Raw genomic sequence first — 62,200 nt, forward strand, 5'->3', positions numbered from 1 at the left:
ACAGCAATATTAACGGCGTCAAAGGACCAGTCTAAGGAATAGGCATAAATAATAGAGGGGTCCTGATTCCACTCCTGACCTATTTAAACATAAGTACCACCATGAATCATGAATCATGAATCATTCAACAAAAAATTTAAATAAAAACATAGGATCTCTTCTTACAAATGACCTTCTCATTCCCAAGGTAACTTTATTTCCTCTTTCACGCAAGTTAACCAGACTACACTTTGATGCAAAATCTTCTAGTTGGATTAAGAATAAGATCCTCTACATTCTAAATTTAATCACCTTTAGATTTAGAATTGTGCTCCCATGCAGTTCAATCATCAAGGGTCCATTTGATAGAATAAAAATAAATAAATTAATAAATTTTTTAAATTAAAATAAAATATAAAGATGTGAATCATATGTTCATTTTTTCTTCTCATTTTCATCTTCTTTCTCTTCAAACCAACCGGACCTAACTGTAAGAAAACCAATTCCCTTCTAGTTAGCTTCAACTAAAAATTATCATCTTTATTTCATTTTCTCTCCATTTCTTTTGTAAATGTCCTATTTGATTGCGTAGGAAAAAAAAACAGAAGTAGATAGATTAAAAAAAAAGAGAGTGAAAAGGTTGGAAAAAAATAGAGTAAAAAAATTTCACTTTAACTTCCATCCTTCCTCTCTTCTCTTTCAAGAGTACCAAACATATTTTAAGCTTTAGAAAAATAAATGTTACTCTCCATTAAATATGTTTCGTCACCAAATCATTTATTTTTCCAAAAAGCTTACGAAATAGATGGAATAAAAAAAAAGGAATTCAAAAGGATTCAATTCCTACTTCAACCCCAATTTCCTATCTCCTCTTTGTGGCCCTTCTTCTCCCTTATCCCTCACTATGACCAATAACAATTTTTTCATTGATAATATATATAAAACAAACCAGATGAAAGCACCAATTGATATATAACAAATAATAGTATACTAGAAAATACCTAAAAGACTACCATTAAAGCTATAAAGATAATAAAATAAATATTTTGTTTTTTCATTGATAATGAAATGGCAGGAGAAATACACTCATATAACCTACTGGATGCCAACAATTAAATAATGAACCTACAAATGTCACTCTCCAGCTTTAGGGAAATTAAAATGAAATCGAATTGACATTATAAATACTAAAACAATATTCAAATACTAATGTTATTTTAAATTTTATCAAAATAAAAAGATGATTGAATGATTCATATATATTTTAGTATATTTTTAAAAATATATAATATGTTGATTTCAATCTATATGAATTCAACATTAAATAATTCTAAAAAAGATATAAATTTTTGTATACAAATCTATATTTAAGAAACTTTTAATCTAGATGTCGATTTTAAAAAATATTATTTAATTAAAAAATATTAGATGGTGTAATAATTAATCAAAATTATATCAAGATAATCTGATTCCTTTCTATACACACATAATATTATTTCATCCTTAGTCCCTAATATTTTCAATTCTCATTTTGTTACCAGACTTGTACCGAACAAAAACAAAATATCTAATCATAGTTTTCATTCAACAAAAATGATTTTTAACTCAATTTGAAACACTTTTCATTCATTTTTAAAACTAAGAAAAAATTTGTGATTTATTTTTATAATTTTGAAAAACATTCTACCATCATTATTATTGTTTCTACTACCATCATTATTAATGTTACTACTATCACCTTCCTAGTTATAACCGTAAGCATTATATATTTTTATTATTATTGTTATTATGTTATTTTGTTAATATATTTATTTTTGTTCTAAAAAATTATTATTTTTTCATATCTTTCACTATTTTTGTTATTATTTTAGCAAGTTTGATTATTTTTTATTTTAAATATTTTTATGTGTCACTTTTTATATCACATTATTTAACAGTGTGAATCGATAAAAAATATAATAATTATCTTTAATTTGTAAGAATTTTTTCAAAATTAAAACTGATTTTAGTTCTTGAAAAATGTAAAACTAAAAATGAAAACCACCTAACGGGGCCTTAGTAATTAGGACATGGTCTCCCTGGTTACCCACGGGATTTTTTCACATCAAAGAAGACCTGGTATTTTCATTTTCATGAGATTTTTGCATATCGAACAAGGCATTAAGACAGGGGTTGTCATTGTCGTGATAGTATAATTTACATGGTCGAAGTGATAGAAACTTTAACCATCATTTACCTTGTACCTTACTATAACACAAAATACTACGATTTCCAAACACTAGATCGCGCGCTTATGTTTTCAGACACATTATTCTTCTTCATTCATAAATAAATTTGCAGCTAGTATATGATAATTGTACCAATTTATGTAAGTTTTTTACAAAGGACATTCTTATCTCAATAAAAAACTAAATGTTTAAAATATTCTCTAGCACATTTTTTAAATACATTTTGTCTAATTAATTAAAATTAAAAGAGGATATAAAAAATATGCTGCTAACATCTTGAACATTTCCGCAATCAATAATTTCTCAATCTATCTGAATATTTTTGCAACTGTATACAAAAATCTCAGAACAGAAAATTATTGATTAAACTGGAAGAATTTAATAACATTTGATTCACGTTTGTTTAGTGATTAAAAAATCATAACATTACACTATCTAACAAATGCAGCATCCATAACTACCAAACATTAAACAAGAGAAACAGACAAAGTCCAATAATCACAGAGACACGCAGTGACAAAGAAAAGAAAGAGGGAACGGTAAAGAGAAAGGTGTCTCTGTCATCTCAAATAGATTGCCATAACTCCCTCCTTCTCTCTCACAAGCTCTTGCAGAGTGAAAGCGACCACTTTCCGATCTCAATTAAAAGTATGGCATAATTTGCAATGGCGGAACTGAACGAATAATAATAAGAGATACCATAGTTAAGAGAGAGAAACACAAACATGGAAAAAGCTGGGCCTCACTCCCTGGGTACACATAGATAGAGACTATGGTGCAGTGTTGCAGGTTGTAGCAGAAGCTCTGCCAAATAGTGTTAACTTTATTCGAGAAAATTATTATTATTATTATTATTATTATTATTCTCTCTCTCTAGTCTATTATCAGTGGTAATTCAGTAATGTTGTTGCATTATAGAGAGAGCGTGGTCTATGTGCCAGGGTGATGTGATGTCATTTCACTACCTTCAAAGCCAGAAAAATGCAACAGAAAAAGCTTTCATCCCATCACATCATTTGAACCATGAATCATGAACTAGTTTTCTAAACTAAAACTATAACAACACCTTCGGTTGTTGTTGTTGTTGGCTATGGCGTTTCGGTTTGGACTACTCCTTCTGGTTTCTCTTCTTTGTTTGGATTCAATTAGTTCCGTGAATTCACACGTCGGTGAGTCATTCACTCTAACCAAACACGGTGTTATTTTTTTTTGTTCCTCTGTTTCACAAGCTCAAGGTATGAGTATGAGTATGAATATCTGAAATTCTGAATTGAAGGAGAAACGTTGTTGGAGATAAAGAAGTGGTTCAGGGATGTGGATAACGTCCTGTATGACTGGACAGACTCAACTTCTTCTGATTATTGTGTTTGGAGAGGTGTTACGTGTGATAATGTCACTTTCAACGTGGTTGCACTGTGAGTAACACTATTCTTAACTAGTTTTTTTTTTTTGGTGTATTCTTTAGCGTTTAGAAGGATCTCGTTTTCATTGTTTTTTTTTTTTTGGCAGCAATCTTTCGGGGTTGAATCTTGAGGGCGAAATTTCACCTGCAATAGGGAGACTTAACAGCTTGATCTCTATGTATGTACTTACTATCACTATTTCGTATTTTATCACTTTAGAGTCTTAATTGCATTGGCATTTCTCATACTTGTGGTGGCTATGTAAACCAAGGTTGTTTGTATGTCTTGTGTTTAAACAGTGATTTCAAGGAAAACCGTTTATCTGGCCAGATACCTGACGAACTTGGTGATTGTTCCTCTTTGAAAAGCATGTATGTTTCATAATTCATACTCTGATGAATTGAATTCAATTGATAATAGATTAGGTTTTGACTGCCAAGTGAAAATGTCATAATGGGGGACTTTTGCATTTTACTGTGTGGTTCAGAGACTTGTCATTTAATGAGATTCGGGGAGATATACCGTTTTCGGTTTCAAAGATGAAACAGCTGGAAAATCTGTGAGTTTTTTGTGTTTTTCTCTTTCAGTGAGGTTTGGTTTTGTCTCCTAGGCTGTGACAAGGTTATGACAAGGTTTTTTGTTTTGTTAAATGTGTTCTCAGAATTTTGAAAAATAATCAGCTAATTGGACCAATCCCTTCAACACTCTCTCAGGTTCCTAACTTGAAGATTCTGTAAGTTACTTTTTGGTTTTCTCTTCAGAAGGATGACTTTAGTATCTATAACTATCATAGCTATCATTCACTAAATTTTGAAAACTGGTTCTGTTCCAGAGACCTGGCACAGAATAATCTTAGCGGGGAGATACCAAGACTTATATATTGGAATGAAGTTTTGCAATATCTGTGAGCATTACTAATTCGCAATGAAATCTATCACTTAATTGACTTGGTTATCTGTGCTTCTTTTAGGCTCTATGATGTGTTCTTGCTGTCAATCTTTGTTTGTGTCTTTCCTTTTCCTATGCTAGTGGCTTGCGAGGTAACAATTTGGTGGGTTCACTTTCTCCAGACATGTGCCAGTTAACTGGATTGTGGTATTTGTAAGTTAGAACATTGACTCTTTTTATTTCAAGCCTTGAAAGTTTACATTTCCTTAAACAAAATGTAATTAGTTTCTTCATACCATTTTGCAGTGACGTGAGAAACAATAGCTTGACGGGCAGTATTCCTGAAAACATAGGCAATTGTACTACTTTAGGGGTCTTGTATGTATATCCAACTGTATCTGTGTGACCGACTTTGCCTCACCATGTTTTCTCTTCTCTTTTTTAATATATTCTATTGATGTCAGGGATTTATCCTACAACAAGCTAACCGGAGAGATACCATTCAATATTGGGTATCTGCAAGTAGCAACTCTGTATGTACTGCATTATCCTTTTTCAGTTATTTTTAAAAACAATGGCATGTGGTCTTCCATTTTCCTTATTTATGAAGCTCCTTTTAAACTTGTTTGAGCTTGGTAGGTCATTGCAAGGCAATAAACTCTCAGGGCATATTCCATCAGTGATTGGTCTGATGCAAGCGCTTACTGTCTTGTAAGCATTGTACTAAAGCAAACTTATGAAGTTTCTTTGTTGACTTGTATTCTTTCTCTTATTTACTAATCGGTCTTTCGACATTTCCTATAGAGATTTGAGTTGTAACATGTTAAGTGGACCAATCCCTCCTATCTTGGGAAATTTGACCTACACAGAAAAATTGTAAGTATATGCTAGTAGTTTTGAATCTGTATCTTTTAAGTTTGATTTTGCCTTAAAGTGTGTGCATTAAGTCATAAATTTAAGACTCATTGGATAAAATATGCAATGTTTGAAGGTATTTACATGGAAACAAGCTGACTGGCCTCATCCCCCCAGAACTTGGAAATATGACAAACCTTCACTATTTGTAAGATGCTTTAGTCATTAGTTGGCCATATGCATCCTGTATTTCTTTTCTGGACTCTTGAAATCAGCAGTAGCGGCTTGCTGACAATAGTTAATCATTTCACTTTTGAATTTTACAACTTCTAAAAGAACATCTTGTCAGTTTCCTTTTTACAATATTTTTAAGCCAACATTTGTTTTGAACAATGACCACTTACCAAGAGGTGCAACTTGGTTTAAATTTGTCATCTAATGCTTCACACTTCAATTACAGGGAATTGAATGACAACCATTTAAGTGGACATATCCCACCTGAGCTTGGAAAGCTTACTGATTTGTTTGACTTGTAAGTGTCGTTAATATGAAGCATCAACTTTGTTGGTTTTTGAGTAACTTCATGAGTCAAACCTTGATGTTGCAGAAATGTCGCCAACAACAACCTTGAGGGTCCAGTTCCTGATAATCTTAGCTTGTGTAAAAACCTCAACAGCCTGTAAGCAATAAGCCTCGTATATCAATTTGTAATAAGGAATTTTATATTATGTTAAGCTGATGGATTTTCCAACTGTCATGTATCAGCAATGTGCATGGGAATAAGCTGAGTGGAACAGTCCCCTCAGCTTTTCATAGCTTGGAGAGTATGACCTATCTGTAAGTTTCACCTTGACATTGTAGTACATTTGTTCAATATATATTTGTAATTCCACTGTGATTAGTTCTGTTCCTTCTCTAAACATGTCAATACACACAAACTTTTATGCTAGCTTATCTGGATTCCTACCACAGTTGGCCAATACTTAACAGTTTAAACATCAACCTAATACTCATTTACTTAATTGATTCTTATTCTTTCATGACTTTGTGGGGCCCATGCTTAGGAATCTTTCTTCAAACAAGCTTCAAGGCTCCATTCCAGTTGAACTTTCACGGATTGGTAATTTGGATACACTGTAAGTATGAATGATTTAACATGCCTCCTTATATCAATCCTCTGATTTCATTCTAATAAATGTTTGATTTCCAGGGATATATCAAATAATAATATAATTGGTTCTATTCCTTCTTCCATTGGTGACTTGGAACATCTTCTGAAGTTGTGAGTTTTTTTGGCAAGTTACTTTTGAAATCTAGAATGTTACTTCTTACTGATTGCTAGTAATCATTTTGCTAGGAATCTGAGCAGAAATCATTTAACAGGGTTTATTCCAGCAGAATTTGGAAATCTAAGAAGTGTCATGGATATGTAGGTCCATTAACTTTCTGATGAGAATAAAACAAATCTTTTGTTGGTTTTTATACCAACTAAATGACGAATTTCACAATTCTGTATGACAGTGATCTTTCAAATAATCAACTCTCTGGCTTGATTCCTGAAGAACTTAGTCAGCTTCAGAACATTATATCCTTGTAAGCCCCTTTTTGTTTCCTTATTCATTGTTTTATATTCATTTTATGCTCTTGGTAATAGAAGTTGATGGTATTTTTTGAACTGGGCAAATCTCTTTTGGATGTACGTTGACTACCTTAAATTCTACTAACTGTTGTCTAATAATAGATGGTGGAAGTATATATTTTTTTTGGTAATATATGCTTTATTTTTGAATGAATTGCTAAAAAAAATGCTCAGCAGTCTTATATTTATCAGATTTGGTTGAGTAGTGAGACCAATTGCACTTGAAAACTGAGAACTAGTCATTTGTTCCAGCTCGTGTTTATTATGTAATTTTTAGTTGACAATCACGATAGACTAATAATCTTACTACTATTTTTACTATGTTCTAATGGTATCTCTTGCTTTGGAATTCTGCAGGAGACTAGAAAAGAACAAATTATCTGGGGATGTGTCTTCGCTTGCAAATTGCTTTAGTCTTTCTCTACTGTAAGTTCTGTCTCTTTTGTTTTAATTATTTAAACAAATTGCCATTATAATTCTCTGGAAAGATCATGTCACTTGTACCTAACAAGTTGATTATGGATTGTAAATTTTGCAGTAATGTCTCTTATAACAACCTAGTTGGTGTTATTCCCACAAGCAAGAATTTTTCCAGGTTTTCCCCTGACAGGTTAGGTTATTTACAGTTAAACTTAGCCTTTGTTGCTACTATTTTTTCAACTCAATGTAGTTTTCCATCAGCGTGTTTTCTTGCATTTTGATTAATATAACCTTTTATGTGCAGTTTTATTGGAAATCCTGGTCTTTGTGGTGATTGGCTGGATTTGTCTTGTCATGGGTCAAACTCTACAGAGCGAGGTCAGCTGAACTTTCCAGCAGGAATAATACCCTGTTGCTCCCTCCCACCTATGACTTGTTGCATGTTTTTATACTTTAAGAACCCAAAAATATGAACCTCCTCCTGCAAAACATCTTCCCTTGTTATCTTTGGTTGTTATGCCTGGGAGAATATGCTAAAAAGATAAGGGATTGGTGTTCCAAGATGGGATTCCCTTGACTGAATGTAGTATCCGCCACTAAGTTGTTAATGTTGAACTTTTTAAAATATCAGCAGTTGAAGTGTAAAGCAAGGTTTCACATGTATCTTTTAAATTTGATATGATTGTGTGTATATCATTCAAAGTGCAGGATGAGCTAATATATCTTATTGACCATGCAGTTACCTTGTCCAAGGCAGCTATCCTGGGAATTGCAATAGGCGCCCTTGTGATTCTTTTTATGATATTGCTAGCTGCTTGCCGACCACACAATCCAACTTCTTTCGCTGATGGATCTTTTGACAAACCAGGTACTTCATCTTAACTGTACCTATTGAAACTGAAGATGATAATATGCTGATTGTTCATACTTGAAAATCGACAGTCAATTACTCACCTCCGAAGCTAGTGATTCTTCACATTAATATGACACTTCATGTGTATGATGATATCATGAGGATGACTGAAAACCTAAGTGAGAAGTATATAATCGGGTATGGTGCATCGAGTACAGTTTATAAATGTGTCCTTAAAAATTGCAAGCCGGTGGCTATCAAGAAGCTCTATTCCCACTACCCACAATACTTGAAAGAGTTTGAGACTGAGCTTGAGACAGTTGGTAGCGTTAAGCACAGAAATCTGGTCAGTCTCCAAGGCTACTCTTTGTCAACGTACGGAAATCTTCTCTTTTATGACTACATGGAAAATGGCAGTCTATGGGATCTTCTGCATGGTAAGTTCAAGCCTTGGCTTGAAAGATGCTGATGTACTTTGTTGAAAACTTTTCTGTACAATCTACTATGTACATTCAACCTTGCATTGATTTAGCAATATTTTCCAGTTTTCCATATTCTCCTCTTCCAAATAAGTTCTGTATTAGTAATGCTGGCGATTGTTCCAAGGTGCATAACTCCTTTAATGAAGTTTCTACTTTTCAGTGCATGTATAACTTTTTACTTGAGGTTACCATGTATTCTTTGTTGTGTTCTACATCCAGTTTCCTACATGTGTCCCTGTACATGTGATTGAATGATAGTTAAGCCGAATCCATTACTTTGATGGGGTGTCCTGCCAAAAGTCAAGAGAGGAAGAGAGACAATCATATCCCTTAATTTGTATGGTCGTGTACATTTAGGATTTGGTGCTGCATGTTGCACTTACCTGCTTATGAAACTAATTGACGCATTAACATCTTTCAGTAAAATGTAAATAAACATTTTCAATCCAAGCAATGATTTTATATTCATGATTTTGATATGTACATTTTTTTGCAGGACCTACCAAGAAGAAAAAGCTTGATTGGGATCTTCGTCTAAAAATAGCACTAGGATCAGCCCAAGGGCTTGCTTATCTACACCATGATTGCAGTCCACTCATCATTCACAGGGACGTGAAATCATCTAATATTTTACTAGACAAAGACTTTGAGCCCCATCTCGCTGATTTCGGCATTGCAAAAAGTCTATGCCCATCTAAGACCCACACTTCAACTTACATAATGGGCACAATTGGCTACATAGACCCTGAGTATGCTAGAACTTCCCGCCTCACTGAGAAGTCCGATGTGTATAGCTATGGTATCGTATTGCTTGAGCTTCTAACTGGGAGGAAAGCTGTTGACAACGAATCAAACCTCCATCATCTGGTGAGTCTTCTAGTGTGTGTCTGGTTTGTAGGTGTCACAAATTTCATAGCACCCCATTGGAAAAGTATGTGACTTGTTGGATTGGCTCAAACGAATGTTTGATGTGTGTTAGCTATGGTATCGTATTGCTTGAGCTTTTTCAATATCTAAGTGCATGTTTGGATTAAAGTTTACAAACTTAAGTTTGGGTTAAACTTAAGTTTGTAAATTGAGTTTGCAAAAACAACCCAAGTTTTACTACCTCTATAAAACTAAGTTTCCAGGCAAAATTTTCATTTGCAAACGTACTTTGGTGTAAGCTCCCCACTGGCAAACCAAACATAGCCTAAGAAAACATAAACACTTGCTGTCTTTATTTTTTGAGCTAGTTATATCTTTTTGGTTTGACGTAAAGCCATAGCAAATTAGTAACACTTTGGTGTAAATCTTGTGTTGTGACCCTTTGGTGTTAGCTTAGTTGGTAATTTATGGGATACTCCTAACTAAATTCTCACGATAATTTTCTTATACTATAACTAACTATCATATTCCTTACTTGCGTAGATTTTGTCCAAGACAGCTAATGATGGCGTAATGGAAACCGTTGATCCAGATATTACTACCACATGCAGGGACATGGGAGCAGTAAAAAAGGTTTTTCAGCTTGCTCTTTTATGCACAAAGAAGCAACCAGTCGATAGGCCTACAATGCATGAAGTGACTCGCGTGCTGGGAAGCCTTGTGCCATCCATAACCCTACCAAAACAAACTGACTCAACACAAGTGCTGCTACCTGATTCTCAGTCATCTGCTAAAATGCAATGCTACAAAGATGAATATGCAAATCTCAAAACTCCTCACTTGGTTAACTGTCCTTCCATGAGCACCTCTGATGCACAACTCTTCCTCAAATTTGGGGAAGTAATATCACAAAATAGTCACTGAGGATTTTGATAATCAAATTGAGAATTAATGAATCATTGTATGTTTTAAGCCACAAAGGAAAAAAAAAAATGTCATGTTTTAATGCAATGCGATCCGTGTAGATAATCTAGGAAAAAAAATCACTCGAGTTATTATTTATACTGCATTAATTGTACTACGTTTATTTAAAAGTCACGTTTTAAAATGACTAATAATAGAAGTGAAATAAATTTATAAAAATATACCATAAAGAATTTTGGAAGATAACGAGTTAACTACTAGGTTTTGGACTGGCATCTTGCATTTCTGTCGAAACCTGAAGGACCAATTTTTTTTGGGTGAAAAATACCCAGTGGACCAAATAATATAATATTGGATGAGTTTGTTTAAACATTAGAAAAATAACCTTAAAATAAATATATTTTATGTAAGTGTTTTTTAAAAAGTAAATATAATTTGTTTCTTAAAATAAATAGAAAATTATTTGTTTAAGTAGAAGTAATTTATACAAATATACTAAAAAATTAAAAAATAATTATTTTATTAAAGTGAGTACTTTTTTAACAAATAAGTTTAAATAAATCAATAATAGAAAATAAGCCATAGGCTTCATTGCAATAAGCTCAAATATGTTGTCCCCCCATTATGTGATTTTTTTAAAGTTCCAAATAAGAAATCTTGACACATTAATGGTTTCAAAGATTAATTAATTTGGATTAGAAAAGGTAGTTACCCATTCCATGTTTTTATGACGCTGGCGATGTGATTAATTTTTTCTCTGGTAAGCGATGTAATTTTACCAACACTTAAAATTGAAAATGTTTTTATTAATTTGAGTACACGTTTTTCCCCTAATACGTACCAACGGGAAACTCCGAATTACATTTTTTTTTCGTTTGATTATTGGACAATTCTGTCACATTCTCAAGGATATTTCCATGCAAGTAGTTGGTCTAACTTCTCTTAAAGGATAAAATTTTTTGTTTTTGTAATTTAACTCAATCATATGTAATTATGTAAATAGCAATTTCGATCATAAATTAATCGTCAAGTTTATCATACTAAAGCTTATATGTAGAGATTAATTTTACGAATAACTTTGGGTAAAAAATTATGAATTAATGTTGTACTTTTATTAGTAAAACTGTACTGAAAAGTGATGTATACTTTTTTTTAATGATTTTATCTCTTACCAAATTAACAAGTGGAGTAAAAGGTGAAAATTAAAAAGGATTGAAGCGTAAAGGAAAGGAGAAACAAAACTGAAGGAAGAAAAAAAAAACTGTCCTTTGCTTCCTTTATACGTCGATGGGAATGGCATTTGTTTCGATTTGTTTTACTGATAAAAAAATTCAAAGAAAAAGAAAAAGTTGAGTGTACGGCAGGTAAACTGTGTTTAAAAATATTAGAGTCTTATTAATACAAAAGTTACAGTAAAATTTATTTAAAAATTATAGTGAGAATGTATTAGTAACATCAAATATAAATATAAAAATAGTAATACACTTCTAAAGATTACGTCTATGTTGCCTGGATTGAGGATTCCATTCCTTTATTTTATAAAATGAGATGAGATTTTTTATATTTGTTAGAAAAAAATGATATCACTGTTTTCTACTTTTGTTTGGTTTAAAAAAGAAAAATGATAAGAAAGAATTTGATAGAAGGAAAGAGGTAAGATATTTATTTTTTCTTAAGAAGCGATATGAGAAAAATATGAAAGGAAATAAAGGGAAAGAAAATAAAATTTATTAAATGGACAATTATATATTTTTTTATTACCAATAATGTCTAGTAGATTTTTTTTTGAGAGGATAATTGTAGTAGACAGGACACTGGATAATGCACTAAAATAGGATGCAAGGATATATTTCTCTCCCTTTTTCTCACATTAGACAAAAGAGGTAATAGGTGCCATATTTTTTTCTTTTTCTCATTTCTCTTCTATCAAATAAGGAGTTTGACTGTAACTTTTCAATTTGGAAGATGAGAGATATATGATTGCAATTTGCATGTATGCCCATTCAGTAAAAAAAATATAGTTTTTTTTTTATGATAGAAAAAATATAACTGTTATTCTTCATTAAATTTACTTTATACTAATTGTATTAACCGTATCTTTGACTTTTTTACAATCAATTTAAATACTTATATTAAGCTTTAATGGATAATGACTATTCAGAAATTTTATATATTTTTTTTTACAAAAATATTAACATTTCAATTTTCACGAATAAAATAATGTTTATTCTGTTGCCACGAGAAAACTAAATAAATATAATAATTAAGTAATTATAACAATTATATGAGTCTTTCCAAAAATAAAAACTCAAAAAGCATCTATTAATATATCTCATGTAACATAGCTTTTGAATTTTTTTTAAAGATTTAAAAGAAACCAAATTATCTCATATGTTAAAAAAGAATTAAAGAATTATAAATGTTAAATCATAACATCATTTTTATTTAAATTAAAAATACTTTAAATATAGTCATTAATTATTAAAGTCATGAACATTTTTCAAATAAAAACAAAGAAAACCTTGAATATTAAAAATATTGATTATTAAAAAATATCAATGTATGTTATAAAGGATAACATTATTAGAGAAATCCTTAATATTAAAAGATTGAATTCACATCCTATAAGAAAAATGAATGTAAACATTATTTTCGTAGGATTTGTGAAAAATAAATTTCATTAATTTTTAAAAATGTATTTATTAAGGGATTTTAGTTTAATTTATGGGACAAAATGCATAAATTGTTGTAATGATATTTGTCGTAAACTCTTATGAATAAAAAAAATTATAACTTACTCATCTGATGATAAAAATATTTTTTTATGACAGTAATTTGGTCCGGCCTTGATCGTGGCAACAAAAAAAAAGGGGGGGAAGAGGATACGGTAAAGCAAACCGCAAAGTGAAAAGCGGAAGAAAAGCACTGAGTACGGTGGTGACGTGTCGACTAGGATATAAATATGGTAGAGTTTCGCCATTTTTGACTCATAGTCCATAGCCGATAGGGCGGGAACCCCAATTTTCAGCAGAACTACCTCATGCCAGTAAGTTACTCTATCTCTTGGATTTCACTCTCGAATTCTTCCTCTTCTTCTTCCCCCATTTTCTCCTTTGCAGGAACCAACCACGAATATGCGCCACGGCACCAAGGTTTGGGTCCACGACAGAGATTCCGCTTGGATTCCTGCTGAACTACTCGAATCTTCCGGAAATAAAGTTACTGTTGCTACCGCTTCGGGCAAGAAAGTGAGAGTTTTGTTTCTGCCTAATTCTCGCCGCTTGCGTGTGTGAATGGCTGTACCGTGCATAATTCGGATGATGAATCTGTGAGGTGATTTGTTTTGCAGGTTGTTGCTCTTCCGGAGAACGTGTTTCCCCGGGACGCAGATGAAGAAGAGCATGGCGGAGTCGAAGATATGACGAGATTGGCTTACTTGAATGAGCCGGGGGTGTTGTACAATCTCCGAAGAAGATATTCGCTGAACGATATTTATGTGAGTGTTTATTGAATGAATTTGTTGGTATCTATGTGGACAATTAGGGTTTTTTCATGTTCTCAGTCCTTATTTGTTGATGATGAGATGAACGTGAGATTATAGTTGTGTTATTGTGCTGTGTGACATTGAAAATGTCTAATGGTGTTTGGTGAGCCGAGTTGGCATTAGAGGATTGACACATTGGTGAAATGAAATCTAACTTTCTGTACTATATTATCAATGTAAGATTTGTTATTGCTTATTAGAGTTTAATTGAAATGCATTGAGAGTGTACAGGTTTTTTAAACTAAATTTTTTAAAATTGACAGTTCATAGAAATTAATCTCTTTGAAAAAACTATCTTAAATTTCATCCCTTTGATGGCTTTTGATTGATCAGTAGTGTAAAGTATTTTATATTGACATTGCATGACAATTAAACTCTTATTATTACTGGAAAATTTTGTTTGGTTATGGTACTACTGCTTTTAGAGTTTTAGTCACTTCACACTCTGCTGGTATTTGAACGATTGACATGCCATAAGCTGACATATGTGCTTTGTTGTCACTTTCTGTTTATGTATGAAGTTAAATAATTAGTGCTTTCATTTAAGAGAGCTTTTTTGGTAGTTCATTTCAGGCGCATTACTTACCTGACCAGGTAGCCAATACTGATATATAAATTAATACATAATCAGTAGCTTTTAACACTGTCATTTGCCTTTTGGCAATATCCCCTAATGAAATTTACTTAATATATATTATTTTTCTGGGGACTGTTATGCTTATCCTTCACATTGCATTCTGTACTATTTTATGCTTTTTGCATGACTTGTTTTTCTTTGTTAGACGTATACAGGGAGCATTTTAATAGCTGTTAATCCATTCACAAAGCTTCCTCATTTGTATGATATCCATATGATGGAGCAGTATAAGGGAGCTCCATTTGGTGAGCTTAGTCCACATGTATTTGCTGTTGCCGATGCATCTTATAGGTTAGTATGCATTTTGTTTTGTATATTATTTGATTTTTTGTCATATTTACTACTTGCCTTTTCATTTTGCAAGTTAGTGAATTTTTGTTGGGCATGATTTAGAGCAATGATGAATGGAGGACAAAGCCAGTCTATCTTGGTCAGTGGTGAAAGTGGTGCTGGGAAAACTGAGACAACAAAATTGATTATGCAATACCTTACCTTTGTTGGTGGGCGTGCTGCTGGTGATGATAGAACAGTTGAACAACAAGTTCTTGAAGTAGGCTGGCTATTCTTGAATTCAATGGATCACATGTTTGGCAATTAGTTCACTTCTAATTTTAATTTAGGCATCAATAGGGGATAATAATTTCACTTTTTGCTTGATTCAGTCGAATCCACTTTTAGAGGCATTTGGAAATGCAAGGACTGTCTGGAATGACAATTCAAGGTAAACTTGATTCTTTATAGTTTGTAGTTTACATCTTCTGCCAATCTCTAATTATTTTCACTTCCCAATTAGATATAAGAAATAGACTTATAATTTTTCTTTGGGCTATCTTATGATGTTTTCTTATGTTTTTATTAACTAAAGCATGCTATGTGTAGTAATTGTGTCTAATATCCAATCCATCCAAAAACCAAAGTTGACTTAATGGAAATGTAGTTATGTACCCAAAGAAGTGCCATTTTCATGGAGTGCCAGATATTTTTGGGACCCAGATTTGCTAGCATAGTGAATTGTGACTGCACCATTGTAGCATAAAATCTTAAAATATGCAAGTGTGAAGAGAATTCTGTGACATCGTAGGAAACTGATACCCTTGGTATATCCTAGGAATTAGATTCAGAAGGATTGAAAGTAGGAATGGTGATGTATTGATGTTTGTGATTAACATCTGAGGTTTAAGTGGGTGAAATGGAAGAATACTACCTAAGTTTGTAACATAATTTTGATTTTCAAATATGTGCATGTAATGGATAATCTGGTTCTCTGTTATGGATGTTTTAACTGGGTTTTACATTTTAATGAAACAGTAATTACAGTTTAGCACGTCAAATACTCTTCCATTGAAATTGTTCTTGTTCATTGGCTCATGTCATTTCTATTTTTCTGGTTGCAGCCGTTTTGGGAAGTTTGTTGAAATTCAATTTGATTCAAATGGTAGAATATCTGGGGCCGCAATTAGAACTTACTTACTAGAAAGATCACGAGTAGTGCAGATAACAGATCCAGAAAGAAATTATCACTGTTTTTATCAATTGTGCGCATCTGAAAGGGTATATTTCAGTCTTCGGTGAAGTATTTATTTGATTATATATTTAGGTGTTAATATGCAGTAGAAAGCTATGTTTTGCACTGTGCATGTGCATGTTACTGTTTTCAGTATGTCCTGTTATTGTTATACCTTGTTATTGGAATGCTTCTTTTTTAGGATGTAGAGAAGTATAAGTTGGGAAAGCCAAGCCACTTCCACTATTTGAATCAAAGTAAAGTCTATGAATTAGATGGCGTAAGCAGTGCTGAAGAGTACATGAAGACGAGGAGAGCAATGGATATTGTTGGCATAAGTCACGAGGATCAGGTATAATGATGCTACCCATTAGTGTATCTTTTGCTTTATTGTATGCTGTTTTGGTTAATTTTTGTTGATTGGCTATCCTTTACTCATAGTTATACTTTCTTTTATTATCAGGAAGCCATATTTTCCACCTTAGCTGCAATTTTACATTTGGGAAACGTTGAATTTTCTCCTGGAAAAGAGCATGACTCGTCAGTAATAAAAGATGAGAAATCAAGATTTCATTTGCAGATGGCTGCTAATCTTTTCAGGCAGGTGATTTATGTTTGGAACATTATTTAACTTACATGGTTTATATTTTTACTTGGTTTAATTTCATTTTCCTCATTTGCATTTTCTTTCAAATTAATTTATTTTTTTAATGTTCATTTTATTTCTATAAAAGAATTTGATAATATGACTAAGTAGGGTGCATGAACAGTGTAGAAAACTAAAACATGCCAGGGAAGTCTGGGGATAATAAAATTTGTGTACAATACAATGGTGCAAAAATGACTAGGAAATGCTAAGGTGTGTACCGAATAGAGTTTTCAACTACTATTGGGTATTGACTTTGCAAAGGTAGTATTAAGTCTTCAGAATTGGTATGTCCAAGAAAGAGACTAAGCTTTAGAATAATTATCATTGGTTTCTTTAGTCTGTGAGAGATTCGATTTCTGTGTGAACAGGTAGTGCAGCTAGCGCATATTTTTGTATCTTTTGAGAAAATGATAAAAATACCAAAATGAGATGGATGGTTGGTTACTTGTTTGTTTTTCTTAACATGTAATGACTAGACATAATTTTTATATAAGTTTTCAATTTTCATCCTCTTTTAAACTTAATGGAATGGCTGCCAATTTTCAATCTCTAGATGTGATTTGAACCTACTGCTAGCAACACTATGCACCCGTTCAATACAAACCCGAGAAGGAAATATCATCAAAGCTCTTGACTGTAATGCTGCTGTTGCTGGTCGGGATGCTTTGGCAAAAACTGTCTATGCTCGTCTGTTTGATTGGTATGCTTATGGACAGTGGTGAATTGATTGATTTTTTTTTATCATGCACATATTGGGGTGAACATACTAATTATTTGTTGTTCTACCAGGCTTGTTGATAAGATCAATGGTTCTGTCGGGCAAGATATCAATTCCCAGAAGCAAATTGGAGTTTTGGATATATATGGTTTTGAGTGTTTTAAGGATAATAGGTAATTCGTTGTCAATTAAATATCTCTGAGGAGTAGGAATACATATTTTTTCGGGTTATATGCATTGTGGAAACTTGAAGTGAGTGGGTTATCCTGGTGCATGGGTCTGGCATGTATTACTCTAAATACTTTCCACTTCTCTAGTGCTCTTGTAAATTTTAGTACATCCACTAGTAGAAAAAATGAATTGTGCTCCGACATTTGAGTTTGACTAGTACCATCTATTGATTTTTTTTTCCTACTGTGTTTTGATTATTGAATTGTTTTTTCTGCTGCTGTTATTTTAATTTGGTGTCTTTGTTGACATGATTCCCTTTGATACAATTATATTTCCTTAAACAGTTTTGAGCAATTCTGCATCAATTTTGCAAATGAAAAGCTCCAGCAACATTTTAATCAGGTATACAAGTTTGTTATTATATTTATTATATGTTAGTTCGCTTTCACCAAGTTAGCTTTGTTTGTTATAATTAGTTGAAAGCTAGAGTCAAAAGTATGGAGTTCAAAACTGCAAGTTGACAAGTTACCTGATTGGATTGAAAATGTTTGGTAAAATTTTGATACATATAAAATGGCATGGATATGCTAATCTATATATAATTAAACATTAAATAATTTTATGCATAAAAATTTATTATTGTTGTTGTTGTTGTTAGGTAAGGTATAATTGAGACAATTTTTTTTTCTTACACGACATTTATAATGGGATGGATATAGTACTGTATAAATTATATTATTATATATAATTCTTTTATAAACATACTGTTCTATGTTGTTTCCTAACCAAACTCCTTTTGTAGGATAAAAATTACAATGGACCAACAAGATAGAATATGTAGTAGGATAATATAATCATATTTTGTTGGTGTACCAAACAACCGATCAAAACAAAATAGGATAATGTATCCTATCATATCCTACAGCCTGTTATTGAAACAAGTCTTTAACTTATGAAATTAGAGATTTTAAGTTAGTAACTTTTTCAAAATAGCTTCCTAATCAAACACCTCTAGTAGCTTATTTTTTGTCAAATAAGCTACTTGACTAATTAGAAGCTACCCAATTATCTTTCCGAACACATTCAATGCCTAGGTGTCTTAATGTGAGTGTGTGGATTTTTTTATTTTTTATTTTTAAATTTTCTTATAACTTGTCTGTTGCTTGTCATTTCTTCCAGCATGTTTTCAAGATGGAGCAGGAAGAATACAACAAAGAAGAAATCAACTGGAGTTACATTGAATTTATTGACAACCAAGATGTTTTAGATTTGATTGAAAAGGTTTTATTAAATTGTTTCTTTAGCTGGAGCTTTTTGATTCCATGTTTCTATGTTCCCATGTAGTATTATCCATTTCAAACGGATTGCTTGTTTCACACATAATATGTGGTTAATACATGTGTCTGAAATGTTGATGCCTAAAGAATTGTGAACAAATTATGTCTTTTGTCAATTTATTACAGTAGATCAAAATACTGAAATTGAAAGGAGAATTTGATTAGAATTTAGAAAGTACTAGACATTGATAAACCAAGCCAGAAGAAAAGAGCACAAGTAGAGAGAATTCTGATTTTATTGATAAGAGAAAAACTAAATTAAAATCAGTTGAGTCTCTATCTACAGAGGATCAGAAGTATTGACTCTAGTAAAACAGTAAGCCTAACTAACTTGCTAGTTAAAATTGGCTGAAAGTGACAGGCAACTGAAATCAGAAAATAAAGGCTACACTACAGCACTACTACATATGGCTGGTTGATCGACCTACTCTAGGGTACACGTGGTATATAGATTAGTTCTCTCTAATAGAAAGCAAATACTTGACCACATTAAATCAAATCCTTTTTGTCTTATTCTGTGCTTTTGGTCTAATGTTTGGATCTCTCATATATATGATTTTTGACATAATATTGGAAATAAATGTTGGACTGGGTTCTTTTAAAGGATAAGTTGTTAAGATCTGCACATCTAGGATTTATTTAACCATAATCATGCCTAATGAATATTATGTAGCTTCATTTGGAAATTAAATTCTGTTGCTTTTATCATTGTTATGTACAAATAATTTTTTTTCCTTTGAATTGCATTATCTTATTGACTTGGTTCATTCTTTTGCAGAAACCCATTGGTATTATTGCTCTGTTAGATGAAGCTTGGTACAATTTAAGTTATTTAACCTGAATTAGTGTATATTTATTCATACATTACCCTCTTGCAAATTATCTTTAATCCTGATTTTGTTTCCTTTCAGCATGTTTCCAAAATCAACGCATGAAACATTCTCAACCAAGTTGTTTAAGCACTTCCTGTCACACCCTAGGCTAGAAAAGGAGAAGTTTTCTGAAACAGATTTTACCCTTTCTCATTATGCTGGAAAGGTAATCCAGTGTTGCAGACTTGCAGTACTTTCTCTTGTTTTGAAAATGAAATATTTTGATGGTATATCTTCCAATACTTTTATGTAGGTCACTTATCATACAAACACCTTCTTAGAGAAAAATCGTGATTATGTAGTCGTAGAACATTGCAATCTATTATCCTCTTCAAAATGCCCCTTTGTGTCGGCTCTTTTTCCTTTGCTAGCAGAGGAATCTTCAAGGTCATCATACAAGTTTTCTTCTGTGGCTTCCAGGTTTAAGGTTTGAATATATATTTCCTTTTGTGAGTTACTGAATTTAAGGGGATTCATTATAATGAACAAACAAAATAGTATAGGAGGCTAAAGTATTTGGTCAATAATTTTATGTTGTTGATCTTTTCCTGTTTCATGTCCTGTATGTGACACTGGTGATGGGGACTTCAGCAACAACTTCAATCACTCATGGAAACGCTTAACACAACAGAGCCTCATTACATTCGATGTGTCAAGCCGAATTCTTTGAATCGACCACAAAAGTTTGAGAATACTAGTGTCATACACCAATTACGCTGTGGGGTCAGTAGTTAGATATTCTAACTCCTTTAGTACTACTGTTCATCTAAAGTTGTAAAGACACATTGCCAGTATGCCAAATGTTAAATTTGTTTCCTTGATTGCTGTTTGCTGATTTCTTTGTCAGTCAAATAAGTTTTTTATAGTTTTATCCAATGTTACTGTACAGATAAGGTTACTTTTGTGGTTTTTCCTTTTAATGGTGGCGAATATCTTTTGTCTTAGTGCATTGAATTTTTCCTGCTCAAATAATTTGAAAGGTTTTTAATGGCACTCAGTTTTATTTGAATGTCATTTTGTTTCCCCCTCTTAATTTATATTATCTATTATTAATTTATTTTCCTTTTTAATATAAATTAATAGACTTCCATCAACATGTGTACATGCATAAAAAAATTGACGTGGGCTTTATTCAAATTTTCATACTAATGAGGCAGCCATAATTATCTTGTTTTTTCTTGTCATCTAGATTTACTTCCTAGCATGGTATCATTTATTAATATTTCTTTTCATGGCCATATTTTATTTAGGGTGTCCTTGAGGCTGTTAGAATAAGTCTGGCAGGTTACCCCACTCGAAGGATTTACTCAGAGTTTGTGGATCGCTTTGGACTAATAGCTCCCGAATTTATGGATGGAAGGTGAATCTTGTTAATTTATATAACAGTTTAACTCTATAATTACATGATCTTTTTATTTTTGAAAGTGAAGTGGGAAGCTTTGAATTACTCCCATAAAACCTGGATTTGCTTCTCTGATTTACTCCTAGATTGGCTGGTTTATTTGGTTATTAAACAATTAATGCAAAAGTTGTTCTACTTGTAAACGTGGACATATCATGGGCCAGTTCAATTATCTTCTTGAAATAGCCAACTTGATCTTGTTATAAAAATATTGGTTATGATAATTCCATGTTTATTGGTGGTTTTAATTTACTGAAACAAATGAAAAAGAAAAAGCAAGCTGGTTTTACATCTTTTTAAATTTGTGATTCTTCCTTTTCATTCAGTAGAGGAAAATGTTCTTGTTTGTAGAAATTTTACCTTGTGGCATTGATTGGATCATTTTGTATTGACTGTACATGCATTTTATTTATATGAATGCAAGTGAAGCAATAGAAGCTTCTTATTTGATAATTATTTCACTTCTCATCAATGTTTGCTTATACTTTTTGTGTTGACAGTTATGACGATAAAGCTGTAACTCTGAAAATATTGCAAAAGCTAAAGCTTGAGAATTTTCAGGTGTTCTTCTTTGGGCCCATGCATACTGCTGTTGTTCATAAAAACTTGGGTGTAAAAGCATAAATGAATTTATGTTGGTCATATTTTGATTTTTTTATCTGTTCAGTTAGGTAGGACCAAGGTATTTCTCAGGGCTGGTCAAATTTGCATTTTAGACTCTAGACGTGCGGAAGTTTTGGACAATGCTGCAAAGTGTATTCAGCGTCGACTGCGGACATTTATTGCGCGCCGGGATTTCATCTCAATCCAAGCTGCTGCTCTTTCTATTCAAGCATGCTGCAGGGGTCAGCTTTATTGACATTTAATAAAAATATAAATTAATTCCCCTTTAATTACTTTTTAAAACTTATGGTCAATAAATATATGCCAGTTGTGATTTTTTTTATTGAATATAATGACTTAAAATGTGCTTGATTTGTACTGCATTGGCCATTGGCCCTTTTAGAACTTCATGAACTAAACGATCATTGTTAGTGCAAGCATTTCTCATGTAGATTTAGGATCTTTAAACTGTATGTAGGATTTAACTCCTCTAAAGTGGAGATGGCGCAGCAGTAACAACTATTGTCGTTCAGAAATATATTTGTATGTCTTTTATAAATATTAATTAGAAAATCAATGGTCGTGTTTTTCATAGCGTCATAGTTTGTTTTACATGTGCATGTATTTAATCACAATCTCAACCATTGATTTATAATCAATGGTTATAACTACACTTTATCTTCCAAGTGCACTTCACTTTAGAGGAACCCAATCAATTAATTGTCCTGGTCCTCATCAGTTTTTCTTCTTATAGGATGCATTGGCCGAAAGATATATGCTTCTAAACGGGAGACAGCAGCAGCTATCTCCATTCAGAAATATATCCGTATGTGTCTGATGAGGCATGCTTATGTGAAATTATATTATTCTGCTATTATTGTACAATCCAATGTTCGTGGTTTCACAACTCGGCAAAGATTCCTGCATAGAAAAGAACACAAAGCTGCCACTTCTATTCAGGTATTTTATCAAGAGATGGAGTTGTATCATATCCTTTAAAATGTCGAAGCAATGGCATGTTCTTCATTTTAATATATTCATTCCATTTTGCATATTCTGCTTATAGCATTGAATTAATGAATTATTTTTGTGTGTAATTTTGACTGATTGTGTAAAATATTATTTTGTAGATTTTTTAGTTTCATCTCTCATGTATTCATGTTTATAAGCATAATAATGCATTATTTGTTTTCAATTGTTCCCTGCATTACTTTCAATTACTTGCCATTTTTATTTGGTTGGCAAGATGGATTCTGATGTATTATCTTGTTTATAATACGTACCATTGATATATAGGTCTATTGGAGGATGTGCAAGGCTCGGTCTGCCTTCCTAAAACATCAAAATTCAATTGTAGCAATACAATGCCTTTGGCGGTGTAAACAAGCAAAAAGAGAGCTTCGCAGACTTAAACAAGTGAGGTTTTCTTTCTTTTTTCCAGGTGGAGGAGAGAATCAAGTAGAAGTTGTTCTCACTACCTTATTGTTTTTTGATTTATCTTTTTTAGGAGGCTAATGAAGCTGGAGCCTTGCGTTTAGCTAAGAATAAACTTGAGAAACAATTGGAAGAGCTTACATGGCGTTTGCATCTTGAGAAGAAAATAAGGGTATTACTTCCGAAAAGAAAGAGATGTTATGGCTTGGTTGTGTTCAATTTTGATTCCTTGTAAACGAAAGAGTGTTTTTTGACATTTTATTTTGTTGCTGCGCCACGTTCTGAAAAAGAATAAGCTTTTCTTTTGCTAATGTCATGCATATGTTTTTTGACATGCAGTGGATTATGACTTATGAGTGCACCTGGTTATTTCTGTGTCATGACTTTTTTGGTAATGGTTAAATTGTTTTGTCAATTCTTAGTTTAAAATTATCCAATTAACACTATATATTTCAAGCAAATTTTCATTGTTTCTGAGTCTTATGATTTGATGCAATTTATAATTCACAATTCAAAAATTAACTTGACAATTCATGATTTTTGTTGTGATTTGTATATTTGTTTTGGCTTTGTTTTCTGGTATGGGAATTTCTTTTCCTCCATCTTTTTATTGTTTTATCTTTATAACTCCAATAGAATTTCTTTTATTAAAAAATGTGTCCTCATGCATAATTGCCATTTTTTCTGTAAATTATTGGTTTATGTTTTCAAATTTTCTGTCATTTAATTTCTCTGCTGACTGAATTTTAGACCAACAGTGTGTACTGTCCATCAGTTCACTTTGATTATATTAAAGAAAGAGTTTGATTTATACAGGTGAGATTTGGGGAACTTGTGATAATGTATTCTTCGTTGTCATGCAGGTTTCTAATGAAGAGGCTAAGCATGTTGAGATTTTCAAGCTACAGAAGATGGTAGATGCTCTGAATCTTGAATTAGATGCAGCTAAACTAGCAACAATTAATGAGTGCAACAAAAATGCAGTTTTGCAAAATCAGTTGCAATTGTCAGTAAAGGAAAAATCCGCTTTAGAAAGAGAGCTAGTTGCAATGGATGAAGTGCGAAAGGAAAATTCTCTATTAAAGGTGCTTGATGTTGAATAGTTGTGTTCATTTGAGTTTGTTTGATTTTGACAATACATATGAATTTCAATTATTCTTGCTATGCAAATATATGGCAAGATTTTTCAACTTCTTTGTGTGGTCTAGAATCTAGCTTGAAATACTTCACAAATCTATTTTCATTGTTTTTCTGCAAGAATTTATCCTTTTAATCTGTGTGATGTATGCAAATTGGAGTAGAAATGGGCTGGGCTGTGCTATACAATGCCTGAACCTGGCCTATTGCCCAAATTAAAGGCCTGAGATTGAACTGTTTACCCTATATAAGCATTGTTTTGAGGCCTAAATCGGCCTGAAAGCTTATTAAAAGCTTTCTTTATTTACAAACATACCTAGGCTAATTACAAGTATAGTTAAGCCAGCGAGTTTAAGTCTTCCAGTAGACCAATGGGTATATAATTTAGGCTTAGTTGCACTTTTTACCCCTAGCTTTTTAATTTTTGATGAATTTTACTCCCAACAAATTAATTTGGTGCATCTTATCCCCAACTTTAACCCCAACTTAAAAGAAACTTGAGGAATTTACCCTCTGTCATTTTACTCCTAACAAAATTGCACTTTTTACTCCCATCTTTTTATTTTTTTTGGCAAATTTTACCCTCAATTTGTGTGCTTATTAATGGAAAAATGGCTGGTGTAAAATTCACAAGTTTCTTAAAATTTGGGGGGTAAAATTTGCCAAATATTAAAAAGTTGGGGGTAAAAAATGCAATTAAGCCTATAATTTAAAATTGTAGTAAAAATTTAATACAATAACATTATTATCATTGTATTATTTGTATTGATTTAAATAGAAAAAAAATACATTCGAGTAAGTATACTCTTAAAGCCTGGTATCTTAGCCCTAAAAGGCTTTTTGGATGACGTCTAAGTCTAGCCTAATTAACTAAATAGGTTTTAAAAAGGTTTTGGCTTGACATATTTAGTGAATAGGCAAAATCTACCCGAGGCCTGATGTGGGCTATAGATCATAAGCCCCCAAAATATGGTCTGACCTATTTTCTTCTCTAATGCAGACTCATGCTATAATTTGCAGAAAATGAGGTGTGGTTATGGGTGATGTGGGATATGCTAGATTTAAAAATTTGAAGATGGGTTACTGGTAGAGAGCCTAAGTGTAATGTTTGTGCTGGGTCAAAAAAGTGGTTAAACATTGAGTTTGGATTTTTTCATTAAAGGCCAAAGTGGGTGAAAATGTTTCGGTTTTACTTCTCACTTGAGTGAGATGGCATGGGATAATATAATGTGAAATGTTTCACTTGATTTTTAGGTTCATTGGTTGTCAAAAGTGGTTTTACTTGGTTCATCTTCAGGTTCTAGGCTTATGGTTGGACAAGGATGGAGTGTTGATTTTTTTTTTTTTTTTTTTTATGTTTTTAGTTTCCTTGTATGATTAGGAGAGAATTAGTTGGATGGTACTTGCGTTTGCTGGCTGCTACATCTTCATCAAGCGTATAATAATCTTATTTGTTAGGTTAAGGATATATCTACTTTTTTTATCCGTAGTATGTAACTGAAAATCTGTTCAAAATAGGACATGTGTTGGCTTCTGCTATAATTTTTTGGTAGTTCTTTTTCCCTTTTTAATTCATTTACGTTCAGATTGGATTGCCTTTTTTTTTCCCTGGGCTTTGTTGCTACTCTAGTTACATATAAAACCATTTAAATGTTTTTACCCAACAAAGTAATCTTTTAGGATAGTTGGTTGACTTGGTTCATGATATGGTATTAGAGCATTTATGATCATGTGGTCTGTAGTTTGATCCTTGTCTCTATTCTTCCAAGTTGGTAAAAGATTAATTTCAGCTTCTGCATGAGGTAGGGTGGGCTTGTGCACTGTTTACCCTTGAAACTCAAAGGGCTCTTGCTTGAAGGCATGTGTGAGATATGAAATCATTCATTTGCTTTCACTTATTAGTTTAAGCTTTTAGAATGAATGGTTCAAGCCATTTTCGTCCCTATCTCACTTTCTTTTTTGTCTGTCCTTTCTAATAAATTCTGTTACATAGGATTTCTTGTCTGACATGTGTAGGGTTCATTGGATGCCTTTGAAAAGAAGAGCACGGCTTTGGAGCTTGAGCTTGTGAATGCTCGGAAAGACCATGATAAAACCATTCAGAAAATGAGGGAGTTTGAACATAAGTGTTCTGAACTTGGGCAAAATGTCAAAAGGTGCCTTTTCTTCTGCTTTCCTTTTTCCTGTTTTACAAATTCATTTAGTTTTAGTACCAAAGGTGCTGTATCTTCCCATTCCAAAGTTTTGTTTGCTTGCCTTTATTAGAGTTTGAGCTTTGTTAAAAGTTTTGGTGGTTCATGTGCAGTGTGGTTTACTTAAATGGCTATTGTTTTTTTGTTTGTAATTCTCATTTTCCTATTTTATTTTTAATGTAGTCTTGAAGGAAAGCTATCAAGTTTAGAGGATGAAAATCACGTGCTTCGTCAGAAAGCCTTAAGTGTATCTCCTAAGAGTAACCATCGGGGTTTGACAAAGTCATTATCCGAAGTAAGTTTCTAAATGCATATTGATGTTGATATCAGTTAATGTTTACAGAAGCTGTTTTGCATTATTCCTTATTAATTTGTAACTTTGGTTGGGTTTTCATTTCCCAGACAGCCAATTTAAATGTTTCAAATGTTGATGAAAATTTAAATTCTGGTATAATAAAATCTATACAATTTACTTTTCTGAAACAGAAATACTCAAGTGCGATAGCCCCCCGCACCGAGCAAAAGCCCACATTTGTAAGATGCCTAGATTTTTGGCTTCTTCTGTTGAAAATAATGACTGAACACAATTATAGCTTTTCTTTTGCTGCAATTTTATGCAGGAATCACCCACACCTACAAAACTTATTCCCCATATTACACGTGGCGGCTTGTCAGACTCTCATCGATCAAAATTAACAGCAGATAGGCACCAGGTATTATTTGCGCTTGAGCACTGTTGTGCTCAGACTTCAGATAACTGCATAAAGTGTAGGAAATGTAAGAATCAATTGACTTAGGCATGGATACAACACTAATAAAACTGAAATGTGGTGCAAAACAAGAATGAAATGTATATATTATCAATTTTATACCTAAACATATTCATCAGAAGCTAGGATTGACTGTGCTTTGCATTTTGCCAAATATTGTGCCCTATAGGCTTATTGATACCATGTGTTGTGCAGGATAACTATGAACTCCTCTCTAGGTGCATCAAAGAGGATTTGGGGTTCAAAAATGGTAAACCTCTGGCAGCTAGTATCATATACAAATGTCTTCATCATTGGCATGCATTTGAATCTGAGCGGACAGCCATATTTGATTACATAGTTGATGGAATTAATGATGTCATTAAGGTAAATAATTTGCTCTTATAGTACTGTATTTGAATTGTGGGATGCTTCTATAATTTTTATGAGATTTAGTTCATTAGAGTGGCATCTGTTTCAGGTTGGAGACGATGACATTGTCTTGCCATATTGGCTGTCCAATACATCTGCACTTCTATGCCTCTTGCAAAGGAACTTGCATTCAAATGTTTTTTTAACAACCACTGCTCAACTTTATACCAGATCATCTGGCTTGACCAGCCGAATAGGGAATGTGAGTTATCAAGTTGAATATTGATATCAGATTTTTTCCCCTACTTGCACATTTGAAATGCTTTTCTTCTACTATGTGGGTGATGTTTGACTTGGTTCAAACAATTGCAGTTCTCTGATGGGGCAAATACACCAAAGAGCTGAATAGATAGTACACTGTCATAATTTTTCCCTGTCCTAGTAAACCTCAAATGCTAGACAGAGACTGTTTCCATTGAAAGGCTACCAGATGAGTAGTAATAGATGAACAGAAATGTAGAAACAAATGAGCAACAGCTTCTGCTGAACCAACAAATTAGACATATATCTGGTATAAGCTTTGTAGGGCGAATCTTTAACATCCTACTTAAACTTTTTTTCTGAACAGCTCTGATCCTGGACACTTGACAAAACCTAATTATCATTTCACTTTACAAAATTCCCAGATACAAATTTCCTTCCCATTACTGGTCTTGAGCCTTAATTCTGCAGTGTTAATTTCCTTCCCAGTACCAGTCCTGTGCCATGATTCTATGCAGAATACTGGATCAGCAAATGATCAACTTGTACTATTGCAGTATCTTCATGGACAGAAAGCCTGTAATGATTGCAACTTTATCAACACTTTTGAAACCCTTATTGCTAAAATGCTCTTCCTTCTAAAGTTTTTTCTCTTACAATCTTCTGCTCATTATGCTGATGATGGCTGCTAGGAGAAAGCTAAATGATGCAGAAAGTGGAGAACAACCTATTTATTTCATTGTTTAGAATGTTTGATGATTTGATCATTTTGTTATATATTCAACTTTCAGTTACTTATTATTCGAGACAATATATGATATAAGTAACCATTATTGGATTCTTTTAGAGGTTGTGTGATTATTGCATTGTTTTTATCTGTTGATTTATTTGGTTTTGGTGCCATGAGTTTTTTTCTTCTTCAGATTTTGCATTTCACCCTAGTTGGTTGTCTCCCAGTCCCTGCTTTCTTTATCTACATTCTTATTTAGTTTGACTTCCCATTTTCAGGGAATGAGGTCTCCATTGAAGCTTCTTGGATATGATGATAGTGCATCACATGTGGAGGCAAGATATCCAGCTATTCTTTTTAAACAACAACTAACTGCTTGTGTAGAGAAGATTTTTGGCCTTATACGGGATAATTTGAAAAAGGATCTGTCTCCACTTCTGGGATCATGTATTCAGGTGGCATTTCTTACTCCTTGCTGATATTTTGGGGATTCAAGTAATGTGCGACTAAATTGGCAAGTCATATTTTGTGAATCATTGTGGTTTTATTCTTGGTTCCACTATAATCTTATAGTTCTAAACCATAATTTTGAATCAAAATTTTAATGACTGTTTGACTTGACTTCATTACTTGAGTTGAATTTAAGTTCAATAGTAAGATGTTTGTTGTGGGAAGCTAAGGTTTAGAGTTTATAGAGGAATGTAAAGAAACCATTTGGTTGTACAAGGTAACAAACTTTTGATTTTGATGGTTAACTTCTTTCTTGTGGCTACTACGTGATGCTGTTAAATACGAGAGTTGGAAAAACTTAGGTGATGGTTGAGGTTGGCAGAGATGCCTTTGTTTTGCCAAGTGATTTTCCAACCTCCATTTTTGGAACCAATTTTACTCATTACTTGCATTGATGATTTTACGGCTTTGGATTGTTGTCTTTCAACAGCTGCTATATATTTTTCCTTAATTTCAGATTCTTATGTTACTAATATATAGAATATTTGCAGTTATAAATGAATTGATCATTTTTTTTTATGTATCCTTATAATAATCTCTTGAAGACTTTTTCTGTTTTTATGAAGTTTAAACTCAGCACTAATAATTTTACATTAACTGATAAAAATATCTAAATTGGAATTTAATTGTAAATTTACATTAAAATGGGACTTAGATCTTAGCGTCCCTTTTTGAGGACTTGCTTTATGCTATAACACAATGGTGTTATTTGATTCATGTAGCCAATCCCACTTAGTGCGAAAGTGCTTTTGTCGTTGTCATGCTTTAATTTCTTGGTTTTTTAGATAATGTTTTACAAAATCAATTTTCTTATTATATATGATACTGGTTAGGCACCTAAAACGGGTCGAGTGCAAGGTGGAAAATCATCTAGATCTCCTGGTGGGCTTCCTCAACAATCACCCGTTGCTCAATGGGACAACATCATCAATTTTTTGGATTCACTCATGAGCCGCTTATGTGCAAATCATGTATGTTATTTATTTTTGTATTGATTGGTGTCACCATTTGATCTGTGCTCTACTTTTTTTGTCGTCTTTGTAATCATTTGTTTGGACATTGAGACAGAATGTCCAAACAAATGATTACGGTTTCATTATTTGAACTATGGTTATCAAAATTCAAAACTATAACGGACCAACCAGAAACTGGCCAAGCATCCTGTCCAAAACCGTTCTAGCATGAAAGAACTGAATGAAAACTGGACTTGAACCAGGCAAACTGGTAGTTCCACCAGTTTAATTAGTTCTTCAAAACACTCGTTTATTTTATTTTATAAATGTCTAACATATTTGAATATGAAGGAGTCATCCTCAATGAATGTTGTTATATGAATTATTTTGTTTCTATTTGTAGATGTTACTATTGCTAATGGGTATTGTTGTATTGTTGAACTAAAATGTTGTCTTATTTGATTTGACTTTATGTGTACAGTTTTGAATGTTAGTGTTATAAGTTTTGGCATTCATAAGTGATTTTTAATGTTGTGAAGTTATCAATTTTATGTTGTTTTTAGTTTATTATATTAAAATTTATAAAATACTAATTTGATTATTATTGGTTCAATCACAGTTAGAATATTTATTATTGAACTGATGCTCTTATCGGTTTAATGACTGGGTTGGTTTTCAAAATATTGACAATTTTCAATTGAATTCATTTGGGATTTTGTTTATCTAGCTTTGTAGTATTCTTCTCGTGGTCTTTTTAGTTGGGTGTCTTTGTTATCTTTGAAGAGATTGGCATGCTGCATTACTATGTTTTCTTGTTCCTTTTGTTGTTGTTGCATCATCGTTAGTCTGAGGATTTCTTATCCACCTTTTATATCTGACTTTGAAGCTTTGGTGTGGTGAGCTGAAATAGTATAGTTCTTTGAAAGCAGAGATACCCAGTGCTTCTTTGTTAGACACTTAGTTGAGAACATAGTATCAATTCACATTTCTGTTAGAAAAGACATAAATAATGATCCTATAAAAAACAAAAAAGAAATGAATAATAATTTTTTTTAACAGCAAATCAAAATATTATTGTATGCAGGCCACGAATTGCAACCTTAACAAAAAGTAACATGTTACAAATCAGACTAGAGACATTAACGAAATAATCCCTAGCTAGAAATCAAAGAAATGATTAATGATATTTTGTGCTTATGAATTTAGCTGCCTGTTTTAATAAGTATCAACCATTCAATATGATCTATTTTTCCCCCTCATCCTTTCTTACCCTATGTGCAGGTACCATCCTTCTTCATCCGCAAGTTAGTTACTCAGGTTTTTTCCTTCATCAATATTACACTCTTCAACAGGTAAAAACCTCTATTTACTAGATGGCATTTTTTGTTTTCTCAAATCACTAACTCACTTTGTTTATTGAATTGATTTTCTGTAGTTCAGTTCTCTAATTTTTTATTTTAATTTCCCCATAATATCTTTTAGCCTTCTGTTGCGGCGTGAATGTTGTACTTTCTCAAATGGTGAATATGTAAAGTCTGGTCTCGCAGAACTTGAGAAATGGATAGCAAATGCAAAAGAGGAGGTAAACCGAGCTTTGATATTACTCCATGATTTTAGTTTTAAGGTTTAACCAGGTACTTCTGAAGTGCAGTATGCAGGAACGTCCTGGCATGAGCTGAATTATATAAGACAAGCTGTTGGGTTTCTGGTATAAGCATTACCTTAGTTGTACTTTTGTCTCAAATAGCACTGCTATACCATATTTATTCTTTCATTTGTTTGAATTGTACAGGTAATACATCAGAAGAGGAAAAAATCTTTGGAAGAAATTCGGCAGGATCTTTGTCCGGTATGATTATCATTAATTGTATTTATTATTGCAACATCTCTTATATCACACATTGATACTGAATAGCTTTTCAATCTCAATTTTTTTAAGTTCCGTCATTTCATTAAGATGCATGAGAAATTGAAGCTTATTTTTGGGGAATACAATTACAGCAACTTATGGCCATGACCTGTGGCTTGTGGGTATACCATCTTAGATTCTTATAATGCGAGTTTAGGCCTAACTCAACCCCAAAAGCTAGCTTAAGGGGTGAGGGTTGCCCCTCACTTATATATTCTTATATGGCTTTATCTTTAACCGATGTGAGACTTGGGTTTTTCCCAATAGTATAAAATGCCTGCATGTGAATGTCAATATTTGCTCCAATGTAATTGATTCATTTATTTGTTAAATTATTATTTTCTTTCAATAAAATATGTTGGTGTCTTTTATGCCAGACATATCTAAGAAAACCAGGGTAACAGTTGGATTGTCAATGCACTGTGTTGGGAGGGAGGAACTTGCTTCCTTCTTTCCAAATATTTATGCCATTTATTATTTTTTCGTTTTGTTGTTTCATATGTATCTCATTATTTACATGCATCACAGGTGAAATATTCTCATTTGTGCTTTTTCTGAAATAATACAATTTAAAGAAAAGTTAACCTATTCCAAGTCACTTCTTAACAGGCATTGACTGTTAGGCAAATTTATCGAATCAGTACCATGTACTGGGATGACAAGTATGGAACCCAGAGTGTGTCCAATGAGGCAAGTTGTGTTTTAGATTGATTTAAAATACTTTTATGATGGTGATTTCCTTGGAGTTCTGAACTGCATATGGTGAACAGGTAGTTAGTGAAATGAGGGAAATTGTGAGCAAGGACAATCAGAGTTTGACCTCTAATTCATTCTTGTTGGATGATGATATGAGGTAGTTTGCTTTAAACCACCAAAGTTCTTTTCAGTTGCTTGTAGTTTTAGCAAGTGATTGGTGTTCTAATTATTGGCATGCTACAAAGCAAATTTGGTTTCTAAGATGTTTTAATTATAATTTCCTACTTGGTAATAAACTAATAATCCTTTTATGTGGTTCTGAAACAAAGCAGAATCTAGTGTCTTAATTTGATCATGTCATGTAGCATGTCTAGGTTAAATTGCATTGAATACTTGATTCTTCTTTGGGTTGACAGAACTACATTTGCCACATTGTCACTGATGTGTAGGATTTTCTATGCTTACTCAAGAATATAAATCTCTGATTCTTTAGACATTTCCTGCGGTAAAATATTTCCATAGGACCTATAGTATTATTGGAAATTCCATTTGCTTTGATCCCCTCATCTTAACCTTCAATTTTTAATTTTTTTTGTGCAGCATTCCTTTTTCTGCTGAAGACATAGACAAGGCAATCCCTGCTATAAATACTGATGACATTGATCTTCCAGCATTTTTGTGTGAATATCCCTGTGCCCAGTTTCTTATTTTACATAAGTAATTGATCTGCACTACAATTGGAAGATCGTTGCTTGAAACTTAACTTCAACATTTGATCTCTGGAATTAAATGGCAACACAACCCAGTCGGAAATGTTTCCCTTCAAGTGGATGGCATTCTTAGTTGTCATCAGGTTTACTGGTCTGTCACCAAATACATTTGGTAATCTGTTGATATTAATTACCAATCAGAGAAGAAAAAATGATTTTCTTTGTTTGATTTGTAACTTCTCTCCGAGTTACTTAGTTAAGCCAGCAAGCTCTGTAATTATCTAAAGATAGGACTACAGTATAGTCTTGACGTGCTGCTTCTATTATTGCAGCCCATCGTCTCTCGTATTTATCATTTAAATTTTATGTTATATTCTATGTAGGTATGCAATTGTAATCAGAGCCTTGGCCAAAGAAATTAAAAGTTTTATTCTTTGATGTAAAAATGCTGATGAATTCCAGTCTTCGAGTTACATTTTTTATTCCTTTCAAACTTCATGATTCAGCAGTGTGATGCTGGTGATGCTTCCTTTGAAAAGGTAGAAGATCGGCTATACATAAGTTCGTAATGGAAGATCAGCTTATGGGTATCTTTGGCTGACTTTGGATGCCATTGTTTAATTTTGGAAGTGTCGCACAGTTCTGCTGCCAATTAGAGAAAATCTTGGTTAGGGCGAGAAAAATGACTGATGAGCATATCATCATTTCAATTGAGTATGATGCGTGTAATGAGTTTTTTTGTGGCATTATTTTTGCCTTCACGGTGCAGGACGAGCTGCCAACGGTTTTTGTTTCTTTGCCTTAATTTCTATATTTTTCCTATCCTAACATATAATGTCTACGTTTGTTTCGACCAACGGTTTTTGTTTTTTTTGCCCTAATTTCTATGTTTTCCCTATCCTAACATATAGTGTCTACGTATGTTTCGACCAACGGTTTTTGTTTTTTTTGCCTTAATTTCTGTTTTTCCTATCCTATCTTAACGGTAACAGTAGCAAGCCTTCTGACGAATAGGGTTTCTACTTTCTATGGAGAGTCTCAAAATTCTGAAATCTGAAGGACTAAAACCAAAAGGGAAGTAGTTAGTGCATGGTCTGCCGAGGCCGTATGATAGGTTAACCATATATCAAATTTAAATACCTACTATTGGTATCTCTGCAGCCTACTGCTCGCATAGACAAATAGCACATGAGCAAAATATTTCATTTAAAGTGGTTATTAAAACACGGTTGAGCTAATGAGTCAGTTTATTATGATGGATGAGCTGCTTCATTCCCCAGGGAGGAGCTATGCATCTTTACTGTTGCAGCAGTGGAACAATTTTGAATATCAGCTAAGGAAAAGGACCAGCATGATGAGAAACCGTGCTGCATAGGAGAGGATGAAGCTGTACTTGAACTGCATGCTCAATTTTGGGGATGTAGTGGTGGAAGAGGTGGAGGTGACCTCGGATTTGAGCTTGAAAATGAATCCTCGCTCGCACAGCTACTGTTACTGTCATAGTTGATGGCAAACGCGAGAGTCACGGTGCTTCGGCTCGAGCTTATTGTTGTTCTCTTGGAAATGCCACCATTGTTGCTTCTCAAAGGGTAGTTTCGACTCTTTTCCCACATCAAATTTCTACGCCTCCTGGTGTAAGCATTCTCTGGTTTTGCAATGTCTTTGACAGATGGGGTAGAACCAGCATCCGCCAGACTCGTAAAGGACTTGGACTTGCCATCATAGAACTTTGAGATGCCCCTCCTGTCCATGAAACAACTCAACCATCAATCATACACTCGCCACATATAGTTTCAACAGTTCCAATTAATACAATGCAATTGTTTCCACCTTGACAACCTAGATCAAGATGCAAAATTCTTAGCTTTGTGTCTCTCGTGTTGTAAGCATATTTAGGCAGTCAAGTGCACCAAATTAAATCAAATTAGAATCTGTGTTTTTTTTGTTGAAACATGTCAACTTGAAAGTGTGATCTAAAAAGGGGAAGAACCTGATGGGAAGAACCTGTTGGAGAGAGTCCATGGTGTCCAAAGGTTGATGACATTTATAAGTACTGTGAGCCTCATTGTCATTCTCACCACACTCTGTCTCCGACAACACATCACTGTCGTTTCCAATGGACGAAGTAGCGGAAGTTGAGCAGTGCTCGTTATCATCTTCAACCTCAAACGACGGCGATGCTTCCATCCAAACGCCGAAGCCACCCATACTCTGAACTCTGAAGTGAAAAGGAGAGTCAGATGAGGAGGTAGGAACAGACACAACACACTCTATTGCGTGGTCTTCCTTTATATGTTTCGTTGTTTATGTATAATTTTAGTCTACAATTATCTAAATCCAAACTACTTTAATGAATAGAGTATTCCGCAAGATAACCTAACACTCTATTTCTTTTACTTTTATTCAGTCTCACATTAAATTAATTAATGCCAAAGTGTGGAAGGCTAAAGGCCTGCCCTTATCCACATCCTCAAAAACACGTCTTCATTGTTTTCACCCTTAAAATCTCTTCAAACTTTAAAACATACAAAAACATCAAATAAATCTAATATGGAGAACTTTATTGTGTGCCAATAAACACATAAACTTGAATAATTAAGTGTATCTTATTAAATGTTGTAAATTAGTTTTAAATTAAACATTAAATAACACAACTTTTTATATATTAAAAAAATTATTATTTTTTGTATTTTTAACTTATCATGTGTTGTTTATGACACACTAAAAAATATTTAGTTACGATATTTAATTTATTCATTAGTAATTAAAGGAGTAAGGAGTATAGAGTTGGATATTTGCATATTCTGATTAGGTATTTTAGGAAGCCTTTCATTAATGGAACAAGACGAGGAGTGAGTGAGAGTATCAAAGGCTAGCTTAAGAAGAGGATAATGAAATTGGGAAGGGAGTGGGTGATCATTGCAAGACAATAAATGAATAAAAGGAATCAGAAATGGAATATACCAAATGCCGCTTGTGACTACTAGCATGTATTATTAGTAATCACTAATGATCCTGTCGTGATCACATGTAAGCCAAGTGTATCTCAATACAATCTATCGGACGCAACATCCAAATCCAATGGCCACACGTACCAAGAGTAACGCGGACGGTTTAATGCTTTCTTAAGAACAATTTTCCATATATCTTCAATATCAGATACACTATCCTGATCGAAAGCTAACGAAAACAATAGTCATGTTTATTTTCTTACATCACAAATGAAACGATGAGAGTTTCTTTCTTTAAACAGTGTGTTCTAAAATCTGTATATAAATAATAAAAGCAATTCCATATACTATCAACTATTTAATGTTTAAATACTAAAAATGCAGAAAAAACTATCTAATTCACAGCATCATCAACTTATTCGTGAATACAAGTTAATTTAAACCCAATCACTTTATTAATAATAAAGGAAATAGCACCTTTCAAAAAAAAAATAGCTCTTTTTGGTATATACAATTTTCTAACTATTTTATCCTTTAATCACTTTTAAAAATCATACCCACATCAAAAGCAGATATTTATACAAAAGCTTTTCAAAGATGATAGTTATTTACAAATATATATATAATTCTAAAAGTAAATGAATAGTTAATGCACAGAGTGCCTGTATTTTAACTACTATAGATAAAAAAAAAAAAAGTCTGCAAATCAAGCAAACACTTATGAACACATTTTTAAATGTTCAAGTTTTTTTTTTAAAAAAAAATTAGCATATTTATGATATTAGAACTAAAGTTAAACCCTTAAAAAAAGAACTAAAGTTAAAGAGTAATAATTAAGTAAAATTATCTTGAAATAATTTCTAAAAAGATTTAGGAAAGCACTTCTTAATGCTACTATTATAGATGAAATTCGTTAAAAAAACGCTGTTACTTTTGATTTAAAAAAGAGTGGTAGCGTAGACTAACGAAGGTTAAGCTTATCCATTCCAGGAGTAGGGGTAGGTGGGACCCATTTTGGTAATTGAATATTAAAGTTCAACGCCCGCATTCCAATAAACAGGTATTTGTCATCCTAACTGAATTGTTGGTCCCTATTTTCAATCCTTCTTCTTCTTTTGTTATGTTCACAAATCTCAACTACACTCTTTTTCTGCCTCCAAAAGGCCAAACACTCACCTTCATGACGTGGATATCATCTACTTTCAACTCTATTCTTAAACCATATGTTTTGGTCGTCAAAAGAAGAGGGATAAATCAAATAGAATAAGAATATTTAAATTTAAATTATTTAATAGGTCAGAAATGATGGAAGGAGCAAGGGAGAAGAAAAAAAAAATATGGATTCATTTTGTTTTATTTCCTCACTCAATAGGCAAAATTATCAATACTTTTTATTTTTAATTACTACTACAATCAATCTTCAATGTTTCTATTGAAGGAGAAAAAATGATTTTCATTATTAACAATATTTTTTTTACCTTTCCTATATATTTTTTAATTTTTTATCTTCCATATTTCTTGACTTCAAATTCCGGCTTCTTTCAAATTAAGTAAACAATATTAAAATCACTTTTATTTATTTATTTATTTCTCTCTTTCCTATTTCCATTCACCTTATTTTTATTCCCTATGCCAAATAGAGCATTGAAGAGACATTATACAATATGAGATGAAAAAAATACACTGTATTATTTTATTGATGTTTAAATAAATTAATATATAAGAATTGATGCATTCTAATCATTTTTCAACTAAATAATTTTTTCAAAAATTAAAACTGATCCAATATAGTTTAAATTTAATAGAAATATTAATGATTAATTTAAAAAAATTACTAATTATTCAAAATAAAAATTATTAAATATTTTTAAGTTCTTAATATAATAAATATTACATTTTGTGAATATTTTCATAAAGAACTAATAATCAATATTTTAAGACACTGATTTAAAATATTTATAAAAATCATTATATTAAAAATATTCTAAAAACATATATCAAATACTAAGTAAGTGTTAATGTTCTTAAAGCACAACTTTGTAATATTTTTTATTTCTTATAAGTACTTTTATGACATTTATTAGTATTTTTTTAAAAAAAGATACTTATAATTTTATTAATATCTGTTTTATTTTTTATGCGTATGATAATTTAAAATTTTAAAATAACATTTAATTTGAATAAAAATATTTAACTATCATTTTCTATCAAAACATCAAAAGAAAAAAGAATAGTAGTATTATTTTGTTAAAATTAAAAGTATTGATATTTGTACTTCAAGTCTCAACTACTTCAACTTATCGCATCACACGTGTTCGGAATCATGTGGTTGAGGGTGACTACCCCTTGGCTCTTGTGTTGGTGGTTTGCCTACTCGTAACCCTTCAACTCTAAACAGGATTACTGTGACTGCATGTGAGTGAGCAACAACACCAAATATATATATTATTTGTTTTACTATAGTAAACTTAAACTCTCATTTTATTTTAGAATCAGATTGATGGGATATTATGCGTTGAGTCTTTTTGACAGACACATGTCTCATTCGCTCCTCTCGTTTATGCCTTTATATATACTAGTTTTCACCTTCTGGCTACAAGATTTTTCCATACATAGTCCGTTAAAAGAAAATTGATCGTTATAGTTTAATTGTTAAACCTAACTAAAAAAATTAATGGTAAAATGTTGGCGTCTATCTAACATTATTAAAGCTAAAAAAAATGAGGTTAAGAAAATGCACACGTCACGGTTCATATGTTTCTTAATTCTTATCCTTCAATTTGCTAATAGCAATTAGGAGCAAGGTACAACCAAATTACTTTTATATGCTAATTAAAAACTCCACACACTAAGCATGTAAGAGACTCACAAAAGTAAGTTGCAAGTTTTATCATATGTGTCACAATCTATGTACTACTAATTTAGAAACATGAAAATCAACCCAAAGATGCAAGTTTAGCTAGAGCCCCAGCAGCTAGGGAATTGATGTAGGTGCATGGTTCAGTCTTAGGCGAATCCCAACGTTTATCGTTGAACTTGTCGTTGATGTCAGGTCCACCCAAAATGGCACCAGTGAGTTCATTGGGGTTAGGTTCATCTTTTTGAAACCATTGCGTGAAGCTCAAGGCACAAACCACCTCTTCACCCTTTTTCAATATGGAAACGGAAGCACCTCTATGGTGAGCTTGCGTTGGTGGGTTCTTTCCAAATCCTACCATGTATGATCTTCCTTCAGGGTTGTTCCCTAGTATGTAATCCATCTGTACAAATTGCAATTTCACCACCCAATTAATCAATTAGTCTGTGTTTATAGTACGTACTAATTAATTGTTTGTTTTCAAATGTATATGTAATATTTAATTAATGTATATATATGTACTGACTTGTTTCTTAGCAAAAGCAAGAAGATGGGACGAGCTAAATTGTTTGTCTCCACATGTGACTTTCTGATTATGTTTAGCAAGCAAATCACTATATACAGTGAACAAGAAAGAAGTGCCGGTGGCATACTGTGTGTTGGCTCCATCTCTTAAATGAATAAAGCCACCTGCATCATTATTATTTATAACAAACTATTAGGTGATGTGTATATTAATTAAACAAAGTTCAGCCCCAGGTCATGATAGCTTGTAAAGATCAAAATCTATTACAAAAATTAAAACTAGTGACGGGGCATTAAGTTTTAAAAATTTGTCGCTAAAGTTTGGCGACTCCATAATTAAAAGGGAAGAAAACATTTTTTCGTCAGTAAATTCAGTCGCTAGCTAATTTATTAATTTTAAGTATAAATGTAATGGAAACACATGGAAAGAAGAGAGAGTACTGACCAGGGGACAATTTAATCTGGTGGTAGGGACTATCAGGTAGGACAGAGCATATGAAACTTTCGGCATGGCTTTTGAATGTTTCCAAATTCTTTTGACCTTCGAAATGTAACTGAGCAACGATATCATTTGTTAATTAGGACTTAGAGGAAGCATTAAATTAATTAAGCGCAGTGACACATAAAGATGAGAAAGAAAGAGTAATGATGATAGAAAATTAAACCTGGCTGAGAAGGATTTGAGCTCCAGCATATTTAAGGTCCCAACTAAATTCTGCTACACTTGCACTCATGCATTCTTCTGTTATGTACTTCATATACACAGACTTCCTGGTTGCCATGTATAGCCATGTTGCTGCCCACATCATCTCGTCCTGCATCTCACCAACACCATTCACATACGTTAATTTGCACTAATTATGAAATTAACGATTCATAATTTAGGAGAAATTGTTATATGATCTGAGTCATGTGATCTGATTAATGTTTTATGTGACAAGTTATTAACTTTTTCATAAATTGAATAATATAATTTTTTTTTACAGGGAATAATATAATTATGTGGCATAGAAATCATGCTAAAATCACATTGTCTCTCACCATGTAATAATTTTTTCATAATTTAGAGATAAACTTTATTGGAGTAATTACTTACATTATAGCCGGAATAAGAGCAGTAGAAGGGACACTCTCCATCATACGTTCCTTTATTCGAGTTAGCCATTTGGAAAAGCTGCAAGATTAATGTGGAAGAGGGAAAAATAAGCTATATATATATATATATATATATATATATATATATATATATATATCAAATTAAGGAAACAAATATTTCATGTATATATGCAAGTGGTGGACGTACCAATTTAGCTCTGTTGAGAAGACGACGAGCATATTTACGATCTTTGGGCCTAAAAACAATGGAAGAAGCAGCCATTGCTGCTGCAGTTTCAGCCGCGATCTCAGTTCCGGGAATGTCACTAGTAATCATCTTAACACTTCTCTTTGTCTTCATATTTTCTGGTGGAGCCCAACAGTGGTGATCATCTTCCGGGTCCCCAACCTAATATTATTACAATGTTATGTTTTACTTCTAAGATAAAAGAAATGAAGCACGTTAATTATTAGAGTCTAATGTTTATGTATTTATAAATTGATAAATTTATAATTATCTTCTGATTATAAATTATTTTAAGATAATTATTTTAAAAATTAATAAACTCATAATATATATAATAAGTTATGATTACATCATTTAAAAAAATTACATTATAATGGATAGCATTTTTTTCTCTAATTCTTAAAAGTAACGGCGAAATTATTTGCTAGCTAGTAAAAGAATGGCACTACCTCCACATATAATCTTTTGTGTCGAGAACTAGCTTTGAGAAAATAATCGGTACCCCAACGAATAGCATCGTGAACATTACCCAACTCATTTGCAGCTTCAAATTCTGGCTTGTAAAAAATGGCTCCCCATGCTAGCGTAGTAACGGTGAAAGCCATGGGAAGCCCATATTTCACGTTGTCCCCTGCATCATAGTATCCCCCAGCAAGGTCCACCTATATATAAATTAATATTAATTATATGATAAGATATCACAAATTATTCTATCATTCTCTTTGCATGTTAATTTGTGTATATATGTGTTTTTAAGAGATAGAAAGATATGTACATTAACGAGTTTGCCATCATCGAGTGCTGAGTCTCCTCTCCAAGGCACCCTATTATTTGAAGGGAGCTTCCCTGAACGTTGTGCCTCTAGGAAGATAAGGGACTTGGTCAGAGCCTCCTTGTAATTAAAATCACCTTTAACAAGCATTGTATTTCCTTCAAATAATGTAAGCCATACTACAATGATGGCCCAATATACGTGTTTAGTACCCATGAAATGATGCAAATAATTTAAATTTACACACTGCAAGTTAGGGGAAAGAGAGGGAGCTAGCTAGAGAGAGGTGTTTGTAAGAGGTGGCTTGGGATGAGAGTTTTTATAGAGAAAAATATGCAAAGAACTGGTTAAGTTGATGGTTGGAAAGTTGTTTTAATTTGTCTCCGAAAGGAACCAAGAAGTAGTAACAAAGTAACAACAATACTTTGTTTTGGGTGTTCGTTTTGTTTTCCTTTGCTAAATGAGGGAATTGGTTCTTAGAGGTTGAAGGAAGGAGTGAGCTTTACGAGAAAATTACCATTGCACCATTTATTATAGGTTTCATTGTTTAAACTTTTATTATTTCGAAATTGCGTTTCAATTTATTGTTTCAAAGTTATTGCTTTAATTACTGTTTTAATTAACGATTACTTTATTGTTTCAAAATTCAGTTTAAATTTATTGTTTCAAATATTTTAGCGTGAAAAAATTACCATTTTAATTTTTTTTTTCAAAATGATCATAATACTAATAAAATAATATTTTAAGCTAAAAAATATAAATATTAATACATGAATATATTATTTTTCTAGAACCTACAAAAAAAGTTAAAAACTCAATTAAGAATTATAGCATAGGAGCAAAATTTTGTTAGAATTCCTTAATTTCACCTAACACTATATGGTCTAAAAAACAAGTAAAGAAATTTAGTTAAAAACCTAAGCATGGTAAAGACTCAGTGAATAACCATAGATGCTCAACTAATTGAAGGGCAAAATTTATAGAGTTTTAAAAAAAGGGAATGAGATGTGCAAACAAAATTCATAAAAACATAAGAATAAAATGTGACATTAAGCTAAAAAATAATTTTCCTAATAAAAATAGACTACAAACTCATGCTATCTATAATTTGAAGATTGACAAGATTATTCACATGAAAAGTAAATTAAAAATTTACAATTTTGATATAAAATATATTCAAGTTTGAATTATGTTATAATTTTTTTATATAAAATAAATAAATTTGTGATGGCATGTGCAGGTATTCATAGGATTAGCCAATAGCTCATGTACAGGTAAACAAACACACACTAACTCTCCCTCTCCCCTCTAGGGTTTCAGTTTCCTCTTCTTTCCTCATTATCTCTTTTGCTGAAACCAAGCATGAATTTGCACAAAGGCACCAATGTTTGGGTTTGTGATAGAGATTCCGCTTGGATTCCCGCTGAAGTACTCGAATAGCTGGAAAAGAAAGTCATCTCTTCTTGCACAGCGTCATTGTAGGGAGGGAAATAGTTTGAGAGAGTATTTGGTGAGGCAGTGAGGGTGGCCAAGGATGAAGTGGCAGGAGCAGGCAACATCGTGGTGCTGGCAGAAGTGAAGCGCAGAGATGAGTTGTGCGTAGTAGCGGTGGGCGAGGGAGAGCTTGAAGATGAGGTCGATATTGGTTTACGAGTAGGACTGACAATGGGTATCATCACGATAAAGTCCTAGAGTACCATTCTTATAACTCTGCCTTAATATAATAAAATACTCATATCAACTTTAATCTTCCACTCATATTATCCGCATTATGTTTAAAGTTAATAAATTAATAAAAATATATATTAATTAGAATAATTATTATAAGTAAAGTAAAAATTTACTTTCAAGTAATTTAAAGATAATATTAATTAAAAATATTCACACATAATATTATTTTTAGTCTTTTATATATATATATATATATATATATATATATATATATATATATATAATTACTTAATTCATCAAAACTAATATAAATGATTAAATTAATTAATTTATCATAAATTTTAAATTTATTTCAAAACTACTCATTATATTAAATGATTTAAGAGGTGATTATTTTTCAGATAATTTTTTTAACTAATAAGTATACATGATTTTGTTGATAGCTCAATCAATACACTCATTTTAATGAAGAAATGTGTGTATATCATTAATAAACATAATTAATTAGATGTAAAAAGAAAATTTTAATAAAATAATCTTATATTTCTTATAATTAGGACCAATAAACTATTGCATTTTACTTCTTATATGTAAGACAGAAAATAGTATTAAATTTAAGTTATAAATAAACATTATAAACATAATCATTCAATATTATAAAAAATAATTCATTAAATATGTACAAATTTACATTACTAATGAACATCAAACAACATAAAATATTAATTCACAATTTGAAATCAATCTTAAAAGAATTTTTTAACAAATTCATAAATTTGTACATAAAAAAAATAATAGTTAAATATTCTTAAATAGAATGTGAAACAAATTTAATATAATATATATTGGATTAAGATTCATTTTTAGATTATTATTATTAGTCATAAAATTACAAAAATAATTTTTTATAGAATAATATATGTATAATATAAATTATTTAATTAAATAACATATTTTAATTATATTAGTATTTAATATATATGATATATATGTGTAGGGCAGGATCGATAGGTACTATATACCCTTACCCGCAGCATCTCCAACCCCAATAATTGAGTAATCATCCTCCCCCTCTTTAAGAGATGGCAAAGTTGAAGAAGTACAGTACCCCACCACTCACAACCAGTCCTAAAAGGCCCATCAAAAAGCCAAAGAGACACCGCCACACCTCCACCAAACTCCGAATCTATAGTTTCTGAGGAACCAGAGGTACGCCAAGAAGCATAACAAGAAGAGCGGTGAAACAATCACGGAAGAAGAGTCCCGTATGTTTTGTGCCAAATCTATCTTTACTAGTATAATTATTTTTATGAGTTAATTTAATCCATAGAATGCACTACTTACTCTTATAGTTATAGCATCGTTGTTGGTTTTGTTTAAGATCCTTGAAATTTCATCACTGGATTATTATTCAGTTGTTTATGCTTTAAAAAAATGGCACATTGTCTTTTTTCCATTAACTAAAATAAAATATTCAAAATCTTAAAAAAATTTAAAACCCAAAAACTTATCATACTCGATTATTCTTCTTTGTGCATCAAACACAAAGAAATTTATTTTTCCACCATAGTCTCCGTCCGCTTTGTTTGAATGTCTAGTTCTTAAAATTGCTTTATAAGAGTTTCAAGAGAAGAACTCTTAACAATTTCACTTCTTTTAAAAAAAAAGATTATTTTTTAATGTTATTTGAAAAAGAAAAAAAAGAGGCTCTGTTACTTTTTTGTTGTCCAAGTAAAATTTAAAAACTCAAAATTAAGTTTTACTATTAAAGTAAAAAGTGACAAAATATGTAATATCATGAGATCGAAAAGATGAGCAAACAACTCAAAACGAATTCTTCCCTAAAGTTGTTCAAAAGTGTCAACAGGGAATCCAATTCAGCGGCTCATAATCAGCCTCTTGGGGTTGAAAGTTCTGTCTGGTGTTCCTTCTATTTGTAGCCTGCTTCTCTTGCAGGATGATTTGTCTATTTCCTTTACTCGTCATACTAGAGTAGTTCCTTAGGGGCTGTTATCCCTCCCTGTATCCAAAAAAAATTAAAATTGCTTTATCATAATGTTACTGCCAGATTACTTTAACTACTCATATCGTTATGCTTACTTTCGAATTATCATTGGGATTATACAAGAGAAAGAAGTAGGAAATGGCCTTTTACAAATTAATTGCATAAAGAATTTGATTAAAAACTATTTTTTTTAAAGTGGGATTGCATTTATTCTTAAATTTAATTTTTTTTTCAAAAATAAGAACAAAATGGACACTCTGTTTATATTTTAGTTCTCAATCTACTGCAATAAAATGAACATATTTGTGTTTCTGATTAACAGTTTCTAATGTTATTAAGCATCAGAGAATTATAAAAAATTAGATACATGGGCTCTTTTATAAATTTAAAAAATTATAAGAAAAAAACAGAATGTGTTCCTGAATATATATATATATATATATATAACCTGTAGCTTATTAAACCCTGAAAAAAATTTGTTCCAGAATATATATTTTCCTGTCCACTCTCAATACCCCTGTAGTTTATTGTTGAATCATGAAATCTAAACTCAAATTTCATAAACTTGATTGTATTTCATGAAGTCGAGTAAATATGAGAATATCAAGATTATAAAGTAGTAGATAAGAATTGTTAGTCCAAATTGAATAATATATTGAGAAAGATACTGTGAAGCTTACCTCAAATCGAAAGTCGTTAGTCCAACCTATATTAGAGGATTGATTGTTGTTTTGATAACAGTTAGGTATTATAAATTTCATTTATTTATCCGAAACTCAATAATTTAATGTTTTTAAGCCTCTAGGAATCTAGCGATGAAAAATCGTAACAGGTTACAAAGGTATGCTTCATTTAACATCTCTTGAACCACCCTAATACATATAAAACAAAGAAATATCAAAACTAAAATCTGACAAGACAAAGTCAAATTGTCAAGTGACACATGAATCAAAGAGACAACTTGGATTCCAAGCTCCAAACACACTAGGATTGTTCTTCGGCCAATTCCATTGGTCCCTACACATCTCCACATCATTTTTTGCCGTGAAGACAAGAGGCATAATAATAATAATAATAATAATAATAATAATAATAAAAAAGAAACATAAACAGGTATGAGTATTTGACGGTCAACATTATAAGATGATGGAAAGATCACCAAACTAAAAACAATCGTGAGTATTTTCAAGAGTTTACAAGAGTACGTAAACTTAATCAAGTCCCACTTTTTGTAAAACATTATAAATATTATGGTGGATGATTAAGGATTGCTAAAAGATGGGAAAGTAGCTAATATAAAAGTTCTTTGAGCAAAATCAAGCCAAGTTTATGATACATACAATTTCTTAATTTCAATAAATTTTTGTTAATAGATAATAATTTAAAAATGATTTATAAAAAAATCCATGATTATTATATTAAATACATTGATGACGTTACATGTCAATAGATAACAAGGATAAAAAAACTTTATAAAATTAAAATCAAAATAAAAATCTTTAAAAGACTAAAATCAAATCTTCCTACATAAATTTTAAATTAAACATATTTTTTTTACAATAATTAACTTAAACTCCCTTTATGTTTTAGAATCAGATTAATTACTTAGATGATGGCAAATTAGTCCCAGGGGTTAGTTTTACAAACTAATTCTTCATCTGGGTCTCTTTTCAAACAATTTACGGAAGGGGTCTATTCCTACACATGCATGATGGTGATATACGTCCTACTGATTTACGGAAGGGGTCTATTCTGTTATTTATTTAAATTTGTATTTACATGTATTTTAATTTATTTGTAGAATATATTTAAATTTTGTTATTTATAGAATATATTTTGTTATTCAAATATATATATTCTGTTATTTATTTAAATTTGTGTTTGCATGTATTTTAAATTATTTGTAGAATATATTTAAATTTTGTTATTTGTATAATATATTTTGTTATTCATATATATATATATATATATATATATATATATATATATATATATATATATATATATATATATATATTCTGTTATTTATTTAAATTTGTGTTTTCATATATTTAAATTTTATTATTTGTAGAATATATATATATATATTTGAATTTAAATTATTTGTAGAATATATTTAAATTTTTTTATTTGTATAATATATTTTATTATTTAAATATATATATATATATATATATATATATATATATATATATATATATTCTGTTATTTATTTAAATTTGTGTTTACATATATTTAAATTTTGTTATTTGTAGAATATATTTTGTTATTCAAATATATATATATACATTCTGTTATTTATTTAAATTTATGTTTGCATGTATTTTAAATTATTTGTAAAATATATTTAAATTTTATTATTTGTAGAATATATTTAAATTATTACTTCAAACAAATTTTTTTAATGATACAGACAGTTTCGAAAACTTGAAAAACTTAAAGCAAGTTAAAAAAGTTAAATATATTTAAATTATTTTTAGAATATATTTAAATTTTATTATTTGTAAAATATAGTTAAATTATTCGTTAATACTGACACGTGGTTGGTTCCACCAAAGCTGCTGGTGTAATAGCTGCCATTGGATTTCTCCCCTTTAACTGGCGATACAGCAGCAAGTACCAGCCCAGCAGACAGGTGCAGGTCAACTCAGCTAGCAGGCGTAGGATGCAGGTACAAGTGATGTTGTCAGGATGGTTGGCGAAATAGGCCCATGCAGGATTCACCATGCATGTGTAGAATAAACCCTTTCCGTAAATTGTTTGGAAAGAGACGCAAATGGAGAATTAGTTTGTAAATCTAATCAGTTGGATTCAATTTGTGTCAGATGATTTGATGCGTTGAGTCTTATTGACAAACACAAATCTGTCTCCCTCGTTTATGCCATAATACTAGTTTCCACAAGATTTTCTGATACGTTTCGTTTAAAGAAAGTTAACCTAAGACATAAAGGGAGATTTTGTCGTATAAAGAGATTAATTTAATTCTTACACCTAATTACTAAAGATAAAATAATAGTAAAATGTTGTCTATATATCTCACATCACGGTTCATATGTTTCTTATTTCTTATCCATCTATTTACTCATAAAAAGGAACAAGATACAATATAAACACCGACACACTAAGAGACTCACAAATTACTAGAGTGGGCCTAGTGGTAAGAGGTTTAGAATAATATGTAGGAGGTCCTAAATTTAAATCATAATATGATCATTGTACACCAAAAAGTAAGAGACTTACAAAAATCAGTTGTAAGTCTAATCCATGGGTCACAATCTATATACAAATTTTGAAACATAAAAATCAACTCAAAGATGCAAGCTTGGCAAGAGCTCCAGCAGCTAGGGAATTGATGTAAGTGCATGGTTCAGTCTTAGGCGAGTCCCAACGTTTATCGTTGAACTTGTCGTTGAAGTCAGGTCCACCCAAGATGGCACCAGTGAGTTCATGGGGGTTAGGTGCATCTTTTTGAAACCATTTGGAGAAGCTCGTGGCGCAAACCACCTCTTCATCCTTTTTCAGTTTTGGCACCGAAGCACCTCTATGGTGAGCCTGCGTTGGTGGGTTCTTTCCAAATCCAACCATGTAAGATCTTCTTTCAGGGTTTTTCCCTAGTATGTAATCCATCTGTGCAAATTGCAATTTCACCACCCAATTAATCAATAAGTCTATATTTTAGATTAATTAATCGAATAGTCTATGTCTTGTATATGTAATATTTAACTAATGTGTGTGTGTATATATATATATATATATATGTGTGTGTGTGTGTGTGTGTGTACTAACTTGTTTCTTAGCAAAAGCAAGGAGATGGGAGGAGCTAAAATGTTTGTCTCCACATGTGACTTTCTGATTATGTTTGTCAAGCAAATCACTATATACAGTGAACAAGAAAGCTGTGCCCGTGGCATACTGTGTGTTGGCTCCATCTCTCAAATGAATAAAGCCACCTGCATTGCAACATTATTTGTAGCCAACTATAAGGTCACATCACATGTATATTAATCATAGCTTAGCTTGTAAAGATCACAATCACATGTAAATTAAAATTAGTGACGAAACAATTTAGATGTCTAACTTTAAAAGAAAATACGTCACTATAATTTAATGACTCCATAATTAACAAAAGGAAAAATATTTTTTTGGTCGCTAAAATAGTTACTAATAAGAGAGAGCACTAACCAGGGGACAGTTTAATCTGGTGGTAGGGACTGTCAGGTAGGACAGAGCATATGAAACTTTCGGCATGGCTTTTGAATGTTTCCAAATTCTTTTGACCTTCGAAATGTAACTGAGCAACAATATCATTTGTTAATTAGGACTTAGAGGAAGGATTAAATTAATTAAGCGCAGTGACACATAAAGATGAGAAAGAAAGAGTAATGATGATAGAAAATTAAACCTGGCTGAGAAGGATTTGAGCTCCAGCATATTTAAGGTCCCAACTAAATTCTGCTACACTTGCACTCATGCATTCTTCTGTTATGTACTTCATATACACAGACTTCCTGGTTGCCATGTATAGCCATGTTGCTGCCCACATCATCTCGTCCTGCATCCCACCAACACCATTCACATACGTTAATTTGCACTAATTATGAAATTAAATTAAAGGTTGGTAAATTCCGGAGAAATTAATTTATCATCTGAACCATGTGATTTGATCAATCTCTACGTGACACATTATCAATTTTTAGTAAATTGAACAATGTGACATGTCATGTGAAAATTGACCAGGAGCACATGGTCTAATTTTTCCATAATTTAGAGATGAAGTTTATATAGGAGTAGTCAATTACATTATAGCCGGAATAAGAGCAGTAGAAGGGACACTCTCCATCAAAAGTTCCTTTATGCGATTTGGCCATTTGGAAAAGCTACAAGCAATGTGGAAGAGAGAAAAATCAGCACCCAAATTAATGTTAAGGAGACATGAATATTTCATGTATGTATATAAGCACGTGAATGTACCAATTTAGCTCTGTTGAGAAGACGACGAGCATATTTACGATCTTTGGGCCTAAAAACAATGGAAGAAGCAGCCATTGCTGCTGCAGTTTCAGCCGCGATCTCAGTCCCGGGAGTGTCACTAGTAATCATCTTAACACTTCTCTTTGTCTTCATATTTTCTGGTGGAGCCCAACAATGGTGATCATCTTCCGGGTCCCCAACCTAATATTATTACAATGTTATGTTTTATTTCTAAGATAAAAGAAATGAAGCATGTTAATTATTATAAACAAGCTGGCGAAATTATTTGCTAGTAAAATTAAGAATGGCACTGCGTACCTCCACATATAATCTTTTGTGTCGAGAACTAGCTTTGAGAAAATAATCGGTACCCCAACGAATGGCATCTTGAATATTATCTAACTCATTTGCAGCTTTAAATTCTGACTTGTAAAAAATGGCTCCCCATGCTAGCGTAGTAACGGTGAAAGCCATGGGGAGCCCATATTTCACGTTGTCCCCTGCATCATAGTATCCCCCAGCAAGGTCCACCTATATATAAATTAATATTAATTATATGATAAGATATCACAAATTATTCTATCATTCTCTTTGCATGTTAATTTGTTTATATGTGTTTTTAAGAGATAGAAAGATATGTACATTAGCGAGTTTGCCATCATCGAGTGCTGAGTCTCCTCTCCAAGGCACCCTATTATTTGAAGGGAGCTTCCCTGAACGTTGTGCCTCTAGGAAGATAAGGGACTTGGTCAGAGCCTCCTTGTAATTAAAATCACCCTTAACAAGCATTGTATTTCCTTCAAACAATGTAAGCCATACTACAATGATGGCCCAACAAACTTGTTTAGTACCCATGAAATGATGCAAATAATTTAAATTTACACACTGCAAGTTAGGGGAAAGAGAGGGAGCTAGCTAGAGAGAGGTGTTTGTAAGAGGTGGCTTGGGATGAGAGTTTTTACAGAGAAAAATATGCAAAGAACTGGTTAAGTTGATGGTTGGAAAGTTGTTTTAATTTGTCTCCGAAAGGAACCAAGAAGCATGAACAATTGCTTTTTGATTTGGGTGTTTCGTTTTTTTTTTTTTAATGAGATAGTTGGTTTTTAGAGGATGAAGGAAACTAGGGGATGGTTGCAAGTAAAAGAGGCCTAAAAGCCTTTGTTTTTTTAGTAGGGATTTTCCATCCTCCATTTTTAACCCAATTTACCGACTACTATTCTTAGCATGCGGTGGTAATAGGCATAGCTTGTTATCTCATTAACAAAGTGGAGAGGAAACTAAAGATAAAATTGGCCAATGAAGATGCACCGCTTATTCTCCCTCTTGCTTTTAATTCACTTTTATCAACAAACAAAACGGATTCCTTTGTTTGAAGTCAACAGTTCTTGGATCAACTTCAACTAATATAAGTTAACAGCATTAGATTTATCAATCATATTTTTTATTCAATTATGTTTTTTTTTATTCAGATTCATCCTTCATATTTGATATATAATATAAGTTTTTTTATTGTTATCTAATTAAAATAATTGTTACAAAAGTAAACGATTTCTATTTATATTATCTGAACAATAGTATGTAAAACATTTACTTTGTTTACATATTCTAATTAAATTCTTCAAATTTCTATTCCTTCATACCTTAAAGTTATCCTTATTATTCTTAGGTTGCATTTGACACATATGTTGTATTTTCATTCTCAATTACATGGGAAGAACAGTTCGAAATTTTAAACGAATACAATTATACAAGTCAGAAATTTAAAAGATACATTAATTCCAAAATATAATAAGATGTACCGTTACTGATAAAAAAAAAAAAAAAAAAAGATGTACCGTTATCATGATAAAAGACTAACTAAAAAGGTGTAGCAATAAAAGTCCACTAAATCATATTTATGAATGAAATCATAACTTTTGTTGTATAAAGAAGTCATGGGAAGAAAATAATCATCCCAAGTGGACATGTGAAAGGAAAATTCCAGATAAGGATGTGAATTCAAGAGATGAGGGGGATTCTCTTGCGAGTGATTGTTTATCATTTTTTTAGCACGAGTTTTGCACGGTGATATACTATTTAGAAAAAAGTTTTTCAAATTTGTCCAAAAAAAACTTATAATTTATATATTTCCACTGATTTTAATTATATATGGCTTCTTTGGGCGTGTTACTATCTTTAATCCATATTATGTGCAGGTTTTTTATCCCTGCAAGATACCCACAGGCGAAAGAAATATCTCTTTTGGACAATCAACAAGTATAGTTGTCGCTTGCCTGATCAATGAAGTTTCGTGCAAATGTTCCAAAGATTAAATGGACTCAGAACAAAAGGCAGGTAGCAAGCAAACAAAAAAACCTCAAATTAACTTACATGCTGAACCAAGGGCAAAACCTCATCAACATTTAATAGACATAAATAAAGGATATGAAATATATCATTAGTGACTTTCAATCAATGAAAAAGATAATCACAAAGCATAATGTCATCTCTGAAAATTTGAGCGCAACTAATTTTCCTTCTAAAGATGGATGTGATGATCAAGTATTCAGAAAGGCTTTCCCTATCCACCCAGGATTTACTTGGCATAAAATCAACAAATCGATTTTATATTGTTGTATACCTGACCTCTAGTATACCCAACAAAATCAGATGACCTTTTAATTTCTCAATGTAAAAATGTCATCCCTCTTAAGCATACATACTGTTGCAAGCAAGGTCATAATAAGCCAGCTTCAAAGAGATTCCTCCGTCTCAAAGTCTCATCAACAAGCTTGAAAGTCTTCTTCACAAGCTTCTGATCAAGGGCAGTCGTCCGATAGATCTTGAACACGCGATCTACACGGTCAGGAGCAGTGCTCTGGAAATACAATTCCTCAAACTTTTTCTTCACAAACCTGCAGACATAGTTTATCCAAGTAAATCAATAGTTTAGGTTATAGAAACTTCATCCAGCCCTTTTGAAACCTATATTTAGATATTATCAAAATGTAATGCTGAATTGGGAATGGTTTCACTACTACTTTGCTATCAGCAATAACACCCTTGAGTCCATATCCCTAGGGTATAAAGAAGTTGCTTACTCGTACGCATGTTCGATCTCTTGTTTCCCTGTTGAAACTGGCTGGTAATCTTTGAACCACTCACATACATTGAGCGGAACCTGCACAACGCAAGGTATTAAACTGAAATGATAATAGACTCCACCTATGACAAAGTGTACTCATCTGGATGGTTCTTACATTCAGGATCTTCTTTTCAAATATGTCAAACTTGTTTAAAAATAACATGAAGGATGTTTTCTGTCCAGAAAATAAAAGACCGTCATTATTCACGGGGAGATATAGATACAAATGTTAATTGTCATATAATAAAGGACACGGAGATAAAGAATTGTTGATATAAAATTTCCTATGCAAAGGTAGAGGTTACAATTTCAAAAAGAAAAAGAATAAAATGAAACCTCAAAACATGGTTGCTTCAGGACCCACTCGAAAAGTTCCTTAGTCTCCATCATTCTGTTCTTGTTTTCATCCTCATAAAGTGTCTGATCATACCTGGAAGGTAAATGTAAAGTGAATTACTTTTTCTACTCCAAATCTAACCTGACACAACATTTATTACCAATAATATGCACACCAACCTTTTTTTTTAACATTAGTAACTAACATCAAACATGCACGGTAACAGGACTAGACCGAGCTTACCTCTCTCTTTCAAGAAGAATATGCTTTTGTTAATCATCAAGCATTTTGAACTTTGAAGTTTTACGGCCAAACATCAAACAGAAAGTGTTTGCTTGTAAGTTTATAATTGTGAATGTGCAACTGGAATGTGACCTTTTAATTTGGCGGGCAACACAGTCCAAACAGATATGCAGACAGGAAATTGAGATGCACTTTTGAGATTTATATATTTTTAATAGTTTGTGCTGACTTTTTAGTCCAAAGAGCCTTTATCACTATCATTATAAACTATATAAAGATATGCAACCAAATGGCAGACCATACCCGCTAATTGCAGCACAGAATATTACAGCTGTAACTCCTTCAAAAAGATGGATCCATTTTCTCCTCTCATTTCTCTGACCACCAACATCAAAGAGTCTATAGACTTCACCACTTCTCTTATTTTCTCCAACAGGGCTGTCAAAATAGCAAAAACATTACTAACAAAGTTGGTCCACTCTGTATATCATAGCGTGAATATAAAAATACATGATCTCCCCCCACCCCACAAAAAAAAAAAAAAAAACAGAAAGACAAGGTCATAAGAACAAATGAGTATTACAAATTGCCACAACAAAATCTGTTGTACAGCTCAGGAACTAAAGAACAAATTGGGGAAAGTAATAGAATGTCTCTGCATCATTTTGAGTACAAAAGTTGTTAGCTCAGCATGTTCACCTGAACTGGATCTCAACAACACCAGTTGTACGAACTCTTGCATACAAAACATCCTCCTGTAGTTGTCAAATAGAGTGAGAAATATTAAGAGATCCATAACTTCACCATCAAATTTGAGGGTCCATAAATGAAAACAAAAGCAAAAACACAGCGAACTTCTTGCAACATATGCTGTATTTGGTGTGCTGAATTATAGCATATAATATGATTCACAACATAATGGTTGTCAATTCTAGACAATAAGCTGATATATGGATAAATATAAGTAAAGAACAGCAGCGCTATCCAGGACAGAATTACAAACCACTTATTGTTTTTGAGATAAAAAAAAATAACACATGATCACTTGATTTATTTATTTATTTTCAAATAAATAAAACCAGCACAACCTTAGTTTTTTTTTAATACACAAAAGGAGGTGCATTGCTCCAAAGGCAGAAGAGGGAGACATCCCAACGTTGGCACCCCATCACAACCTTAGTAAATAGCACTTAATTTGTCAAAATTTATTTTGATGATTAGTAACTAAATAGAAATGCCTCAGGTAGTAACCTATGCATGTAGAAAATAGTTTGTACCCTCATAATTGAATCAATTAGAAAATCCAAAATACAACACCCTCCAAAAAGAAAGAATTTGGAGTTGGCTTTTGTATCTTTGTAAAGAACAAAATAATGGTAGAATTTGAACACCTTTGTTGGAACATAGTTTGCATCAGACAGCCTCTCCAAATTTTCCATGAAATAATGGGCACAATCTGGAACTTGGAGTTCATTACCACGGGCACATGTTTCCTACAGCAAGTAGAATGTGTGAGACATACATACTAAGTAACTGATGACAAAAAAAGATAACTAGGCATATGGATTAAGGCAAAGCAATCAAAGGGTGCAATCTGGCCACCTGAATTGCAGCATCCTCCCACAGTCTCTCTATTTCCTGTGCAAGCTCTTTGGTAAAACAAGGATAATCCAGCCTGGCTCCAATTTCTGAGAGCTTTTCACCAATGTTCTGCCAGAAAAATTAAGCTCTATTAGAATTAAGAAGCCTTTGTCATATAATTTTGACAGAGCAACAGATTCTTCCAGAAGAAAGAAGCCTGTTTACAATTGATCATTCTCTAGATCTTTATTGGAAAAACTTAGCAACAACATACCAGACCATATAAACTACTCAATTATTATTAACCAGCCGTATTGGGGAATAAAAGAGGTGGTAATAGTGAAGTACCTGGTTTTCATGAGATATTACATACTTTGAAGAATCAACATCATTCTGCGCCAACTCTTTTGACCCATCATGCAGTACCTGTTTTAACACATCAAGTGCAAACTAAGGATTACAGTTTTCTCAGCTAGCTCTATGGAACTCAACTCACTTAAAACATTTTTTCTAACTACGAACAGCGGACACTTTAACTCTGTATTTTTAAGAGAAAAATAATCAACACACCCTTTCAAGTATTGCATACTTTTATTGCCTGATACACATTAGCATGAATGACTGGTATGTAGCTTTTTAGCTCAGCCTCGTCAAAGCCAGTTTGAAACAAAAGTTTTATCTGCATATTATAAACAAATAAATAAATAACAATAGCAATCATATACTATCATAATTCACAAGCAGTTGAGAAGATGCAATTTCTTGCCTGCTTAAAGATTGTAGACTTCCCAGACTCTCCAGCACCTAAACAACAGAGATATTAACACACAAATAAGTTCAGAAAAGAAATAACAAAAGCTAGTATTTGCACGGTATATTAAGAGATTGTGGCACACGCATATGATTCCTTCAAACTCTGGGGAGTACAACCACATTACGTATTAATGCTAATTGCTAAACTCCAAATAATTCTACGGATTGCTATATAAAATAAGGAAAGTCACCTAGTAAAACACACCTAGTAATAAAAGTTTCTGAATATGCTTTTCAGCCTTTGTTTCTAACTTGATTCTTCTTTCAATTTCTGCATCCTGCAAATGCACGCCACATTCATCAAATTAAAGCTTATTTAACAGTATTATTTCTAATTTAACAAGTGCCAAATTTATAAAGGACAAAAGACCTGAGCATTTTCTTCAGCATCAGCTTCACGAAAACGACGACCTCTGCTGCAGACTAAGCCCATGTTATCTGTTACAAAGAAGATGCATTGATCAAGCTCCACCAGAAACCGGTGTTTCAATTTTCAATACTCTCCTTTATTGCATACTTGCATTATGCAGCATTTATTGTAGCTTATTTAGACTTGTGGAAGTAGCTTATTATGACCTTTCTATAAAAACTCTATTTATTAGTTCAATAAACTTCATGGTAAAACTTAACAAATTAAGTTCTTTTTAAATTAGTTTTAACTAATTAACGACATAAGTTCTTTTTAACTAATTATACTAGTCTTCACAATCAAGCTTATAAACAAATGCTCATTTGACAAGAGCTTATTGAATCCATTGCTTAATTAAGGTGTTTACTCAAAAACACACCCTCTATGGACTTGAGTTCACCTAACAAGAAGACATGAGCAGAGCAAACAAACACAAGCAGGCTCTCCCACCTCAAAGGAATATCTCAAGTCAACCACAAGCTAATACTTCATGCAACTTGCAATAATATATGCAAATAATAGATTATCAATCCACAGAATAAGACATCTGAATAAATAAATAAATAAAAAGACTCAAGGGCACAGCTGGATAGCAAGAGTATCTTGAAACAAACTATGAATTGACCCTTTAGCCAGAACAGTTCCCGGCCCACACCTCAGATCTGAATTTATGATTATTCTGAGCAAGTTATTCAACCAAAATGCTACATTTAACAGACATTGGAATATTCTACTCCCTGCATATGGGAAACGATGTGATGATCACCTACAACTTGGATTTATTTATTAATTTTATTTTTTTGGTTACATACCTACAACTACTTGAATTTTATCAAATGGATAAACCCCATTATCAGATACAAAGAGTGAAGTTAAGGATAATTAAGATGCCCATGAGTGTTAAAAAAGAATTACAATTTCGGGCATGGAGCAGAATCAATGAATCATCAAGTTATCAATTCATTTATAGGGGCAAGAATGGTCCTTTTTTTTTCTATTTTACTTTTGAGGGTAATTATTTGATGCTTTGAATGCTGATTCTCTCTACACGAAGCATGAAAGCTTAGCAGTTGAAGTACCATGAAAAGCAAGAGCATGCAGGGTACAACCACCTTATCATCAAAGTTTACAGCAGAAAGAAAATATAGTCGAAAATGGTACCCAAAAAATCTACTGTTAAAAAACTATACAAAAAGTGAAGAAAAAAAGGAGAATATCTTCGCATCTCGATCTACATATGCAACACCAAACTCAGAGATCTCCTAAGCCAAAATCCACCCTCCGTAAATAATCAACAAAAAAAAAAAAAAGAGAAGGATCTTGAGGGAGGGAGAGAGAGAGATTGGGAATGCAACAGAAGAAAGAGTTGTTACCTGAAAAGAAGCAAAAGGGTCTCTTTTGCAGAGAAATGGTGGTGGAATGGAATATGCCCCTAGATTTGGCGGATACGTTAAGTGTGAAGTGTGAAGCGAAACTAGAAAGCAACAAGTTCAGTTTGTGTTCTTCTCCATGGAGGAAGATGTAGTATATAGTATTCCAAGTTCTATACAATGTAGTACTCAAGTACTTGTACAGTAACATAACAATAATAATTGTTGTTTAGTTTAAGGTAATAATAATAATAATGTTATAACATAAAGGGATTCAGATCAGAGGAGTGTGACCAATGCCGTAAGTGTACATATAACATAGACATATATGATTATGAACGAATGAATATATGATGAAATTAATTAATTAAAATTAAAATAGAGAAAGAAATTAATGAATGAATTAAGAGCGCCGAAAGCTGTGAGGGAGGGTTCTTGGTTGGTTGTTCCTGCACCCTTTGGTCGGGTCAAAGTTGAGTTTAGAAAGGACACAAGAAGGCAGCAGCAACAGCAACAGCAACAAAAGGCACAGCAATGGCACTTTTTTTATGTCTTCTTGGGAAAATACACTCACTGACCCCTCTTTCTCTCTCCGCCTGCCACTTTCAACTCCAACATCTTAACGCAGACCAAGCACCACTATATTGTTTTTGTCAGTTAAAATTTTGATAAAAAAAAAAACATAAAACAACTTATCCAAAATAATTTTAAGAGTTATACTATTGTTTTCATTAAATAAAAATAAAAAAACTTTTAAGATTTAAAAACTGTAACAGTTACTTTAATTTCTTAAAATTAAATTGAAAATGTGAGAAATTAGAGTATCTGAGATATGAAATCAAGCATGGTATACATTGCGCTGATGCCATTAGATTCCTTCCAAGTCTGAAATTGCATGACTGACTGACTAGTTTGACTGAAGGGCAGCAGTATGAAAATCTGCACGATTTCAAGTGTGGTTGAAAAAGAAAAGGAGAGAGAATTGTGTTGTGATTCCATTCTATCTGTGTAGTGTTGGCAGTCAAAGGAGACAGGAAAGGACACATCTGTATCTGCATCTGCGTGCGTTTAGTTGAGAATTGAGATGCTATGCTGCTACTTGGCACTTGACACTTGCAAGTTCAGTTGCCACTCCCTACTCCTTCAACCTGATCCTTTGTCCTAACTTACACTTTCATCCAATGTTATCGCAATTCGTCTGATCATCGGGTCAAAACAATTGATGAGTGGGTGCTGGAATTGGTAGATCAATAATTAATTTGATTTAATTTGGTATATATTAAAAAAATTTAATATATATATATATATATATATTATATAAGTATATAATTAATATTATTCGATTAAAAAAAATTCATTCATATTTAAAAATTTAAAATAATAATTAAAGTATTAAAATTGATAACACAAGTCTATTTATTAAATTCCCTTAAAACTGATCGAGTTTGATCGGATCATCTCGAGTCACATGTATAAACAGTCTAATATCAAAATTAACTCGTTAATTCACCTGATCCCGATTGGACTGATCCGGTTGATCAAACCGACTGATTTGTATAACACTACTTTCATCACTAAAATTTATTATTATTCCAATAGCTCAAAAAAATTAGATAAATTATTTTCATTTATTTTAAATAATAGAGAGTAAAATAAATATAAAATCATTTTTATAGTAATTTAAAAAACAAATTTAGCGAAAAAATAGTCTATTTTTAAAATTTAAAATATTTTATTTTTATGATAAAAATATTTTCTTAAAAAAGGCAAATGAATGGGACATTGTCCCTTTTCCATTTTCTTTCCTATTTTTTTAATAAATAGTAAAGGTTTAGTCTTTTAGAACTTATTTGATTTCTTTAAAAAAAACTATTTTTTAAAACATTTTTCTTACTTATCCATCAATTTATAACCTAAAGTTTATTAAGTTTTGATAATTATTTCTAAAAGAAATATTTTAAAAATCCAAAAACATAAACAACTTGAACATTTTTCCCTTTTCACTTCTCGATTAGTGGCAGGAAATGGAGACGTTGCATAGGCTTCTTTGGATAATTAATCAAAAAGGAGTATGGGGTAACAAGGTAAATAGAGCTGGAGCTGTGTACGAGGCTTCTCCGTGAGACACATCAAACTAACAAAACTGCTGCTTTTTCTTAAACTAAAAATTTATAAACAAAGACAAAATTGTTTTCATTCACCAAAGGAAGAATGTATGACAAAAGTAAAAGGGACGTCTATTGAGATTATGAGTTCAAATTTGTCAATAAGACTAAAGAAAAATAACAAAAAAAAGATATAGCAATACATGCTAATTAAAGTTGCAATGATTTATGGAAATATATGATAAAGGTACGTAAGCCTATACATATGAAATGCCAAGCTTTATGAATGATGATAGCGTTTATGTTTTAATATCATCCGTGATTATGTATGAAGAATAAGATGTTGAGTATGCCATATTTATAGTTGTTTATGCATGATATGTATGCTATAATGTGTCCGTAATAAGGCACTCACTTATACATTGTCTTATTAATTTATTATATTCTAAACAAGAAGAAAGGAATCTTATAATTTATCTGTATGGCTTATATGATATATTTGAAATAAATAAGTTAACAGACAAAAATAGGAGTTGAATCGAGTGTTTGTTATCTTTAAACTTTTTCGCAAATATACAAATTCAAAAACAAATTAATAGACATAAGGAAAAAAAAAAAGAAGAAAGAAACATTCCGATTTCATATTGGTTTGTCTCCAATCTGAGATTGCATTTAGTCCTTTCTTTATAAGGTTTTTCACTAATCAAACCATGGTTACAACCAAATATTCTTATCAGCCTCTTTGGACCTTACAATGCAACAATTTGGTCTTATCCCAAAATCACTAGATCCAAGTATTTTTTTAAACATTAAACCTCTTCAGGCTTTCACAAACCACAAAGGTTTAAGATGTTTACAAGAGTAGCAACTCTCAACAAAGAGAATATACACGATCAAGCACAAGTAGAAAAGCTTTGCAACAATAAAGTGCATGGAAGTTTTAGCTTAAAGTAGTGTCCAGAAAATCAAAGTGATTGAGATCAGAGCCTGAAATCGTCAAAAAAAAAAAAAGTTCTCATTGTCTCTTCTTATTCTTCTCTTTATAGTCATTAAGGAATAACTTTTTCCCTAATTTGATTGTGCGTTAAATGCATGAGCACATTCTTCACGTGAAGAGGCTTTACTTGTCTTGTTTGAAAGAGAGAGAAAAAATGTAGCAAACTGTGTAATGACAATTAATACAAAAAAGGTGTAATTGTTTTACTGACCCTAATAAAGAGCTATTTGTTTATTCTCATTCCTTCTTCATAAGGTATAGTTGAATCGAGAGGCTGATTTGATACATGTTTTTAATTTGATGGTATGGGGATTTGCGGGTTCCCCCGGCTGATTGCCAACGTCACTTTTGACAACACTAGGGCTGACTCGAAGGAGAATGGGCTGCAACTATATGGTCAATTTGGAAGCATAGAAATGGAATAAAATTTAGAGGGATTGGCCGTGATATTGAAGCTATCATGGATGAACTTAAGTTCTGGGCTTGGATTTGATTATTC

The 62,200-nt window shown here is 32.2% G+C and overlaps 5 protein-coding genes, 1 long non-coding RNA gene and 1 pseudogene across 8 annotated transcripts; 3 read left to right on the top strand and 4 right to left on the bottom strand.

The window, feature by feature from the left end:
• Window positions 1-2,782: 2,782 nt before the first annotated feature.
• Window positions 2,783-10,657, top strand: LOC114414854 (LRR receptor-like serine/threonine-protein kinase ERECTA). Of its 2 annotated transcripts, XM_028379292.1 has the most exons (28): window positions 2,783-2,996; window positions 3,126-3,376; window positions 3,484-3,622; window positions 3,717-3,788; window positions 3,910-3,981; window positions 4,098-4,169; window positions 4,272-4,343; window positions 4,443-4,514; window positions 4,640-4,711; window positions 4,805-4,876; window positions 4,963-5,031; window positions 5,138-5,209; window positions 5,303-5,374; window positions 5,490-5,561; window positions 5,814-5,885; window positions 5,961-6,032; window positions 6,119-6,190; window positions 6,418-6,489; window positions 6,564-6,635; window positions 6,711-6,782; window positions 6,875-6,946; window positions 7,350-7,418; window positions 7,531-7,602; window positions 7,717-7,790; window positions 8,152-8,280; window positions 8,355-8,702; window positions 9,244-9,614; window positions 10,158-10,657. In XM_028379292.1, exons 2-28 carry the CDS (start codon window positions 3,298-3,300, stop codon window positions 10,536-10,538), a joined length of 2,955 nt encoding a protein of 984 aa, XP_028235093.1. In that variant the 5' UTR covers window positions 2,783-2,996; window positions 3,126-3,297; the 3' UTR covers window positions 10,539-10,657. The 2 variants fall into 2 exon arrangements, with proteins under 2 accessions (XP_028235093.1, XP_028235094.1); XM_028379293.1 differs by having other exon boundaries at window positions 2,783-3,376.
• A 2,741-nt stretch (window positions 10,658-13,398) lies between these two features.
• On the top strand, window positions 13,399-34,485 carry LOC114414856 (myosin-15-like). Of its 2 annotated transcripts, XM_028379294.1 has the most exons (39): window positions 13,402-13,584; window positions 13,658-13,786; window positions 13,888-14,034; window positions 14,865-15,010; window positions 15,113-15,269; window positions 15,382-15,440; window positions 16,114-16,270; window positions 16,426-16,575; window positions 16,687-16,823; window positions 17,426-17,572; window positions 17,662-17,763; window positions 18,106-18,163; window positions 18,941-19,042; window positions 19,877-19,914; window positions 20,010-20,136; window positions 20,224-20,397; window positions 20,562-20,693; window positions 21,221-21,330; window positions 21,873-21,933; window positions 22,040-22,217; window positions 22,730-22,935; window positions 23,272-23,391; window positions 23,483-23,581; window positions 24,273-24,494; window positions 26,563-26,702; window positions 26,922-27,033; window positions 27,225-27,272; window positions 27,359-27,451; window positions 27,704-27,874; window positions 27,969-28,121; window positions 29,129-29,305; window positions 30,194-30,331; window positions 31,595-31,665; window positions 31,796-31,895; window positions 31,965-32,021; window positions 32,106-32,162; window positions 32,832-32,912; window positions 32,993-33,075; window positions 33,519-34,485. In XM_028379294.1, exons 1-39 carry the CDS (start codon window positions 13,579-13,581, stop codon window positions 33,637-33,639), a joined length of 4,566 nt encoding a protein of 1,521 aa, XP_028235095.1. In that variant the 5' UTR covers window positions 13,402-13,578; the 3' UTR covers window positions 33,640-34,485. The 2 variants fall into 2 exon arrangements, with proteins under 2 accessions (XP_028235096.1, XP_028235095.1); XM_028379295.1 differs by lacking the exons at window positions 29,129-29,305; window positions 30,194-30,331; window positions 31,595-31,665; ... (4 more) ...; window positions 32,993-33,075; window positions 33,519-34,485 and adding an exon at window positions 28,232-28,415 and having other exon boundaries at window positions 13,399-13,584.
• A 269-nt stretch (window positions 34,486-34,754) lies between these two features.
• LOC114414857 lies at window positions 34,755-35,921 on the bottom strand (annotated as a pseudogene).
• A 3,544-nt stretch (window positions 35,922-39,465) lies between these two features.
• LOC114414369 (endoglucanase 16-like) lies at window positions 39,466-42,291 on the bottom strand. The gene is made up of 8 exons (XM_028378623.1): window positions 42,079-42,291; window positions 41,753-41,965; window positions 41,265-41,465; window positions 41,058-41,135; window positions 40,627-40,776; window positions 40,407-40,515; window positions 39,948-40,126; window positions 39,466-39,839 (listed from the first exon to the last, which is right to left on the bottom strand). Exons 1-8 carry the CDS (start codon window positions 42,289-42,291, stop codon window positions 39,516-39,518), a joined length of 1,467 nt encoding a protein of 488 aa, XP_028234424.1. The 3' UTR covers window positions 39,466-39,515.
• Window positions 42,292-44,770: 2,479 nt separating this feature from the next.
• LOC114414859 lies at window positions 44,771-48,607 on the top strand. The gene is made up of 2 exons (XR_003667281.1): window positions 44,771-45,011; window positions 48,310-48,607. It is a non-coding gene; the product is annotated as an uncharacterized LOC114414859 (long non-coding RNA).
• Window positions 48,608-48,913: 306 nt separating this feature from the next.
• Window positions 48,914-51,804, bottom strand: LOC114414858 (endoglucanase 16-like). The gene is made up of 8 exons (XM_028379296.1): window positions 51,365-51,804; window positions 51,041-51,253; window positions 50,723-50,923; window positions 50,551-50,628; window positions 50,154-50,303; window positions 49,934-50,042; window positions 49,538-49,701; window positions 48,914-49,378 (listed from the first exon to the last, which is right to left on the bottom strand). The coding sequence occupies exons 1-8, from the start codon at window positions 51,575-51,577 to the stop codon at window positions 49,055-49,057; spliced, it is 1,452 nt and encodes a 483-aa protein (XP_028235097.1). The 5' UTR covers window positions 51,578-51,804; the 3' UTR covers window positions 48,914-49,054.
• A 1,324-nt stretch (window positions 51,805-53,128) lies between these two features.
• Window positions 53,129-59,194, bottom strand: LOC114414860 (guanine nucleotide-binding protein alpha-1 subunit-like). Its single transcript, XM_028379297.1, has 14 exons — window positions 58,603-59,194; window positions 57,191-57,258; window positions 57,026-57,098; window positions 56,774-56,811; window positions 56,597-56,686; window positions 56,356-56,433; window positions 56,029-56,136; window positions 55,818-55,919; window positions 55,126-55,181; window positions 54,730-54,864; window positions 54,183-54,276; window positions 53,962-54,021; window positions 53,803-53,882; window positions 53,129-53,616 (listed from the first exon to the last, which is right to left on the bottom strand). Exons 1-14 carry the CDS (start codon window positions 58,808-58,810, stop codon window positions 53,439-53,441), a joined length of 1,368 nt encoding a protein of 455 aa, XP_028235098.1. The 5' UTR covers window positions 58,811-59,194; the 3' UTR covers window positions 53,129-53,438.
• Window positions 59,195-62,200: the final 3,006 nt, after the last annotated feature.

The sequence above is a fragment of the Glycine soja genome, chromosome 6 (genome assembly GCF_004193775.1).
Source record: "Glycine soja cultivar W05 chromosome 6, ASM419377v2, whole genome shotgun sequence".
Classification (NCBI taxonomy): Eukaryota; Viridiplantae; Streptophyta; class Magnoliopsida; order Fabales; family Fabaceae; genus Glycine; species Glycine soja.

Coding starts and splice junctions, on each gene's coding strand:
- LOC114414858 (XM_028379296.1), bottom strand. CDS start 51,577: ATGGGTACTAAACAAGTTTGTTGGGCCATCATTGTAGTATGGCTTACA. Junction 50,043..50,153: donor CTCAAATCCTTCTCAGCCAG/GTTTAATTTTCT, acceptor ATTGTTGCTCAG/TTACATTTCGAAGGTCAAAA. Junction 49,379..49,537: donor TTGCTTTTGCTAAGAAACAA/GTTAGTACACAC, acceptor CAATTTGCACAG/ATGGATTACATACTAGGGAA.
- LOC114414856 (XM_028379294.1), top strand. Junction 17,573..17,661: donor TATGCTCGTCTGTTTGATTG/GTATGCTTATGG, acceptor TTGTTCTACCAG/GCTTGTTGATAAGATCAATG. Junction 27,452..27,703: donor TAACAGCAGATAGGCACCAG/GTATTATTTGCG, acceptor TGTGTTGTGCAG/GATAACTATGAACTCCTCTC.
- LOC114414369 (XM_028378623.1), bottom strand. CDS start 42,291: ATGGGTACTAAACACGTATATTGGGCCATCATTGTAGTATGGCTTACA. Junction 41,466..41,752: donor ACAAAAGATTATATGTGGAG/GTAGTGCCATTC, acceptor TAATAATATTAG/GTTGGGGACCCGGAAGATGA. Junction 40,777..41,057: donor GCTCTTATTCCGGCTATAAT/GTAAGTAATTAC, acceptor GGTGAGATGCAG/GACGAGATGATGTGGGCAGC.
- LOC114414860 (XM_028379297.1), bottom strand. CDS start 58,810: ATGTTACTGTACAAGTACTTGAGTACTACATTGTATAGAACTTGGAAT. Junction 56,434..56,596: donor ATGTGTATCAGGCAATAAAA/GTATGCAATACT, acceptor GTGTTAAAACAG/GTACTGCATGATGGGTCAAA. Junction 54,022..54,182: donor TGAAGCAACCATGTTTTGAG/GTTTCATTTTAT, acceptor TTTTCTGGACAG/AAAACATCCTTCATGTTATT.
- LOC114414854 (XM_028379293.1), top strand. CDS start 3,298: ATGGCGTTTCGGTTTGGACTACTCCTTCTGGTTTCTCTTCTTTGTTTG. Junction 7,419..7,530: donor TGCTTTAGTCTTTCTCTACT/GTAAGTTCTGTC, acceptor TAAATTTTGCAG/TAATGTCTCTTATAACAACC. Junction 7,791..8,151: donor GTCAAACTCTACAGAGCGAG/GTCAGCTGAACT, acceptor TTGACCATGCAG/TTACCTTGTCCAAGGCAGCT.